The 72,089-nt window shown below is 35.5% G+C and overlaps 1 protein-coding gene and 1 pseudogene across 1 annotated transcript; one reads left to right on the top strand and one right to left on the bottom strand.

Moving 5' to 3' along the window:
* The first annotated feature begins 24,957 nt into the window (after nucleotides 1–24,957).
* Nucleotides 24,958–68,241, top strand: LOC134363716 (solute carrier family 22 member 22-like). Its single transcript, XM_063079272.1, is given in 11 exon segments — nucleotides 24,958–25,246; nucleotides 25,249–25,358; nucleotides 34,917–35,016; nucleotides 36,832–36,990; nucleotides 37,083–37,251; nucleotides 39,566–39,689; nucleotides 41,343–41,456; nucleotides 43,432–43,645; nucleotides 62,555–62,690; nucleotides 65,593–65,796; nucleotides 68,172–68,241. Coding segments are annotated over 11 exon segments (1,689 nt in total).
* On the bottom strand, nucleotides 31,329–31,874 carry LOC134364149 (small ribosomal subunit protein uS8-like; annotated as a pseudogene).
* Nucleotides 68,242–72,089: the final 3,848 nt, after the last annotated feature.

Below are 72,089 nucleotides of genomic sequence, written 5' to 3'. Positions count from 1 at the left end.
TTTTTAAGTCCTTTCTATTTCTCTGTTGGATTTGCTTCTCCCCATGGGAACTTTTCAGTCAACAGAACCTTTTTTTTTTTCTTTCTCTTTGGCCCTATTTGTTAATGGGCTTTGCTCTTATTCCAGGAATCCATTACAAGGAACAAAGGCTAACTTGAAAAAGCCACCTGTCTAACCAGGTCTTCAAAAATAGGACCTTCTGGCATTCAATTGGTTATTCTGAAGAGACTTCTGAATTCCCTACGTATTTCTTGGTAAAACTCTGTAGTGAATTTCTACGATTTTATGTTGCCTGAATATCTGTTTTTACTCCTAGAGAATCGGCTAACAAACCTGTCAGGACAGGACTAGAGCTTGTAGCCACTTTCCAGAAAGAATCCTCAAAACCAAATTAAAAACAAAAAACAAAAAACCTCAAATTCAGTTTTAGCAGAAATTAATATTTTTATTTTCCAAGATGAGCTTTGGAAACATCCAGACCTAAAAGGCTTTACATTCATTCTCAGAAAAACTTACATTTCTTTTCTGTGCCTTGAGATATAAATCTTCTGCCTTGATCCACCTGAAGTCATCCCTTTGAAAGTACAAATTAAGGGCCGCCTAGCTAAGAAGTACTTGATAGTAATTCTCAGATTGATAGTCTGAAAGAAAAAGAAAAACTCTTTAAGAACTAACAAAAAATTTAAATAAAAGCTACTGGATCTTTGCTTGTTTGGGCCTGTGTTTTCATGTGTGCATGTATACATATGTATGTGGTATGTCATGTCTATGGGTATATGTCTGTACTTGTGTTTGTAAATTGTCTACATGGTACCAAATTGGCTTATAAAAAATGTGTGCTCATAAATTAAATAAGCCTAGATACTTTTCAAGTTCATGTGGCTTTAATAACTTTTGGTAAATAAGATGATTTTAAAATTGTTGGTAAAATAAAATAAAAATATTACAAAAGTTTAATTTAGACATTTTACCTAGGACTATTTGTCAGACAAATTTATGCTATCTCTACCAGATTTTTAAGATCATAAAAATGTTGCTTCAATGATGTTTTTGATTCTGACCTGATTTATTTGTAAGCTAAAGCTGTGAAGGCTTCTGGGCCATGGATATGGTCATATCCTCCAGGCATTATCGTTTTAGCTTTGTCCTCTGCTCTGAGCTCTGCCCTGGGTGTGTAAATCCAGGACCCAGATGGACCCTATTTTCATAGCTACCCTGGAAACCACATGAGTACTTGGGAACCAGGATTGCTAATGTGGGAAAACATTACCTGTGTCCAGTATCTCAGAGGCCTTGGTTAAGAGGAGTCTGGTTGATGTTTTTTTTTTTTTTTTTCCCAAAAGAAAAGTGAAAAAAACCCCACTTATTTATTTTTATTTTTATTTTTTTTGTAGCCAGGTGGCACAGGGATCTGAACTCTTGACTTGGTGTTATGACACCACTCTCTAACCAGCTGAACTTAACCAGCCAGCCCCTTAAACAAAATTCTGGTATAACAGATGAAAATCTCCAAAGTTGTTAAAATGATGCTCTTTAAGCAATACTTTTAATAATGGACTTAATGAAGATTTAGCAACTTTGGTTAAAAGATATGAAATTAATTGGACAACTGCCCAGACTTGTGAAAACTAGGGTACCTAAAAGTTAAAATTGTAGTTAATATATGTAATTAAAACTACTGAAAAAAACAATTCTATATACCTAATGTATAAAAAAAGTAAAATGTGTTTTTTGGTAAAGAATGTTGCAAAAATGTATGAAGATGTGTTTTCTTTTCTGTTAAAGAAAAGGTTATTTTGTCTGAATTTGAAGGGTATTTAAAGGTTGTTTCCAAAAAAGAGGAATGTTATAGATAAAATATATAGGCTGAATATATATGGAAAGTTGAGAAAGAAAAGTTAAGGAAGAAAGAAAATTTTGTTAGGAAATTATAAAGGGTTTATAAAAATCTTATTTGGTCAAAGCTGACTAAGATTGGATAAATTGGTTTATAAGATTTTTATCAAAATTAACTTTAATATTAATATAGAAGTCATGTCTGTTATTTTTCATTTTTCATTATCTGAACTAAATTCTGAATTTTAACAAATATCTCTTCCAGGTGAGTTTCCTCTGGGCTCCACAGTGATCGAGAGATATGATTCACTGGTCAAATAATTCAGTCCATTTGCAATATACGGCAAAAGACTCTTCCATTGTTATATCTCAACATGTGCTCTACCCCATTTGGAAAGCATCAGCTTTCTCCCTTTGAAATAATGACAGGTAGATGCATGCACCTAGATACAGGACTTGAAGAACCAGCTCTTCTAAAAGGTGATATTTTTCATTACTGCCAAGTTCTTATAAAGTTCCTCAAAAAAATTCTAAATTGATAAAGGATTTCTTCTACAGAGAACTCTCAGCAGACAAAGATATCAAAGACCATGGTCTCCAGCTCAAAGATTTTGTTTATTGGAAACATTATCAAGTAAAAGGACTCCTGCTAGCCACTTTGGATGGGATTATATCAGGTATTATTAAGCAATTCCTATGCAGCTAAGCTTAAGGACATTGACTGATAGATTTACGTTTCTCCTTTTAAAAAGAAATTTACCTGAGTGTACCTCTTTGATCACTAGGGATCTTCAACTGAAGCTAACCTCCACCAGGATGAGAAGACTGCATCTGAGTAGATAGCTTTTAATCAAGACTTCACGTACATCAAAAGAACTGATGGGCCGGCCCCGTGGCGCACTTGGGAGAGTGCAGCGCTTGGGAGTGCAGCCGCGCTCCTGCCGCGGGTTCGGATCCTATATAGGAATGGCCGGTGTGGTCACTGGCTGAGCGCGGTGCGGCCGACACCAAGCCAAGGGTTGCAATCCCCTTACCTGTCGCAAAAAGACAAAAAAAAAAAAAAAAAAAAAAAAAAAAGAACTGATAAAGTGATTAGGCAAAGCTGTTTTCTTTCTCTCTCCTTTGATTTTCCCCCTTCTTGTATTATAAAATGCTAAGCTCTGCTGGTCCCCTTTGGAGTGCTTTCTCAGGGCAACCTGACCTATGTGTTTCCCAGGTTGCCATTGTCATATTGGCCCAATAAATCCTATGTATGCTTTATATGTTGGGCCTCGGTTTCTTTTATTTCAACAAACACATAGTAATGTATATGGTATAAAAGTTTTAAGGGAATATAAAAACTATTTTGTTTCCTTGTAGTTCTCATGGTAGAGATCTTTTGCCTCCTGGATTAGATTTATTCTAAGGTTTTTTTTGCTGGCTATTGTAAATGGGCTTGCTTTCCTGCTTTGTTTTTCTTCTAGTTTGTTGTTGGAGCATAGAAACACTACAGATTTTTGTATATCAATTTTGTACCCTGCAACCTTGCTGAATTCATTTATCAGGTGTAAGAGTTTTTGGTAGAGTTGCTTGAGTTTTCTATATATAGAATCATGTCACCTGCAAACACAGACAATTTGACTTCATGTTTTCCTATTTGGATGCCCTTTGTTTCTTTCTCTTGTCTAATTGCTTTGACAAGTACCTCCAATACCGTATTAAACAGGAGTGGTGAGAGCAGGCATCCTTGTCTTGTTTCTGTTCATAAAGGAAATGCTTTCAGCTTTTCCCTATTCAGGATAATATCAGCAGAGGGTTTGTCACATATAGCTTTTATTTATTTATTTTTAATTTTAATTTATCAATATACAATGTAGTTGATTTTCAGTTTAATGCTTGCCACTTTTTATTGTTTTTAACAATGGCGGTATACTTAAAAAACTACTTAGAGTGTATATCACTGGGGACTGGTAGTGGTGGCAGATCTGAGATAACAGTGAATTTTTACAATATTTAAAATGTTTTTTAAAATTCTACAGTTTTATTGGGATATAATTAATATATCACATAATTCACCAATTCAAAGTGTAGCATTCAGTGGTTTTTTAGCTTATTCAGAGTTAGGCAACGTTGTCACAATCTAATTTACAACATTTTTATAGCCCCTAGGAGAACCCTGAATTCATTCGTAGACATTGCCCATTCCCTATCCACCATCCTCCTGGTCCCAGGCAAACACTACTTTACTTAACTCTTTATGGATTTGCCTATTCTAGACATATCACATAAATGGAGCCATATAATATGCAGTGTTTTGTGACTTGCTTCTTTTACTTAGCATCATGTTTACAAGTTTTGCACAAGTTGTAGGATGCATCAGTACTTCATTTCTTTTAATACAGAATGCTATTCTGCTGTATATATACAATATTTTGTTTTTCCAATCATAATTTGATGGGAATTTGAGTTTTTTTCCAATTTTTGGCTCTTAAGAATTATGCTGTTATAAACAGATGTGTATGAGTTTTTGTATGGCCATATGTTTTTAGTTCTCTTGGTTATACTCATATACCTAGGAGTGGAACTGCTGTATCATATGATAACTCTGAGTTTGACATTTTGTGGAACTACCAAACTGTTTTGCAAAATGACTGTACATTTAAAAAAATTATTTATATTATCTATATTTAAAGTGTACAACATTATGTTTTGATATGAACACACATAGTAAAATAATTACTTCAGGTAAGAAAATTAACATATTCATCAGATTTCATAGTTACCTTTTTTCTGTGGGTGGTAAGATCACCTAATCTATGCTTTCAGCAAACTTTCAATATGCAATAAAATATTATTAACAATAGTCATCTTGCTGTACATTAGATATCTAGACACTTAGCTCACATAACTGCAAGTTTATAACCTTTAACCTACATCTCCCCATTTCCTCCTCCGCCTCAGCACTGGTATCCACAATTCTGCTCTCTGTTTCTAAGTGTTTGACTTTTTTTTTTTTAGATTCCATGTGGGAGACCATGTAGTATTTTTCTTTCTGTATCTCACATTTTTGTCTTAGCATAGTGTCTTCCAGGTTCATCCATGTTTTTTGCAAATGGCACTGTCTCCTGCTTTTTAAGGCTATATAATATTTCATTCAGTAATATTTTTAAGGCTGAAATATATATGTGTGTGTATGTATATATATATATATATATATCTCAAAATGTCTTTATAAATGAAGACTATACCACTTATTAATCCTACTAGCAACGTATAAAGGTTCCAGCACATCCTTTTGCCACATCTCTATCAACACATTATTACCAGGTTTATTTTACTTTATTTTCAGTTATAGCCATCATAGTGTGTGAGAGGTAGCATCTCATCATGGTTTTGATTTGTGTTTCCATAATGTCTAATGATGTTGACTATCTTTTCATGTGCCTATTGGACATTTGTACATTTGTATATCCTCTTTGGAGAATTATCTATCCACATTCTTTACCCATTTGTTTATTGGTCTTTTTTTTTTTTTTTGTGCTGAGTTCTTTAGATATTATGCATACCTGTTTCTTATCAGATAAATGATTTGCAAATATGTTTTCCAATTACATGGGTTGCGTTTTACTTTCTTGATGTTATTCTTTTAGGTTTCACTTTATCAAAATTGGTATTACTCATTTGGTATCATATTTAGGAAACTATTGCCAAAAACAGGGTCACCAAGATTTACCCCTATCTTTTCTTCTAAGAGTTTTATAGTTTTTATTAGCTCATACTTTTAGGTCTGATCCACTTTCAGTTGATTGTTGTTTACAGTAAGAGGATGGGTTCAAATGTCATTCTGTTACCTGGGGACATTGCATGAAATTTTCCCAGCAGCTTTTTCTGAAAAAACTATTTTCCACATTGAATAGTCAAAACATCTTTGTCAAAAAACAATTGATTAAAATGCAAGCATTTAAAAAAAATTTATTTTATTTTGTCAACATACAATGTGGTTGATTATTGTGCCCCTTTAGCGAAACCTCCCGCCGACCTCCCTCCGCCCACTCCCTCGCAACAACCTCATATCTGTTTGCTTTTTGTACCAACTTCTAGGAATTGTAATTGTTGTGTTTTCTTGCCTCCCCCCAGTTTATTTGTGTATTTATTTATTTATTTTTTGCTCCCACAAATAAGTGAGAACATGTGATATTTCTCTTTCTGTGCCTGACTCTTTTCTCTTAATATAATTCTCTCTAGGTCCATCCATGTTGGTGCAAATGGCAGTATTTCATTCGTTTTTATAGCAGAGTAGTATTCCATTGTGTAGATATACCACATTTTCCCTATTGACTCATCTGATGATGGACATGTGGGCTGGATCCAACTCTTAGCTATTGTAAATAGTTCTGCAGTGAACATTGGGGAACAGGTATACCTTCGACTTGATGATTTCCATTGCTCTGGGTATATTCCCAGTAGTGGGATACCTGGGTCATATGGTAGGCCTATCTGCAATTGTTTGAGGAAACTCCATACCATTTTCCATAGAGGCTGCACCATTTTGCAGTCCCACCAAAAATGTATGAGAGTCCCTTTTTCTCCACAACCTCACCAGCATTTATCATTCACAGTCTTTTGGATATTAGCCATCCTCACTGGGGTGAGATGGTATCTCAGTGTAGTTTTGATTTGCATTTCCCAAACGCTGAGTGATGTTGAGCATTTTTTCATGAGTTCATTAGCCATTCATATATCTTCCTTTGAGAAATGCCCGTTTAGCTCTTTTGCCCATTTCTTAATTGGGTTACTTGTTTTTTTGTTGTAAGTTGTTTCAGTTCCTTGTACATTCTGGATATTAATCCTTTGTCAGATGTATATTTTGCAAATATTTTCTCCCACTCTGTTGGTTGTCCTTTAACTCTGTTAATTGTTTCTTTTGCTGTGCAAAAGCTTTTTAGTTTGACATAAGCCCATTTATTTATTTTTCATTTGGTTGCCCATGCTTTTGGTGTTGTATTCATGAAGTCTGTGCCCAGTCCTACTTCCCGAAGTGTTTCTCCTATGTTTTCTTAAAGAAGTTTTATTGTTTCAGGGTGTATATATAATTGTTTAATCCATTTTGAGTTGATTTTAGTATATGGTGAGAGGTGTGGGTCTAGTATCATTCTCCTGCATATGGATATCCATTTATCCCAGCACCATTTGCTGAAGAGGAAGTCTCTTCCAAAGTACGTAGACTTGCTGCTTTTGTCAAAGATCAGACGGCTATAGGCATACATGTTAATTTATGGGTTCTCTATTCTGCTCCATTGATCCATGTGTCTGTTTTTATGCCAGTACCATGCTGTTTTGGTTTTTATAGTTTTGTAATATAGTTTAAAGTCAGGTAGTGTTATGCTTCCAGCTTTTTTTTTTTCTTTCCCTCAGGATTGCTTTGGCTATGCGTGGTCTTTTATTGTTCCATATAAATGTCTGGATAGCTTTTTTCATCTCAGAGAAAAATGTCATTGGAATTTTGATGGGGATTGCATTGAATTTGTCAATCACTTTGGCTAATATGGACAATTTCACAATGTTAATTCTTTCAATCCAAGAGCATGGGATATCTTTCCATCTTCTTGTGTCCTCTTTAATTTCTCCAAACAGTAGTTTGTAGTTCTCTTAGATATTTTTCACATTCTTGGTCAGCTTTATTCCTAAATATTTTATTTTTTTGGTGGCTATTGTAAATGGGCTAGCTTCCTTGATTTCTTTTTCTGCATGTTCACTGGTGGAGTATAGAAATGCTACTGATTTTTGCATGTTCCTTTTGTACCCTGCAACTTTGCTGAAATCATTTATCAACTCTAGGAGTTTTTTTTATAGACGATATAGGCTGTTCAATATATAGGATCATATCATCTGCAGAAAGGGATAGAGCTTGACTTCATCCTTTCCAATCTGGATGCCCTTTACTTATTTCTTTTCTCTAATTGCTCTGGCTAGTACTTCCAACACTATGTTGAATAGGAGTGGTGAGGCTGGGCATCCCTATCTAGTTCCTGTTTTGAAGGGAAAAGCTTTCAACTTTTCCCCATTCAGGATGACATTGGCAGTGGGCTTATCATATATGGCTTTAATTATGTTGAGATGCTTTCAATCTATGCCTCACTTATAGAGTCTTTATCATAAAAGGATGTTGAATTTTGTCAAATGCTTTTTCAGCATCAATAGAGATGATCATGTGGTTTTTGTCTTTGCTTTCATTAATGTGGCATATCACATCTATTGATTTGCATATGTTGAACCAACCTTGCATCCCTGGGATGAATCCCACTTGATCATGGTGTATAATTTTCTGTATCAGTTGCTGTTTTCTGTTAGTGAGTATTTTAGTGAGGATTTTTGCATCTAAATTCATCAAGGATATTGGCCTGTAGTTTTCTATTTTTGATGCATCTTTGTCTGGTTTTGGTTTCAGGGTGATATTTGCCTCATAGAATGAGTTTGGGAGAATGGCTTCTGCTTAAATCTTTTGGAACAGTTTGTAGAGAATTGGTATCAGTTCCTCTCTGAAGATTTGGTAGAACTCTGTAGTGAACCCATCTGGTCCTAGGCTTTTCTTTGTTGGGAGCTTTCTGATAACAGCTTCAATCTCTTTTGTTGTTATTGGTCTGTTCAGATATTCTATATCTTCTCAGCTCAGTTATGGTAATTTGTATGCATCCAGAAATTTATCCATTTCCTCCAGATTTTCAAATTTGTTGGCATATAGATGTTTATAGTAGTCTCTAATGATTCCTTGTATTTCTGAGGTGTCACTTGTAATATCACCTTTTTTTGGTTCTAATTTTTGTTATTTGGGTCTTCTCTCCTCTTTTCTTAGTTAGTCTTGATAAAGGTTTGTTGATTTTATTAATCTTTTCAGAGAACCAACTTTTTGTTTCATTGATCTTTTGTATTTTTTTCATGTTTCTATTTCATTTAGTTCTGCTCTGATCTTAATTATTTCTTTCTGTCTACTAACTTGAGGTTTGGATTGTTCTTGTTTTTCTAGATCTTTAAGGTAAAGTGTTTGGTTATTTATTTGCCATCTTTCCATTCTTCTGAAGTAAACATTTAATGGAATAGATTTCCCCCTTAAAACTGCTTTTGCAGTTTCCCACAGGTATTGGTATGATGTGTCTTTATTTTCATTAGTTTCAAGAATTTTTTTGATTTCCTGTCTAATTTCTTCTTGGACTCCTATGTCATTAAGTATAATGTTGTTTTATTGCCATGAGTTTGGATAGTTTTCAGAATTTCATTTATTATTGATTTCCAACTTTAATCTGTTGTGATCAGAAAAAATACATGGAATAATTCCATTTAAAAAAAATTTGTTCAGACTTGCTTTTTGACCTAACATGTGGTCTATCCTGGAGAATGTTGCTTCTGCTGATGAGAAGAAAGAATATTTTGATGTTGTTGGGTTGGATGGAATGTTCTGTAGGTATCTGCCAAATCCAATTGGTCTAAAGTATTGTTTAGATCTTGTATTTCTCTGTTGATTTTTTGCCTAGATGATCTGTCCAATGATGAAAGTGGGGTGTTCAGGTCCCCCACTATTATGGTGTTAGTGTCTATTTCTTTCTTTAGATCTAATAGTGTTTGCTTTGTAAATCTGGCTGCTCCAACATTAGATGCATATATTTTATGATTGTTATGTCTTCTGGATGGATACATCCTTTTATCATTATATATTGGCCATCTTTATCTGTTTTAATGGTTTTTGCTTTAAGGTTTTATCTGATGTAAGAATAGCTACTCCAGCTTGTTTTTCATTTCTACTTGCATGATATATCTTTTTCCATCCTTTTACTCTTAGTCTACGTGTGTCTTTACAGGTCAAATGAGTCTCTTGGAGACAGCATATTATTGGGTCCATCTTTTTAATCTGGTCAGTCAGTCTGTGTCTTTTGAATGGGGAATTTAGTCCCTTTACATTCAGAGTTATTATTGAAAGGTGTTGATTTACTCCTAGCATTATACTGATTTTTGTTTAGATGTCTTAAGTATCTTTTGTTCCTTTCTCTCAAATTTTCTCTTTGTCTTCTATATTTGTTGGTTTCTTGGCATGATAAATAAACTATTTTTTCTCTCTTTTGTTGGCATTTTTGTTTTGCTGGTAGATATTGTTCTTGTGTATTCATGGTAGTGATGGTTGTTTTTGTGATATCAAACCCAGTACTTCCTTGAGAATTTCTTGTAGGGCTGGTCGTGTGGTAGTAAACTCCCACAGTTCTTGTTTTTTTGAGAAATATCCTATTTGTCTTTTATTTTGGAAGGATAGCCTTGCTGAGTAAGGTATTCTTGGCTGGCAATTTTTGTCCTTTAGTGTTTTGAACATGTCATACCATTCTTTTCTGGCTTTTAGAGTTTCTGATGAAAAGTCTGATGTTATTCTGATTGGGGCTCCCTTATAGGTGACTTGCCGCTTCTCTCTTGCAGCTTTTAGGATTCCCTCTTTGTCTCTGATTTTTGTCAGTTTGATTATCACATGTCTGGGAGAGGACCTTTTTGGGTTGAATGTGTTTGGGGCTCTTTAGGCTTCCTGAATCTAAGGATCTGTGACTTTCCCTATACCTGGGACGTTTTCTGCTATTATCTCATTGACTATGTTTTCAATGCCATTTCCTTTTCCTCCCCTTCTGGAATACCCATGATTCAGATATTTGAGTGCTTAAGGTTGTCAGTTGTTTCTCTTAAATTTTATTCAATGTTTTTTATTCTTTTTTCTTTTTTTCTCATCTGCCTGTGATAATTCAAACAGCCTGTCTTCAAAGTCAGATATTCTCTCTTCTGCTTGTTCAAGTCTGCTGGTTAAACACTCTGTTGTATTTCTTATTTTGTTGAATGAATCGTTCAGCTCCACAAGCTCAACTACATTCTTTTTCAAGGCATTGATTTCTTTGTACATTTCTTCTTTCAGATCCTGTATGGTTTTTCTCATTTCATTGTGTTGTTTCACGGAGTCTTCTTGTATTTCATTTAGTTTCCTTAGAATAATTATTCTAAATTCCTTGTCTGCCATTTAAAGACTTCTTGTTCCATAGGATCTATCACTTGTAAGTTATTAATTTCCTATGGTGACAATGTACTTTCTTGATTTTTCATATTTCTGGCTTCTTTCCTTTGGTGTTTTGTTATTGTGGCCGGGGATATCCCTGTTCACTCATTTCACCCTGATGTCTGGGTTGGATCCTGAATGGTCTGCTGCTTCTGGACAGCAAAAACTAGCCTGGACTGGAAGTCCCACCCCATCTGCCTTCACCAGCTGGTTGGATGGTGTGGGAGTCCAGAGCCTCTCAAGTCACTCGTGGAGACAGATGGCCTGGGCAAGAAGTCCCACCCCACCTGCCTTTACTGGCTTGTCAAGCTCCGTACTTGGGAGCCCATGCCTCTCAGGTTGCTCACGGAGATGGACACCCAGCACTGGAAGTCCCACCCCGCCTGCATTCACCATCTCGTCTGGCTCAGGGCTTGGGAACCTGGAGCCTCTCAGGTTTCTCATGGAGACAGGATGGACTGTGCCAGAAGTCCTGCCCCGGCCCTGCCTGCCTTCTCTGGCCAGCAGGCTTGGGGCATGTGGACCCAAAAGCTCTAAAGTCTCTCTAAAAATGGGAAGCAACCTGAAGTGGGGTTCTGCAGTGGGCAGCTCCTGTCTGTTCCAGCACAGATTTCAGGTCCTCTGTCACTACTACTCAAAAGCTGCAAAGTGGTCACTCTGTGCGAGAGAGCAACACCAGGAACCGACTACTCCACCATCTTGACCCTTCCTCCCCATTTATTTTCAATATTTATCTATTAAATTTGTAGTTTCCAAAATTCTGTTTATTTTTATATAACTATTTTACTTTCACAGCATTCTATTCTGTTTCTGCAATTACCATAGTACTTCTTATCACTATGATAAAATAATTTTTTCAAGATTTTTTTAGTCCTGCTCTGTATCTTTGTTTGCTTTGGAATTATCTTTTGCGTTGGAAACTTTTATTGTATTTGCTTTAATGTCTGATTCCTTACAAATATGTAAATGGATTAAAAATCTATTGGAAGCTCTGCTCTTACATTTAGAGCTTGAGAAATGATAGGCTTTTCTGAAAAGTGATCAGAAAGGGAAAAATATAACAGTCATTTTTGCTGAGGCCCTCCAGTCTCTCCAGAAAAAGATCTTCCAGTCTTGCCAGAGTAATAGATACAAAATCAATAATAGCAGGATGTGATGTTAGGAAAAGTGGAATAAGGAATTTCATGATTCATGAAGAATTTTTATTTATCTCCTCAGTTTAATGCCCACATTATAGCCATGTTCTGTGATAATTCTATTTCTACACTTCCAGAGGATGGTAGTTAGACTTCTCCACAGTATAACTTCTAGTCTCCTGCCATGGTGAGGGGCAGTAGTAGCTTTAGCTATGAGTATATGTGAAGCTTTCAAACTGTTATCCAGTTTTTTGGCCCCAAACACTCACTTCTACCCTCCCAGGTATGTGAGACTTTGGGGGCTGGCTGCTTAGGCTGCCATGATTCCTGGTTAAGAGATTCCCCTCTTCAGACATTTAGGTTTTATATATCCACACATTGTAAATTAGTAACCATCCATCCGTGCACAATCTACTGTTTCGCATTGTTTCATTTATAAGACGAGTAAAATTAAGATATTGGATTTGATAATTATTTCAATTACCTTTTAGACAAAAATCCTCCAATTCCTATGACCTTCTGATATCTCTGTTTTTGCTAGGTTTGGTTTATTTCATTTTTGTTTTTATGGACTTTATTCATTTTATTTCAGTTAAATTGGAAAATGGAAAAGAACACGGACTCTTGAACAAGGACATGTTGAGCTGAACCCTGAAAAGTTGTTTCTTTGGCTTTGGCTAAGTTACTTAATTTTTTGAGACCTAGTTTTCTCATATGTAATAAAGGAATAACATAGTCAACAAGATCGAAAAATTCTTAAGAGGAAATAGGACATCTGAATGAATTTAATAAACTGCCATGTCAAATACAATTAAATCATATTGTTCATCTGTTGCCACTGCATTTCTCTCTGACATTTAACTCTGTATCTTGATGTCTTTCATTTCAGAGGCAGATTTTGCACCCGAGAAGCACCAAGAAATGTCGTCTTCAAAACCACAGAGTGCTAGGGGGCTCTAGGAACTACTTCACTGGAGGAAGGAAAAGAGGAGCTTCTTAAAGCATCACTCAAGCCAATTTTTCTTCCTCACTCTAATACAGTGCCAAACTTTAAAACTCGGAAGGAATCATTATTATCTTATTATTTTTAGAAGGCAGCTATGCTCACCACTATACCACCAACCCGCTCTTATCTTATTATTTTTATCACACATGTCAAACACTTTCTGAAACCGTAAAACCTAGTACCCAAGTTATACCTACGTCTGCATTCATTGCTATATCCCAAGAAACTCCAATAAATCTTCATGAATGTCATTTACTCATACAGCAAATAGAATAATATGTATTTCTTAAGTACTTCAGAATGATTGTGAGGATTCTATGCAAAATAATTAACATAAAATTGACCTGTAAAATTGGACTTTTAAAATAAATTATAATTAAAATATAACATAAATGAAGAAATTCATCCATCATCGGTATACATTTCCATGTCTTTTCACAAAATAAGCCCACCCATGTAAATGATACCCAAATTAAGAAATAAACTATTACTCAAACCCCTCTATCTCTCACCATTTTTCACCTAGTCACACCCACATGCAAAGAAACCACTACTGGATTGATAAATTCATCACTTAGTTTTGCTTGCCATTTTTTTCTTGATTTTTTTTTATATTGAGGTATAAATTAAACACATTAAGCATCACAAATCTTAAGTATTCAGTTAGGTAAGTTTTAAAAGTTACATATGTTCATTTAATCACCAGCTCAAACAACAAGAGAACATTTCAATCTCCTCAGAAATTTCTTTCATGACACGCTGTGATCAATTCTTCCTCCTGCACTTCACTTCCACCCTCCACTGGGAGAGACAACCATTTTCTGATTGTTGTCATCATAGGTTGGTTTTCCCTGTTTCAGACTTAACAGAAATATAATCACACACGTGAAATGTGTCGACTTTCTCTCAGTCAAAATAATTTGTTTAAATTTCTTATATATTGTACACATTGATTTATAGTTCTTTTCATTGCTAAGTAAGATTCCATTTATGAATATAGCACAATTTGATAATCTATGTTGGTGTTGATGGACATTTAAGTTATGTCCAGATTTGGGCTATTAATCAAAATAGCTGCTATGATTGAGAACAAGGCAAGGATTTCTTCTGTAAACATTTTATTTAATATAGTCCTGGGAGTTCTAGCTAGTGAATAAGGGAAAAAAGTGATTACAGAGTAGGAGGTATGAAATAAAACTGTTCCTATTTTCAGATAACATGTTTATGTAGAAAATCCCAAGAAATCTACAATAAAAATGTATTTAACTAATAAGTGGATTCATCAGAAATTCAGTATACAAAGTAAACATAAAAACTCTTTGTATTTCTATAACTAGCAATGAACATGTGGAAATAAATTTAAAAATAGGGCTGGCCAGTTAGCTCACTTGGTTTGAGTCTCTCTTCTTTTTTTAATTTGCTGTGCTAATGGTTTGTCAATTTTATTTATCTTTTCAAAAAACCATCTTTTTGATTCATTAATGTTTTGTATTGTTTTTTGGGTTTCAATTTCATTAAACTCTGCTCTGATGGTAATGATTTCTTTCCATCTGCTAACTTTTGGTTTGGATTGTTCTTGTTTTTCTAGTTCTTTAAGGTGCAGTATTAGGTTTTTTACTTGCCATCTTTCCATTCTTCTGAAGTAAGCATTTAATGCAATAAATTTCCCCCTTAGTACTGCTTTTGCAGTATCCCACAGGTTTTGGTATGATGTATCATTATTTTCATTAGTTTCAATAAATTTTTTGATTTCCTGTTTGATTTCTTCTTGGACCCATATGTCATTAAGTAGAATGCTGTTTAATTTTCATGTGTTTGTATAGTTTCCAGCAGTTCGTTTGTTATTCATTTCTAATTTTAATCCATTGTGGTCTGAAAAAATACATGGGATAATTCCAATTTTTTTGTATTTGTTGAGACTTGATTTGTGACCTAACATGTGATCTATCCTGGAGAATGATCCATGTGCTGATGAGAAGAATGAATATTCTGAGGTTGTTGGATGGAATGTTCTGTAGATATCTGACAAGTCCAATTGGTCTAGAGTGTTGTTTAGATCTTGTGTTTCTCTACTGATTCTTTGCCTAGATGATCTGTCCAATATTGATAGTGGGGTGTTCCGGTCCCCTTCTATTATGGTGTTAGTGTCTATTTCCTTCTTTAGGTTTAATAGAGTTTGTTTTATAAATCTGGCTGCTCCAACATTGGGTGCGTACATATTTATGATTGTTATGTCTTCTTGATGGATCAACCCTTTTATCATTATGTAGTGGCTCTCATTATCTCTTTTTATGGTTTTTAGTTTAAAGTCTATTGTATTAGATATAAGAATAGCTACTCCAGCTCGTTTTTCAATTCTGTTTGCATGGTAAATCTTTTGCCATCCTTTCATTCTTAGTCCACGTGAGTCTGTATAGGTGAGGTGGGTCTCTGGAATACAGCATATAGTTGGGTCCTGCTTTTTGATCCAGTCAGTCAGTCTGTGTTTTTGGATTGGGGAATTTAATCCTTTTATATTAAGAGTTGTTATTGAAAAGTGTTGATTTACTCCTAGCATTTTATTGATTTTTGTTTGGATGTCTTAAGTGTCTTTTATTCCTTTCTTTCTGATCTACTGTTTGTCTTCTGTATTTGTTGGTTCATTGACTTGTAGATAACCTTTTTTTTCTCTTCATGGATGCCATTTTTATTTTACTAGTGGGTTTTGATTTTTCTTGGGTTTTTATGGCAGTGGTAGTTATTTTTCAGGTACCAAACCCAGTACTCCCTTGAGAACTTCTTGTAATGGTGGTCATGTGGTAGTGAACTCCCACAGTTTTTGTTTGTCTGAGAAACGTACTATTTGCCCTTAATTTCAGAAGGATAGCCTTGCAGGGTAGTGTGTTCTTGGCTGGCAATCTCTGTCTTTTAGTATTTTGAATATATCATCCCATTCCTTTCTTGCTTGTAGGGTTTGTGATGAAAAGTCTGATGTTAGTCTGATTGGAGCTCCCTTATAGGTGATTTGATGCTTCTCTCTTGCAGCATTTGAGGTTCTCTCTTTGTCTTTGAGTTTTGGCAATTTGACTATAACATGTCTTACAGTAGAGCTTTTTGGGTTGAATACGTTTGTGGATCTCTGAGCTTCCTGAATCTGAAGATCTTTGTCTCTTCCTATACCTGGGAAGTTTTCTGCCACTATTTTGTTGAATATGTTTTCAATGCAATCTCCTTTTTCCTCCCCTTCTGGAATACCCATGACTTGGATATTTGAGTGCTCAAGGTTGCCCGATATCTCTCTTAAACTTTCTTCAATGTCTTAATTTCTTTTTTCTTTTTTTTCTGCCTTTGTTATTTCAAACAGCCCATCTTCAAGGTCAGAATTTCTCTCTTAGGCTTCTGTTAGCCTGCTGCTTAAACTCTCTGTTGTGTTTTTTATTTTATTGAATGAATTCTTCTGCTTGGCAAGCTCTGCTACATTCTTTTTCAGGGCATCGATTTCCTTGTACATTTCTTTTACAGGTCCTGTATACTTTTCCTCATTTCATCATGTTGTCTAGCTCAGTTTTCTTGTATCTCATTTAGTTTCCTTAGAGTTAGCACTTGAAATTCTTTGTCTGACACTTCAAGAGCTTCTTGTTCTATAGGATCTAGAGCTTGAGAGTTATTACCCTTTGGTGGTGTACTTTCTTGATTTTTAATATTTCTGTTATCTTTCCTTTGATGTTTAGTCACTGTGGCATGGGATTTCACAGTCTACTTGCTCAATAGTATTGTCTGTTTAGGATGCTGCTGGGGCTGCCAATTTGGCACGGCTGCCTCAGTGTCTGCTCAGTCACCCATTGGTGCCTCAGATCTTGGGCCTGTCTGGGGAGGTGCCTCTCTGGTCGGTGCACACTTGGCCAGGCTGGGGATTGAGTATAGCGGTGGTGAGGCCTACCTGCTCAGTCACACGGTGGCACCACGGGGTGCATGGTCTCCACAGATCTCGGGTCTCTCCAGTGGGGAGTTTCTCTGGTTGGCGGTCACTCAGCTGGGCTGGGGATGGAGTCCAGTGGTGGCGAGGCCTACCTGCTCAGTTGCACACTGGTGCTGCAGTGTGCATGGTGTCTGTGGATCTTAGGTCTCCTAAAACACAGCCATTTATGTTTGTACTTCCAATTGTATTCCATTGATCTGTATTTCTATTCTTACACCATACCACACTGTCTTGATTACTGCAATTTTGTAGTAAGTTGCAAAATCAGGAAGTATAACCCTATCAACTTTGTTCTTTTTCAAACATGTTTTGTCTACTGTGGGTCCTTTGTATTTCCATATAATTTCTAGGAACAGCATTATCAAAAAACACTGCGATATTCATAAAGATTGCATTGAGTCGGTAGGTCAATTGGAGGAGTATTGTCATGTGATCATAAAAATGATACTTAAAAATATTACCACCCAAAGCAATTTACAGGTTTAATGAAGTCCCCATTAAAATACCAAGACATTCTTCAGAGAAATAGAAAAAACAATCCTAACATTCATATGGAACAACAAAAGACCCCAAATAGCCAAAACAATCCTGAGCAAAAAATAAGTAAGTAAGTAAATAAATAAATGAAAAGCACACTACCTGACTTCAAGTTATACTACAAAGCTATAGTAACCAAAACAGCATGGTACTGGCATAAAAATAGACATTCAGACCAATGGAACAAAATAAAGAACCCAGAAATCAACCCACAGACTTACAACCAATTGATCTTTGGCAAAGGCAGCAGGAACATAGGTTGGGGAAAAGACTGTTTCTTCAGTATGTGGTGCTGGGAAAATTGGATATCCATATGTAGAAGAATGAAACTAGACCTACACTTCTTGCCGTATATCAAAATCAACTCAAAATGGATTAAAGACTTAAATATAAAACCTGAAACTACAAAACTCCTAAAAGAAAACATAGGGGAAACTCTTCAGGATATCAGCATGGGCAAAGACTTTATGACTAAGACCCCATAAGCACTAGCAACAAAAGAAAAAAGATAAGTAAGTGGGATTATATCAAATTAAAAAGCTTCTGCACAGCAAAGGACACAATCAACAAAGTGAAAAGACAACCTAAGGAATGGGATAAAATATTTGCAAACTATACATCTGACAAGGTATTAATATCAGAATATATAAGGAACTCAAACAACTTAGTAAAAAAACCAAATAACTCAATTGAAAAATGGGCAAAGTAACTGAACAGACATTTTTTGAAGGAAGACATACAAATGGCCAACTGGTACTTAAAAAAAATGCTCAACGTCATTAATCATTGAAGATATGCAAATTAAAATTAAAGTCACATTGAAGTATCTTCTCAACCCATTTAGACTGTCTATAATAAAAATGATGGAGAACAGCAAATGCTGGCAAGGATGTGAAAAGAGGAACACTCTCCTACACTGTTGGTGGGACTGTAAATTAGTACTGCCACTATGGAAAACAGTATGGAGGTTTCTCAAACAACTACATATAGATCTACCATATGATCCAGCAATCCTACTTCCAAGTATATACCCAAAGGAATGGAAATCATCATGTTGAAGGAATACATGCACTCCCATGTTCATTGCAGCTTTATTGACAATAGCCAAGATATGGAACCAACCTAAATGTTCATTGATGGATGACTGAATAAGGAAAATGGGGTATATATACACAAGCAAATACTACTCAGCTGTAAAAAAGAAATTCTGCCATCACAGCAACATGGATGAGCGTGGAGAAAATTATGTTAACTGAAATAAGCCAGGCACAGAGCGAATAATACCACATGTATTCACTCATGAGTGGAGGCTGAGAGAGAAAGAAGGAAGGAAAGAAAGACCACAGTGGTGTGTTGGACTTGCAGAGGGAGAGAACACATCTAGGGTTGCTGAGGGGGGAGGGGTAAGGGGAAGGGAGGTTAGGGAGAAATTGGGTTGAGTACTCGGGGAATAATTGCTATTTGTGGTAATAATGGGAATGATGATAGTATTGATCTGGTCATCATATTTTGGGCACGGTGATGGTCAGCTTTGTACACCATGAGTATGCATAATCAATAAAAAAATTATCAAAAATGTAGTTAAAATATAATACAAATCTTTCCATGAACTGTTTGAAGTAACCTCATATGTTTTATCTTGAGAGCTTATTCTCATGAATTAAAGTAGCTGAATTTCTTTTTTTTTAAGAGTTTATTAATATTATCTTTTTTTACATTCTAAGATACTGTTGCAGAGCAGTTGGGGGAGGGGGAGAGGAGAAGTGGGGAAGGAAATTGAGTAGGAGAAGGAGGAAGGAGCAGGGTGTGGTTGAGGCCCATGGCACCCCGCTCATTCCTGCAAGGGAGCCCAGGGGGCTTCCAGTGGCAGCTTGGTCATTTCTGGGCTGAATGCAGATGTCAGGGGGGTGTGGCTGAAGCCCTTGGCCCCCCACTACAATGACTCAGGAAAGCAAGGGGCTTCCAGCAGTGGCTCAGTGGTTGTGGCTGGGCTGGTTGCAGGTGTTGAGGGGCATGGCTGAGGCCCCCAGTCCTCCCCTCTCCCTGGCTTGGGAGCCCAGGGGAATTCCAGTCCTCCTGGGTTTTATAGGTGTTCTTTGGTGATATGAGAACTTTATTAGTTAATTTCAAACTTTGTCTCTGGTCTGTGGATATTTTGTTTTTTCTTTCAGTTCTGTGTTGGATTATTCACTGTTCCCACTACTTAAACCCTGCACTGGAACTAATTTGTTGTCCTTTGCTTACTTCTAAAATGGGGGAACTTCTTGTGGGGACTAGCACTTGAGCCCTGTAGTTGAGCTAAATTGCTGCTTTGCTTCTAATTCCCTGGGGAAGGCTTTTTGTGCAGCTCAGGTTTTAATTAACTTTGTAGGTAATTCTGGGTCTACTGAGCTCTGGTATACCCAGGTTATGTGCAAACTCTTGTCTGGGCCTGAGTCTTTTCAGCAAACTAAACCCCCTGTAGTTCTATATTCCTGACCAGTCTACACAAAGTGGTCCTATGCTGATTGGGGCACAGATCAGCTGTCCATTCTGTGTCCCAATGTTCCCCCAGTGGGCTTATCTCCCCCACTGCCTGCATTCCAAACACTTCCCATGGGACAAGCCATGGGATGACTCTTCCCATCTCTTGCGATGATGACTCACCAGCCTCTGAACGGCTCCTCCTCTTAGTTGTTGTGGCTTCTCGCTCCTGTGTGGGTCCATGGGAACCCTGTTAGTGGTCTTGCTGGCCTGAGGGCCACTAAGGTCCTCTTTTCCCCTGAAGCGTCCAAGCAACTTCATACGAAGGGCACAGTTACGGTTTTTGCCATCTCTTGCTCTGTGTGCTCACCAGCTCCAGCCTTGAAATGGCCAGGATTCAAAATGGTAGGAGTGATCCTTTCTTTCTCTCATTGTGGCTTCTCCCACCTTCATGTACTCTGTAGGTCTCTTCTCCTCTTCCCCTGAGCTCTAGAGGCCCCAGCTTGGCTGTTGTTGCTTTTTAACAGTTGTAAATTTGTTGATGTGTGGGAGAGAGTGATGCTGGGGACCATCTATTCTGCCTTCTTGACCGGAAGCCTAGCTGAATTTCTTAAAAAAAAAAAAATGTTTAATTTAAATATCATTGAAACCTTTCCTAGCAATGTGGCCTGGGTATCTGCTTACAGCTCTTCAAGTATGTAAAAACCCTTGTCTAGTGTTTTCACTTCTTTTTAGATGCCAGTATCTCGTATTGACAGATGTGTGTAGTCTGTTTCTGAGATACTTCCTCCTCTTCTCTTTCTAGGTAGAACTCTGGCTTATTTGTAATAAGAATGAAAGTCTGTGAAAGAAGGGCAAATTCGGCTTTTTTAAAAATTCAACTTCTAGATGGTTTGGATAATACTGGCTAAGTAGTGATGTCCATCCTTTGAGTGACAGGCAACTGATGCCTGTTCCCTTCTGCAGATGGTAATGCTTGTGTGAGTTCTAAGAAAGGACCCTGATGGGTACCCCTCCTGCTTCACTGTTTGGTGTGGGATGCCTGGGATCCCTTAGACTGTTTTCTTCCAATAGTAGCTCTAGCCAGCAGAGGTCTACTGAATATCTTAGACTCCTTGGCTTGATAGGAAACCTTCTTTGTTAGGATATTAGCAACATTGTTCAAGTTCAGCTGCATATTGCCATGTCCTTTTGGCCTTGGAAAATTTCCTCATCCTGTATGTAATCAGTGAATTCTATAAGCCTCTGTATTTCTGTCTCCTCCTCTGCCTTGACATCACTCTTACATTTCATTTTTCCCATGATTAGTATTCCAGAAACAGATCCGCAAGTGTGTTTCCTAAACAGAAGTTCACACAGGAAAGATTACATCACAAATCTTTAAAAATGGTTCTCCTGGAGTCTTTTTGCTTTTGGTTTCAAGGAAAAAAACTATGCTTGTCACTTCTGTTGGAGATGAGGAGGGAATCATCTCACAGTAAGAAGAGTGCACCCACAAGACTATACCCCTCTCTCCAAAGACTTCCATCTTCATTCTTCTCTGAATATATATATATATATATATATATATATATATATTTAAGTTTGTTGTTGATGGTTAGCATTAGAGTGACAAAGGGTACTAGGCATCTAGGACAACCCCTCAATTGCCTGCAAGGGGTTTTGACACAGTGGGTTAGTTAAAACCATTTAATCCACGTCTTTGAGCCTCATTCACCACTTTTTTGGGAAAAGGAAAATCCCTCACAATATTCCATTAATTATATTTTGAATGTCTAAAAATCTGGAGTTAATTCATTTAAACAGAAGTGAAGAATTATGAGCTAAAATTACTATTAAAAGATAGGATCATTTATGTTCATATTCACATTTAATAAAATTACTGCACTAAATTGATTACATAAATGGATTAAATCCATCATCTGTTTCTGTATCTATGACTTTTGCCCTGTTATTTTGCCATTTCTCTTATTGAGGAGGCAGAGATTATATACCTGCTTCTTGTTTCTTGTTGAGGCCAACAGAATATTAGCAGATATGGCACATTGCAGGGACCAGAGAGATTCTTGCACATTTCTGCTTGTCCTCCTACTCATCTCCATGGTTATGGCTTCGAGTCTGAGCTAACCTGCTGGCATGGATGTCCTCCTTATTTCCAAAATTCACTTGGTAATTTTGCCAAGTTGGATACTGAGAGATAATTAACTCAGCTGGATAAACTATTTTCTGTTATAAGTTAAAAATTGAAATACATCACTGAGTTTAAACTAAATGCCAACTTTTTATTTTCTAAAGCTTTGTTAGCTTGGACAAATGTTCTCTAAAGGTTTTAGCTTTTCCAGGTAGAAATGATGGAGCCTGGGCTTAGAACAGTGGTGATGAGAGAGAAATTTACAGTATGAGATATATGAGGGGTCTTCAAAAAATCCATGGAAAGAGTCACATTACCTTTTAATTCTATTTTTCCATGAACTTTTTGAAGTACTCTCCTATGTATATAGAAAAGCAGAGAATAGGGAAGGAAAAGCCTGACATTGTTTGATTCCCAACTCTGGTCCCTTCCTGAGAGCCAGCTGGATTTCTACTTTGGTTAATTTCCAAATTATTATGATGCCTGGGTATCATAATATTTCTCTTTTATAGCATAAATTAGCTTTGAGAAGATAAATATAAGTAAATCAATGAAGCCAAACTCCATTTCAATCGTTTGAACTTTCCATTGGTGGGAACGGGTGCCAGAGGTAAAGCATTAACTTCGTCAGATTAGCACTGGATGTCCTCTCTTTAGTTCAGCACAAGATTCTAAATTACGCACTTTCTCCATGTGTGTTTCTGAGTGTGTTCAACAAAAGTCATATAAAGGTACGTTTCTACTTTTTTATTATACCAGCACAGGGAATTGATTGTTAGCATAAGAATATTGAATTGAGTCCTCAGAGCGGGGAGAAGACCCTGACAGAGAGAAAACAAGAGGAGGTTGGATGTCGTCCTTGTGCCCCTGGCATGAAGGGTGTGAGGCGCAGTTCACAGGAATTTGACAATTCTGTTCTAGTACCATATATTGCTATAGGCTGTGTGACCATAGGTGCCAGTTTTTTTTGCAATTCAGTGGCTTTTTCTGCATTTTAAATTTTAATTTTTAAATTATAAATTGACAAATTACAGTTGTATGTATTTATGGGGTACTAAGTGATGTTGTGATTATGAATACAATTTGTAATAATTAAGTCAAGTTAATTAACATATTGATCACATCAAATAGTCATACTTAGAAGTTTCCACTAACTCAGTAAACCGCGTAAGTTCAAGTGATGCAGTGGAGTAAAATGGGTATTTTAAAGTCACCTAGCTGTTTTATCCCTCGATACCCTTCTCACATTTTCCCATTAGTCCTGATGCATGAGGATTTTGTTGTTGTTGTTTTCAATCATCTTGCTGTTTAAGGCAGCCTTCCACAGTGCTGTCAATCTCTTTCTCAGCTCAGTACCTTCAAACCTGATGCTCTGTCTCTGAGAATCCTCTTCCCTCTAACTCATCACCTGGTAACCCTTAAAGTTCTTCCTATTTTACTTCAGTGTGGGTCTGCAAAGATTACTCCCTTAAATTAGTGAATTAATTAGGCTCTCGTAACGTTCTGGGCACTCATATATTTTTTTCCAGACATCCTATCAAACTTGGTAATTGTTATTTTTGTTTCTATTTATATAATTTCTGACACACACACACACACACACACACACACACACACACACACACACAAACATACACCACATATAGTTTCAAGAAGGCAAGATTAAACATTTTCATCAAAATCATTTCCTGAGAATGAACACCTAGATTGTTTTTATATTTTGGCTATTGTGAATAATGCTGCCATGAACATGGAAGTTCAGATATCTCTTCGGCCTACTCAATTTATTTCCTTTGGAAACACACTCAGAAGTGGGATTACTGTATCACATGGTAGTTCTATTTTTAATTTTTTAAGGAATCTCCATACTATTTTGCATAGTAGCTGTACTACTTTACATTCCCATTAATATTGTTCAAGGATTCTCCTTTCTTCATACCCTCACCAACACTTGCTGTCCTGCCTTTTTTATAATGCCATCCCAATAGGTGTTGAAGTGATATCTCACTGTGCTACTGATTTATATTTTTCTGATGATTAGTGACTTGAGCACTTTTTCATATATATGGTCATATAATTGGATAAAGAAAATGTGATATATATGTATATATAAAATGGAATATTATTCAGCCATAAAAAGGAAGAAAATCCTGCCATTTACAACAGTGTGAATAAACGTGGAGTACATTAGGTTATGTGGAATAAGCCAGACATAGAAAACCAAATATTGTATAAACTCACTTATATATATAAACTAAAAAAGTCAAATGCATAAAAGCAAAGATTGGAACAATGTTTACCAGGGGGTAAGGGATGTGAGGAGATACTGGTCAACATGTACAAACAGTTCTGGAGATCTAAGGTACAGCATAGGTGGTAATGGATGTGTAAATTGGTTTGATCGTGGTAATCATTATACGATTACGATGTTGTATACCTTAAATATATACACCCTTTATTAGTCAATTAGCATTAAAAAAAACCCTATTTCCTGAGAGCTTAGCAGAATAAATTACATTGCATGTTAACTGTAATTGCTAACAATGGCATAACTTCAATACAATTGCCTGCTCACGGACATTTCTTTTTTGAAATCTTTGTCATTACAAAATAGAACATGTTGCCCTCAGTGAAATGAAAATAATCCAACTGGCTTATGGCACTTCATTTAGAAGATAGGGAGAGTATACTTTGCTGTTTTTTAAAAAACTTGAATTTTATAACTTTCTAATTTAGGAAAACATTTTCTTATTCAGTTAATTGAAGTTTTTTAAAAATTGTATTTTCCATTCTGGAAAATCTATTATCCTACAGCTGCTACTCACATCCTATACCATGGCCTTCGATGAACTTCTACAATATGTAGGTGACAGAGGGAAGTTTCAGATTATGAATATTATCCTTGTTCTACTTTTAACTATCCTGTCTTCTCCTAATGACTTTGTGGAGAACTTTTCAGGGGCTCTCCCTGCTCACCGTTGCTATGTCCAATTCCTTGACAACCCCAAATTTGAAGCCAACAACACTGTAAACCTGACAGCTGAATCCCTGCTGAGGATCTCCATCCCAAAGGGCCCAAACCAGAAACCGGTTCAATGCCGTCGGTTCCGACAGATCCAGTGGCAACTTTAGATCCCAATGTGTCAGCCATCCACAATACTGAGCTGGAGACAGAGCCATGCCTGGATAGGTGGACATATGACCAAAGTGTTTTCACTTCTACCATCATTACTGAGGTAATAGACGAACAGTAGGTGACCAGGAGTGAACTGAATGTGGATCTATGCCATGATTTTATGAGGCCTCAGACACAGTTTCCAGCTTATGCAAAATATTCAAGCCTAAGGAAAGGGAATAAGAACTAACAATTTTTGAATATGTAAGACATTCAGGTCTCATGCTAAGTGTATTAGCTTGCATTTGTGTGTGTGTGTGTGTGTGTGTGTATGGTATTTTTTCTCCAGATAGGTGTGGCTTCAAAGCCAAGAAATATAGTCTTATGTCTTTGGCGTATACTTTATGGATTTCCATTTTTATATATTTAAGAAAAGAATATGGATCGCCTTTGTCCTATATATAAAAAGAGAATAAAAACCACATTTTATAAGACTTTTCATTGAATGTGTTGGAGATATCATAGTGTTATGATTAAGAGTGAAGTTTGAGGACTCAGATGGTCTGGGTTTCAATCTTAGGTCTGTCAATCACAATTTAGCATCTTTCTGCTTATTTATTTATTTACTTATTTGTCTATCTATCTAGCTATTTATTTATCTATTTATTTATTTATTTATCATTATACAGTGTCCCTTTACCAATTCCTCCTTTTCCTCCCTCCCTCTTCCGCTTTCCCACTGCCAGCAACTACAGTTCTGCTCACTTCTCTTAACAAGTTCAAAGAATTATTGTGATTGCTGAGTCTTTTTTCCCTTCTGTTGATTTATTTGTTTATTCATTTATTCATTTTTATTAGTTCCCACATATAAGTGAGGATATGCAGTATTTCTCTTTCTATGCCTGGCTAATTTCATTTAACATAACTTTCTTTTTTTTTTTTAAAAAATTTTATTTTGTCGATATACATTTTGGCTGATTATTACTCCCCATCACCAAAACCTCCCTCCCTTCTCCCTCCCCCTCCCCCCCAACAATGTCCTTTCTGTTTGCTTGTCGTATCAACTTCAAGTAATTGTGGTTGTTATATCTTCTCCCCCCCCACCGGTTTTGTGTGTGTGTGTGTGTGTGTGTGTGTGTGTGTGTGTGTGTGTGAATTTATATATTAATTTTTAGCTCCCACCAATAAGTGAGAACATGTGGTATTTCTCTTTCTGTGCCTGACTTGTTTCACTTAATATAATTCTCTCGAGGTCCATCCATGTTGCTGCAAATGGCAGTATTTCATTCGTTTTTATAGCTGAGTAGTATTCCATTGTGTAGATGTACCACATTTTCCATATCCACTCATCTGATGACGGACATTTGGGCTGGTTCCAACTCTTGGCTATTGTAAAGAGTGCTGCAATGAACATTGGGGAACAGGTATACCTTCGACTTGATGATTTCCATTCCTCTGGGTATGTTCCCAACAGTGGGATAGCTGGGTCGTATGGTAGATCTATCTGCAATTGTTTGAGGAACCTCCATACCATTTTCCATAGAGGCTGCACCATTTTGCAGTCCAACCAGCAATGTATGAGAGTTCCTTTTTCTCCGCAACCTCACCAGCATTTATCGTTCAGAGTCTTTTGGATTTTAGCCATCCTAACTGGGGTTAGATGGTATCTCAGTGTTTACAATAGCCACCAAAAAAATAAAATACTTAGGAATTGAGTTAACCAAGGAGGTGAAAAATCTCTATAATGAGAACTACAAACCACTGCTGAGAGAAATTAGAGAGGATACAAGAAGATGGAAAGATATCCCATGCTCTTGGATTGGAAGAATCAACATAGTGAAAATGTCCATACTACCCAAAGTGATATACAAATTCAATGCAATCCCCATCAAAATTCCAAAGACATTTTTCTCAGAAATGGAAAAAACTCTCCAGACATTTATATGGAACAATAAAAGACCACACATAGCCAAAGCAATGCTGAGCAAAAAAAAAAAAAAAAAATAAAGCTGGAGGCATAACACTACCTGACTTTAAGCTATACTACAAAGCTATAATAACCAAAACAGTATGGTACTGGCATAAAAACAGACACACTGACCAATGGAATAGAATAGAGAATCCAGAAATCAACCCACACACTTACTGCCATCTGATCTTTGACAAAGGCACCAAGCCTATTCACTGGGGAAGGGACTGCCTCTTCAGCAAATGGTGCTGAGATAATTGGATATCCATATGCAGGAGAATGAAACTAGATCCATACCTCTCACCGTACACTAAAATCAACTCAAAATGGATTAAGGATTTAAATATACACCCTGAAAGAATAAAACTTCTTAAAGAAAACATAGGAGAAACACTTCAGGAAATAGGACTGGGCACAGACTTCATGAATATGACCCCCAAAGCACGGGCAACCAAAGGAAAAATAAACAAATGGGATTATATCAAACTAAAAAGCTTCTGCACAGCAAAAGAAACAATTAACAGAGTTAAAGGACAACCAACAGAGTGGGAGAAAATATTTGCAAAATATACATCTGACAAAGGATTAATATCCAGAATATATAAGGAACTCAAACAACTTTACAAGAAGAAAACAAGCAACCCAATTAAAAAATGGGCAAAAGAGCTAAGTAGGCATTTCTCTAAGGAAGATATACAAATGGCCAACAGACATATGAAAAAATGCTCAACATCACTCAGCATCCGGGAAATGCAATTTAACATAACTTTCTATAAGTTCATCCATGTTGCTAAAAATGGCATAATTCACTCTTTTTTATAGCAGAGTAGTATTACATTGTGTAAATATACCACATTTTCCTTATCCACTCATCCAGTGATGAGCATTTAGGCTGGTTCCAACTGTTGGCTACTTTCAATAGAGCTGCAATAAACAGGGGAGTACAGGTACCCCTTCAACATAATGATTTCCATTCTTTTGGATTTCCATTCCATTCTACTACTACCTAATAGTAGAATAGCTGGGTCAGATGGCAGTTCTATCTGTAGTTGTTTGAGGAACCTACATACCATTTTCCATAATGACTGCACCATTTTACAGTCTCACCAGCAGTGTAGGAGTGTTCCCCTTTCTCTGCATCCTTACCAGCATTTGCTATTGTCAGCCTTTTTGATATTAGCCAGCCTAACTGGAGTGATGTGATATCTCAATGTGGTTTTGGTTTCCATTTTCTGGATGCTGAGCATTTTTTCATGTGTCTGTTAGCCATTTGTATATCTTCCTTTGAGAAATGCCTATTCAGCTCCTTTGCCCATTTTTTAGTTGGGTTTCTTGTTTTTTTGCTAGTAAGTTGTTTGAGTTCCTTGTATACTCTGGATGTTAATCCTTTGTCAGATGCTATTTTGCAAATATTTTCTCCCACTCTGTTGGTTATCTTTTCACTGTGTTATTGTTTATTTTACTGTGAAGAAGCTTTTAGTTTGATATAATCCCATTTATTTATTTTTCATTTTGTTGTCTGTGCTTTTGGGATTATATTCATAAAGTTTCTGTCCAGTCTTACTTCCTGAAGTGTTTCTTCTATGTCTTCTTTTAGGAATTTTATAGTTCCAGGATGTATATTTAATTCTGTAATCCATTTTTGAGTTGATTTTGGTATATGGCAAGAGGTATGGGTCTAGTTTCAATCTTCTATGTATGAATGTCCAATTTTCCCAGCACCATTTATCAAAGAGGCAGTCTTTTCCCCAGTGTGTGTTCTTGGTGCCTCTGTCAAAGACCAGATGGCTGTAGGTATGTGGGCTGATTTTGGGTATTATGGACATTTTCACAATGTTAATTCTTCCAATCCAAGAGCATGGAATATTTTTCCATCTTCTTGTGTCCTCTTTAATTTCTCTCAACAGTGATTTGTAGTTCTAATTATAGAGATTTTTACATCCTTGGTTAACTTTATTCCTAGGTATCTTATTTTTTTGCTGACTATTGTAAAAGGGCTAGCTTTTTAAATTTCGTTTTCTGCTAGTTCATTGCTGGAATATAACAATGCTACTGATTTTTGAGTGTTGGTTTTATATCCTGCAACTTTGCTGAAATTATTCATTAACTCTAGGAGTTTTTGTAAAATAGGCTGTTCTATTTATAGGATCATGTCATCTGCAAACAGGGACAATTTGACTCCATCTTTCCCAGTCTGGGTGCTCTTTATTTCTTTCTCTACCCTGATTGCTATGGCAAGTACTTCCAGTACTAAGTTGAACAGGAGTGGTGAGAGAGGGCATCCTTGTCTTGTTCCTGTTCTTAAGGGAAAAGCTTTCAACTTTTCCCCATTCAGGATGATATTGGCAGTGGATTTGTCATATATGGCTTTAATTGTACTAGATAATTTCCTTCTACACCTAATTTGTTGAGAGTCTTTATCATGAAGTGGTGGTGAATTTTGTCAAATGCTTTTTCAGCATCTATTGAGACAATCATATGGTTTTTGTCTTTGATTTTGTTGATGTGGTGTATCACATTTATTGCCTTGTATATTTTGCTAATGTTTATGGTAGAACAATTTTATATCTTGTTTTCCCAGGGAAATCCCATTTTATATTATTATCCTAGTATAGTAATTAAAAACACCAGTTTTTACATGAAGGATTAAATGAACAATATGTATAAAATATATTAAAATTGACAGACACATAGACGTAATCAACAAAAGGTAGCTATTAGTGTTCTAGTTTTGATCCTGTGCCTGGGACATGATCAGTATTACATCTCATGCTGAGTATAACTAAGTCCTTCTTCAACAAATGTGGAAATGGGAGAAAACTGAGATTAAGTTCCTCCCCTATAATCACATGACTAGTAAATGCTATAGAAGGTGTACTTTCATTTCTGTATAATTTCAAGCATTAGGTTATTTAATAAATATACCAAGGACCTTCCAGGGAGCAATTTCATTATTACAAAATGTTAATTCAAGAAAGTATGAAAAGTTTCTAATGAGTCAGGCAGAAAAGTTTATGCAAAGGAGAAAGAAAAGGAGTAAGTAAACAGAAATTTGCTCTGCAAACGGCACCTGGAGGAGACACCTTCAATCATCAACCCCACTGAATCCCAATATAACTCTGAGAGGACGGTAATATAATTCTGTAATTCCATAGGTGTAATTCTCAAGACAACATAGGTGTCAGAAGTCATCAATTTTCATATCATAAAAGATAATATAATGCATATACCATATACTTTAGTAGGGTCTAAAAAACCTTATAATCTCATTTTAATATTTAATCAGAAAAATTTATTACTTTTCATGTTATGATGTTATGAAAGATTCACATTTTAAGTGGATAAGGTAGTTTAGGTCAGGATTTGCCCCAAATGAGTTCAGGACAGGTCAAGTCTTGTTGATAAATAACTGGTAAAATTTACATGATTTCAGAATTTTTTGTATTTTGCAGTTGAGAAAAAGATACTGGATTTATACCTCTCTTTATCAAGAGAAGTTCTAAATACTCTCTACGAGTGAGGGATTTTAAAGAAAATTTTGAACATAAACTTTGGAAGTTTGCACTTTGTTGATCTGGTTTTTATTACCATCTATTATTCTACTTCTGTCTTCTCTTTTTGGCTACCTGGGGTGCTTTAGAATCATTTTTGTCATGATGATGAAACTGAAATCATAGAAAAATGTATCTAGTTATGTATTAGTCCCATGTCTCATTTTAAATAATCCTGTAGCTTTTATAATCTTTATGCAGTGGCAATTAACAGGACCGTCATGTACTTGATATATTGTATTAAAATACCTACTCCTACTATATCTTTAGTAGTTTTAAAATACATTTTCTTTTTTATGTTAATCTGTTTTTTATAAAATTTTTTACCATGAATTTGCAAAAGTTTTCTTAAAAATATATCTATCTTATGATATATGAAACAACTGTAAATTTGGGATTCACCTCTCAACATATACTATATTAATTTTGTACAGTTGTCCCTCAGTATCTCTGGGGGATAGGTTCCAAGACCTCCTGTGGATATCCAAATCCATGTATGCCCAACTCCTTAATATAAAATGGCATAGTATTTACATATAACTTATACATATCCTCCTGTGTACTTTACTTTTTAAAACTTTTTTCCATTGAGGTATTTTATTAGTATGTATGTATTACTTTGCTGGAAAAAGAATCCCAGAATTTTCCCTCCTCCGTGTTTTTGTCTTGCTTCTTCATGGTTCATGATGCCATCTGAGGCTGTCAGTACAATAAATCCAAACTGATGGGATGGGAGCAGATTATTTTGCCATTTTTCTAGATTTTTGAATTGTGCATCAAATCTGAGGCTGATCACCATTGTCACTAACCTTGACCTTGGGTAACTCACACTCTGGGTGTGTTTCTCCTCCATCTGTGTTGGACTAGAGAATCTAAGACTACTTGCAAATCTGAAAGCCACAAACCTTGTTTAACCTGCTTGTGTGCTTCACAATAATTTTACCAGCTCTGTGATCATCAGTGATTTCAGATTTGCCAATTAACCATGCTTTGTCATCACAGTTGGAAGCCGAATGGTGACTTTGGAGCATAGCCCAATAAGAACCTGGTGTTTGCCTCTGTTTTTGGCATTATTGATGCTCTTGAGAGTATCTTCCAGGAGATTGATGTGCACCATTATGGCTATAAAACATTCATCTTTGTACTATCTAAAATTGTGTTCAACAACAAGCATATCACATGGCAAATAGAAACACATCTATGTTACATGTCTCCAGTCACCATGTTGGACTTTTCCCATGGGTGTGGACTGTACTATGTACTAATAAACTTTTGAAAGCTCTCGCTTAGAGAGAGGAAAGGAGGGGCGAGCACATGGAGTTAATCTCTAGATTACTTATAATATCTAATAAAATGTAAATGCTTTGTAAGTAGTTGTTATGTTATATTGTGTAAGGAATAATAACAAGAAAATGTCTGTACATTTCTAATACAGTCAGAATTTTTTCTTCCCAAGTATTTTCTATCTGCATTTGGTTGAATCCATAGATGTGGAAATGATGGATGTGGAGGACTGACAGTATTTGTACATAACATTGAATTAGCTTTAAAATTTAATTTGGTGATATTTGTCATAAATTCAAACGTGCAGGAACTCAAATTTAATATTTTAGAAGAAAATGTGCAAAGAACTTTTCAAACTAATCCTTCCAACTGATTCATTCTCTAAAGAGTCAAGAGATGAAGTGTTGAGGGGCGATTTATTGTCCAGTGTCACATCATGAACTAAGAGACTGCTGTTCTGGTCTTGTCTCTACCTCTGATCACTGCTTAGGTTTATCCACTTCTAACAAGACCTGAATCTACGTGTAAGGAAAGCTAGAAGATCATAGGTCAATCTTACAACTAATTTATTAATTTAACAAACACTAAGTACACACTCATTGTGTGACAGGGCTTCTGCCGTGTTATTAGTATTAAAGGAACAATAGATGCTTCTATTTAATGGAATGCTCAACCTCTCCATTTGAGTACCTCAAAGTCTTTTCAATGGCAACTTGTTCAAAATGGCTTTCAGCCTCATCTGCCAAAAACTCTACTCTACCAAACTTAGCTCAGTTGCTCATGCCTTAAATTTGGGAGTCATCTTGAGACTTCTTTCTCTCTCATCTATTATAGTCAGTTAGTCACAGAGGTTTGCTCACTTCTCATCTTCAAAATTTAATGAATAAATTTGATTTCTCTTTCATCAATGGTACCACCAAGAGTACAGTACCGTCATCTCTTCTCTATATTTCTTGAGCAGTCTCTTCATTTCTTCCAACCTGTTCTAGTGGTCTTTCATAAATCCAAATACAGTGATGTTTCTTGCTCAAAATTCTTCAGTGGATTTTAATAGCTTTTAGAAGAACATCCAACATCTAACTTTGCTTACAAGACCCTTCAGCAGATGACCCCTTCCTGTATTCTAATCTCATTTAATTTCTACCCTCTATTTCAATGCCTTTTGAGTACAGGAGACTTCCTTTGATAACTACAACACAACTTCGCCTACCACAGTTATGGTCTTTCCTTCTACAATTATAGCTAGTTGATATACACTCTTCCCTAGAAAAGCCCTCTTAATGTAGTTTCATGCTGTTCCTGATCCAAGTCTCAGTTTAAAGAGCTTTTCTTCCTTGAGGACCTCCTTGGTCTCTGGTGTATCCTTCTTTGTACTACATACTCCTTTTCACACTCATCACATTTTGTGTGTAGTAGAACTTTCATACTATATTTAATTAAGTTGTACCACTGGGAATTATTTTTCTATGACTAAGTTTATGTTGCTTTTGAGTTTCCATTTTGTAGGCAGGGAATACTTAATATTCCAAGTCAAGAAACACACTTTCACTCCTTTTTGCAGTTAAATGACTTTCATGTTATTTCAATTCATTCACCACTCTAGTTTTTTTAATGTTTTTTCACTCATAAAGCATCTTGGTTCAAGAAGTCCCATGCCACATCAAGCCCTCAGAGATGGAGAGGGTGAGTCTGTGCCTGTTCTGTGGTTGTTTCTGGTTCTTGCTGTACTTTGATGAAGATGCTATCCATTCTTCTAAGTTTTATTACTGTCTCCATTTGTAAGAGTCTAGCACTCGGTCACTCCAATATTCTAGCTTTGAAGACTTATTTTATTTTATTCTATTTTTTCTAGCTTCAAAGACTTCTGATTCACCAAAATTCTTAGTCAATTTATCAGCTTTATTCACATTATGTAAAACGTTTATATGTTCTTCTTGCTACTCTAGGGCCACACAGACTTCTACACCGGCTGTTTTGGACTTGCATATATCTAGACCTATTCTGCCACAATACCACATTCAACATCATCTGTAAGAGGACTTCTTTAAGCAGAGTGCAGTTTTTGTGGGATATACTTCTACCCTTGGGTTCTTGTTTTAGGCTTCTATTCATTCTCCATTGCCTACCACCCCCAACATGGAACCCAGGTTAGGATGGAGAGGTTGTAGAAGTTTTGTTGGAGATCCACAGCTTATGTAAGCTGCCATCTTCTCTTGTGTTGTCCTCCAGTGTCCTCTACTGACCCCTGTCCTCAGCCCATTAGCTTTCTTTTAAATTTGTGTGTGGTACGAAACCACATTTAAATCATCTTCTCTTTATAGTCTTCCCCAGACTATGCATTATGCTATAAAGGGTATTCACTGAGTCCTTTTAATCTCTTACACTTTAAAAAAGAAACTCAATTTCCACTTTGTTGCACAAATCAAAAGTAATTTTATTTCAAGTTATGGTTTTTGCTCTATGTTCAAAATGGTAACTTGAATCCCATAACAAGAATTTGAAGGAGAATACTCTTGCTAGTCCCTGAATGGTGAGGGAAGAGTAACCTGTAAAATGAAATTAAAGGATAATGAACTTCACTTTTATTGAGAACTGTTATATTGAAACACTCTTTATGTACTTACTACGTTCCACCTTTTCCACTGAGACTTTAATGTTTATTACAGTATGGATAATATCTATGGTCTTAACCAATTATGTATTCCCAGATTCTAGTCTGTTGCCTAGAAGATAGCTGTTGTTAATATTAAAAAGTAACTTTAATACTCTTTTCCCCTATGCCAACCAGTCTACTCACTAGTTATATTTGTGGCCTCTTCTTAAATGACATTTTAAATTGTGTAAGCTATGTTATTTTCTATTCAGTCTTTTTCAGTGGGATTTAGTATGCAATTCTCAGTCACTCAAATCCTTTGCACAGGCCATCTACATGGCAGGGTTTTTGGTGGGTACACCTATATGTGGCCTCCTTTCTGACAGATAAGTTTTATCTTCTGAAGGACAATGTGTAAGCCTAAACACATATTATTAAAGATCATGCACACATTATTATTGAGAATTATGCACATTGAAAGGAATCTAAATATGCAGAGGACAGAAGCCAAATTATAGGTGGATATAGTTCAAGGAATTGAGAAACTTCGGAAGATTGAAATCAACAGGACCGTCTTCCACTAGGAGTGAAACTTGAACTGACCCATGAAGAATTGAAAATGTGCAAGTAGGAGAGTAGGTGTAGAAAAAATAGGGAGGTAAAAATGTTTCTGGTAACATATAAGAGTGCTTGTGTGTATGTCCCTTTAAAAAATGTACACAGCATGCTGATAATAGTGATTTAGGAAAATTAGTTTGTGGGCAGACTGCAGGAAATTTTATGAAAGAAAAAATTATAGAAATGTGGTGATTGGTCAGGAGACTATTGAGACAGTTTCTAGAAAGAGAAACTCTCTAAAAAGACCAGAGAGAAAAAACTGGTTAAGAAAATAATCTAGTTGATAATAAGGCAGATTTACAATAGATTGGGATAATGTTAATAAGAAAGAAAATAATTCAAGTAGTATATATGGATATCCATGGAAGAAGAGAGAGAAAAGAAAGGGTAACATTGGACTTTGGATGGCACTGACTTTGATGGCAACTGAACCAAAAGTAGAGAGTCAAAAATAAATACGCAAATCAATGATAACATTTATGGATCTTAATGTTGTAATTAAGAAGATGGACAAGATATCAAATGCATAAATAAATCAACTCTACATTGAGGTAAGTGTTGTGACATAAACAAAAAAGGACTGGGATTCACTATAAAGCAATGCTGAGAAGTCCAAGACTGTTTTCATAAACTTCTGCTACTTTATCACTCTTATTTGTAAAATCCACATAATGAATTTCAAATATTTATAACTTCCTTTTCCTTTACATGAATTACATGTGATAATACTTATAAGGAACTTAGGACAGAGATTGTATTTAGTTAGAGTTTAACAAGTAAAATATATTATCATTGTTTTTTAATAATAAAAAGAATAGAACAAATATATATTGGATTCTGGAGAAGAGAGATCATAGCTGGTGAAAAGATTTACTTGTTTGTGGAGATGTGTTCTGCTGCCCTATGAACAGGTATAGTGAAGTCATATTTCACTAATGGATGATGTTCTAAAGTAAGCTCATAAGTTAAAAATTCTGTTTTTTCAATTTTCTGTTTAAAGTTAGTATATTTTGAGTCATACTTTGGAAACCAACATATTGTTTCTTAGAAAGTACTAAATAGTTGTCTCCTTTTCCCCCAGCCACTAGTTTGCTGATGCTTAGGTTGAGAACCAGGTAAGATAGTAGCCTGAAATTTTGTGCCTTGTTTTAATAAAATGTAAACTGTAATTGAGAGGTAGAATCTATGCAGCTTAATAAAATGCTCATATAACAAAGGTCTTCTGGACAAAGGCCATGGTGGATTAATCTCTCAAACCGAATGCTTGTTCCATAGCATTGAGTGGAATGTCATATGATACCGCCTACTCCTTTATGATTTTTCTGCCTTTAAAAATTATCATTATCATTTTTTATGCACACATATCATGCATTTTGCTGTATTAAAGGTATGTGAGTATTGACTCTAATATTAAAGTAACAAATATGTCAGCTTAATGGTCATTTCTAGTGCGATCATTACGGGACACTGGTATAGGAACTTGTAATACTAGGAGCTAAAAGTTCTGAGAGTTCTTCTGGAATATTCTAATAATTTACAGCCATTTATTATATTTTTTACTAAGTTAACTGCTGTTACTATAGATTTGGATGGAAGCCGTTGTTGCTCTTTTGTTGCCTGGCTTGTGGAATTTTGGGAACGTGTTGTGCTTTTGCTCCCATGTTCTCTGTTTACTGTATTTTGAGATTTCTGATGTCCGCCTTCTTGGGTTCAGTTCAAACCAACATCCTTATACTTGGTAAGTGTGCCTTGATCTATATGTATATGTGCTGCTACTTTTTTTGTGGTCATCTTTCTTAAATGGTGTTGAATATCTTGAGTTTTCTTTAGTGTTGGAAGAGACTTCATGAAAATGGCAACCCACAATCATAACATCCTTTGGATTTTCTTGGAGCGCTGGCCAGGCATTACTTGGGGGATTGGCTTATATTTTCCGAGACTGGCACGTACTCCAATTGGTTATTACCATGCCCTACATTGTTTTTTCTCTCTTACTCTGGTATGTGGAGTTTGCTATATACCAAGACATTTTGCTTAAGTAATTGCAATACATGAAGGTTGGTTTATTTCTACTAAGGAATATTTTGCCATATATTCTCAGGGACTTTTCTGAGTGTAATACTGAGAAAAAAGTTTAAAATATGAAAAGAAAACAACTCTAGGAGAATGAGCTCTTTAGTAAATTTGTAAAGTTGGGTGAATTGGTGGTTTAGGATTTTTAATTTACCTATTTTTTTCTCCATTTAGTTGCTGAGACTGTTCTCAGATTGACTCACAGAAAAATACTCCTAAATGACAGCCAAGGGCAGAGTGTGGATTTAAGATGGTTCCTTTTCTAATTCCTGTGTAGGGAGAGATAAAATGGTCTTTCACTCCCAACGCACTTATTCTGGTGTTCGTAAAACTGGATGTCATTTAAAATTGACTCTATAAAAATTTGATAATATTTAAAGCTTTCAAGACAACAGAAGGGCTTATCCTTAAAAATTGTAAATCCCAAATTAGAGTCACATATGGAGATGACAGTAATTTCTTTAAAAAAGAATTTTTTAAAAAATTTTCACTTAAGCACGTTATGGAAGTGTTCAACTGTCTTTATAGGCAGAACCCAGAGCCAGATTTTTTAAAAATTAGATTTTAATGTATCAATATACAATGCAGTTGATTTTCATGTCGCTTTACCAATTCCTCCTAATCCCCGCTCCTTCCACCCATCAACATCATATCTGTTCACTTGTCCTAACAAGTTCAAGGAATTGTTGTGATTGTTGTATCTTTTCCCCCCTCCCCCATTTATTTGTTTGTGTATTTGTTTATGTATTTTTACTGGCTCTCACAAATAAGTGAGAACATGTAGTATTTTTCTTTTTGTGCCTGGCTTATTTCCCTTAATATTATTTTCTCTAAGCCCATCCATGTTTCTGTGAATGGTAGTATTTTATTTTTTTTTATAGCAGAGTAGAATTCCATTGTGTAAATATACCATATTTTCCTTATCCACTCATCTGATGATGGACGTTTGGGCTGGTTCCAACTCTTGGCTATTGTAAATAGTGCTGCAGTAAACATGGGAGTACAGGTACCCCTTTGACATGATGATTTCCATTCCTATGGATATACACCCAGCAGTGGAATAGATGGGTCATATGGTAGATCTATCTGTAATTGTTTGAGGAACCTCCATACCATTTTCATAAAGGCTGCACTATTTTGCAGTCCCACCAGCAGTGTAGGAGGGTTCCTTTCTCTACCCATCCTCACCAGCATTTATCATTCTCAGTCTTTTGTATATTAGCCATCTTAACTGGTATGAGATGGTATCTCAAAGTGGTTTTGATTTTCATTTCCCGAATGCTGAGTGATTTGAGCATTTTTTCATATGTCTATTGCCATTCGTATACCTTCCTTTGAGAAATTCTTTTTTTTTTTTGATGAATAAGTTAAATTTATTTATTTATTTATTTTTATTTATTTATTTATTTTTTTAAAATTTTATTTTGTCGATATACATTGTAGCTGATTATTGCTCCCCATCACCAAAACCTCCCTCCCTTCTCCCTCCCCCCCTCCCCCCCAACAATGTCCTTTCTGTTTGCTTGTTGTATCAACTTCAAATAATTGTGGTTGTTATATCTTCTTCCCCCCCCCGGTTTGTGTGTGTGTGTGTGGATGTGTGTGTGTGAATTTATATATTAATTTTTAGCTCCCTCCAATAAGTGAGAACATGTGGTATTTCTCTTTCTGTGCCTGACTTGTTTCACTTAATATAATTCTCTCAAGGTCCATCCATGTTGTTGCAAATGGCAGTATTTCATTCGTTTTTATAGCTGAGTAGTTCTTATTCAGCTCCTTTGCCCATTTTTTAATTGGGTTACTTGTTTTTTTGCTGTTAAGTTGTTTGAGTTACTTGTATATTCTGGATATTAATCCTTTTGTCAGCTGTATATTTTGCAAATATTTTCTTCCACTCTGTTGGTTGTCTTCACGGTGTTAATAGTAATTTCTGAAATAAGAAATAAAATAGAGAAAGAAAGGAAGAATGTATTTAATTTTTCCTTTACTTCTTACACAGGAAGCAAAATTTTAAAAAACCTTCTTCTTCCTGTTTTCAAAATACAGGATGTCAGGAAATGGGTATGATTGTAGGGTTGATGAGTAGATAGAAGGTTGGTTAAATCCAGGAATGCTCTTTTTAAGTAGGAGGGATTATATATGCTGGAAAGATTATTCCTTTTCATGAAATGACAAGCATCTCTCTGGATTGGAACATGGCATCTCCATACAAAAACTAATATCTGTCTCCTTTCAAACAGCTGGATATCAGAGTCAGTCCGCTGACTCATTACAACTGGAAAAACAGAACAGGCATTGAAAGAATTGCAGAGAATTGCCCATATCAATGGAAAGAAAGATGTTGCACAAAGTTTGACTACTGAGGTAAGGGGAAAATAGTTACCATTTCTTTAGTTACATTTCTCACCACCACCAACACATGAAAAAAAAGAGTAAAATTATTAATCTTCATAATCAAAAAGTATAAGAACTCAGAAGAAACTCCAATCCTGATTATTATTATCAGTACCCTACGTGTGTACCTGATATTTGTGAATTTGCAAAATTATTTTAAGATTATGTTGAGAATTTCAAAAGAATTGACTAGGGGCAGGTGTGAAGATGTTCGAGGGTCCTTATTTTGTTTACTGTAGTCGGCACTGATGGAAGTGAAGAGTCACAGATGATCCTGCATTCTTTCTTTCTGATTCTCTGCAGTCAGGACCTGTCATTGTCATCCTTCTGACATGACTTCCCTGCTGACAGGTTGGTCTAAAACATTAAAATTACCACTTTCAAGGCCATCTTGCAGCAGGGGTTGTACTTGAATTATCTACATATTCCAGGCATCTGAAGTGATCTGGGTCCCTTGGAAGGACATGGAGTGATATCTCAGCAAATTGATTCCCGAGATAGCATTTTAATTTATGGTCTATATGCATCATCAATATTTACTAAGTGGGAAAGTATGATCACAAAAGCAGATCAAGGGCATTTTCTTTTTTAAGTGTTCTCTACTCTCTTTCACATCCTCATTAAGCTAATCTTTGTCACATCTCATGAGGTTTGGTTGCCTTGATAGACTTATGTAAATGGTAGGTCAATTAGAATCATTATATCCATTTAAGAGAAAAGAAAGCAAAGGCCAAGGGGCTTAACTAATTTTATGGTGGCAATAGAGTAGATAACGTATTAATGAGTAAAGGAGACACTATGATGTAGGTGATCTGTTAAAATTTAAATGTGCTTGGGTGTATGATGTCTATGACCATGGGCAGAGAAGACAAAAAGACAGATATGAATATCCCTGTTCTTGATTACACTATAATATATTAAATTAAAAAAGTACATACAACTGATTAAAAGTATTTATAAATAATGGATTTATAAATTTAATATATTAATATAAAATGTGATGCTTACATAGGCTGAATATACAAAATCAATTTATTTCGTATGTAAATCTAATGGAGATCTAGAATATATAAATATCTCAAATAGTACAATAGGAAAAGTTGATTGAAATATTTCTGGTATTTGACCAGGAACAAGAAGATTCATCAAAATGAGACTACTTGTAGTTAATGTAATTGGAGACTCTTAGGGAGACTTTGCTGATGTTTTTGTGATGAATAATGGTTCGGTCAGGAGCATCATTTAGCTAGTTAAGACTGTGTCAAACAAAAGAGAACGCCAGTGATTTCTAATAAGCAACAAATAATTTTGTAATTATTAGAATTATTGAAAAACAATCCCTACAACCTTTTATATCACTTAGAAAGCAGTTTTATAATGTAAAACATATTTTAAGACATTTGTTTATACATTGATTTTTTTCACTGTTTTAAATGACTTTACAGTTGTTAAATATTTTGAATATCACCCATACTAATGGGGTTTTAGGAGATAATCAAACTTGATTTGATTCTATGCTAGAGCGGTGGCAGGGTGTGGGAGTAGAAGAAGCAATTTTGGAAATAAAGGTCCCTTTTGCTGAACCTAAGTATTTTTGTGATTTTGCTTTTCTTCTTGTTGAAGATTTTGAGCTCCAAAGTGAAAGAAGAACTGAATACAACCAAAAAGCATTTCAGAATAAAGGAGATCATTGTTAATCCTACATTGTGCAGGACGGTGTTTTGTGTATCTTTTTTAGTGTAAGTAGTTTGCCTTTTCATCTTCTAACACTTACTAGTTTCAGCGTTATGCTAAGCCTTTTGTGCAAATCAGTAATACCTGATTTGGGGGAATACAACAAAAACAGAAATGCAAAGTAGAAAAGAATAAAATAATCCATATGGAATCAAATATTTGGAAATGGGCTCGTGGGGTAGTTATAATTTATAGAAACTGGAGAAATGGAAAGATCAATATGAAAAGGCAGATCAGACCTCAATAAGATTCCATTAAATAGTTGGAGAGAGAAAGCTGATTATGTGACAAATTGATCAATCCTATTTGTATTAGAAGGCAGTATAATGGAAAGATTAAGAGCATAATATTTGGTATAAAATATACAAAAATCAGTTTCAACACTTGCCAAAGGCCGACTAAGTAATACTGGACACTATCTCTCCTTCATTTCAGTCATTTTAAATGCACAATTCTTCATAATACTGTCTAGTTACATGAAAAAACTTGGATAAAGTGCTAGGTACATTAGAAGTGATTAATAAGTGTAAATAAAACAATAATAGTTCAAAATTTATAGCTTATTCATATGAGATTTATTTCTAGCCCAATTTTGCAGATGAGAAAAATGGGAGGAAGAGAGGTTACATGAGTTCCCCAAAGACAGATAGTTATCGTGAACATTAGATCTGGAACTGACAGCTTGTGAACAAAACCCATGCTTTTATACATGGAAAACAGTAAGCAAAAATTGCTATGTTTTAGTCAACATTTATTATATAATAAATAAACATGTAGGTATGAAATCATCCTTGTGTTGCTATTTTACATTTTCCAGTATCTGAATAAGGTAAACAGTCAAAATGGCCTAGGCATATATGATATTGCTCCACATAGTTAAAAACTTCAATGCAAATGGAAGATTACTCATTTTTTTTTATCTACCCTTACTTTATACTGTTATTTTAAAAAGAAACACTATGGCCCCATATACACTGTAGGCAATTGGAGAGACAGTTCACATTTTATCTTTGTAGTACCCGTTTTTAAGCATCTAGTAAAAAGTACATATTAGATTCATAATTATTACATAGATTATTATAAATTATTTTTTTTTGTTCTCAGGCTCTGGATAATATGCCTCTGTCTTCCCATTTTTCCAATTATCCACATAGATATGTGAATACATATATATGTGCAAGTCAGTGTAATAAAAACTAAAATAATGAAGACAGAAATCTATACCTCTTGTCTAGGAAAATTGTATAAAAAATGGATTAAAAAATTAAACTCTGAAATAGCTTATCATAATAAAAGTCATATTTTTACAGACTATAATTTTCATATGAAGTTTAAAGTTCCATATATCTACACACATATACACATTGTTCATGGGTATTGCCCTGTTCTACTGATTTTAATAAACTCTAATCTAAAAAAAAAATTTACCAAAATTTTGTTTCAAATAACAGAAGACTCATTGTTATGTGATGTTATAAATTAAACAAATTTCCAGCAATATTATAAGTCAACATTAGTGTTTTCAAGATACACAAAAATCTAGACAAATATGTTGATTTTCTAAGAAGCTATTTATCTTTCCTCTCTTGGGAATAAAATGGTCTCAATTTTCATTTTGGCTCCTGAGACACTCATATTCCAAACTTAGACTTAATTATAGAAGCAGGCCAAATTCATATTGTTTTCAGTAGATTTACTTATTTAACCCCTAACTCAATTCATTATTGAGACTTTGTTCCATTACTTATATATGTAAGTTTTTCTAAAATAATTTCATTGTATTATAAATTCCTTCACTTCATCCCATACTTAGAATATTTTGGTTTTAATAATATGTTTGAAGGAAAGAAAGATCCCAAATGTACACACACCCATACCCACGCTTTCTCTCTCTCTTCCTTTCATGCACACGCCCCCCTGCCATAATAAAGCACTTCATTACTGAGTTTATTGAATGCCCCTGTACTTTCTCTCCCAGGTTTTCAGCAACTTTCAGCTCTTTGGCCTCCTGCTAGATGTTCAGAATTTGGGGAAAGATATGTTCCTGATGCAATTTCTGCTAGGAGGAGTAGATTTTCCCAGCAAATTGCTTACATTTTTTATATTAAGACATGTCAATTGTCATCTTTCAATAGCTTTTTTACTTTTTGTGTCTGGAAGCTCTATTATGGCCGACATATTTGAGTCCAAAGGTGAGATGGTTCAGTGTTTGAAATCTCATAAAAACTGTATATCTTTGTAAATAGATATTTTTCAAATAATTGTTAGAATAGAATTCAAACTCAGATAGTGCCCAGAAGAGCACTGCAGGCGAAAATCTAGGTACTTTGAGGGTCATGTAATACTTAATAAGTAGAATCCCACATTTATGGCTTCCTTGAAGCAAGAACAGGAAAGAGAAAAGTATTCATTTCTATTAAAGCAGCATTTACCAAGGACTACATATCACTGATAAAAAAAAGTCATGTCTGGGAAGCCCTGTATAAACAATGTGTGCTTGTCACCAAAGCATCATGGAGGAAAGGTGCTAATTAAGGGTGTTAGTTCAAAGGAGTCTCTCTAGATGGCATCTGAGTTGAGTCACTTCAAATGAGCAGAAGTTTACTTGAAGAAAGACAGAAAGGCTATACCAGATAGTGAGAAGAGAAAATGAGTGAAAGACATTCTAGAAATAACTAGGTTATTGTGTTATTAGACTATAAATTTTGAGAAGGTTAGAGATAAGTAGGTACTTACAAAGTATTTCACTCATTTTTAAGTTAATAATATGCCACTGGAGTTCTTCAACAAGCAAAAAAGCTAGGCTTTTATTTTGACAATATCAGTATTGTCATACTTTAGAGTATTTATATAAAGAATGTAAGGCTAAATTCATAAAATATGCTTAGTCTATAAGAGAGGCAATTAGGAGCTGTAGAAGGGCATTGTCACTAGAAATAAAAAAGGGAGTACGGGAGGTTTTGGTGATGGGGAGCATTAATCAGCTACAATGTATATCGACAAAATAAAATTAAAAAAAAAAATAAATAATAAAAAAAAAAATAAAAAAAAAATTAAAAAAAAAAAAAAATAAAAGGGAGTACGTCTCTGGTAAATACTCTGGAGAAAGTTCCAAAATCTTGGGAATTCACCGGAAATAAAGGATAATGAGAGGTGAGTTAGCACAGATTTTCAGGTCTCTGACAGAGGTACCAAGGGAGACTGCAAAATAGAAGGAGCATGTTTTGGTAAAAATTATGAGTCTGAGTTTATAATTGTTCAGCTTGTTTTCACTCTGCAAGCCATTGCAGTAGGTGGCTGGAGTGCATAAAAGCATAAAATGGAGAGGAAATGGTTCCTCATGATTAGAGCTGGGAAAAAAATATAAATTTGCGCCCTAAGCATATCACATTTAAATCCTGAGCACTTGTCTTATTTCTATTCTCATTGCTATTTCTATAGATCAGTCACCATTGACTATTGCCTGTAGTAGAGCAAACTCCTCTCACCTCCACCCCTCGTTATTTTCTAAATAATTCTGTCATTTTATTCTCTGTGGTGCAGGTGAAGTGTCTAAAATATTTTTCAGACCCTATCATTTTCCTTTTAACTACACTTAGCAAAGCTCTTCATCATCCTGTCTTTGTTTGAACTTTCACCCTTTTATCCTGATATAGTCTCTGTCATTTTTACAGGATATCCTTACCTTTTATATAGTGTTTTACACTTTATACTTTTTTTAAAAAAATGTATGTTTGTGTGAATGATTCTCTCCTTTGGAAACAATCTTCCAGATCCCTGTCAGCTTTAGCTCACAAAGTTCTACTTATGTTTAGGTCTTGACTGAGATGTCATGTGCTCAAGTAAGCCTTCTCTCCATCCAAGTTCTGAGTTAGGTGCTTCTCATCCACCTTTGACCTAATCTATCATGTGTCAATCACCCGTCTACTTTTCTCCCCCTGCCCCCCCCCCCCTGAAAGTAAACTTCTTTGGGCTTGGGCTTTTTATCCTGTTAAAAAATGAATTACCAAAATCTACTAATTTTTTGCGTATGATATGAATTAGTGATATAATCGTGTGTGTGTGCACACAAGGGTACTTTAAAAGTTTGTGGGAAAATGGAATTGAAAGATAATACAAATCTTTTCATAAACTTTTTGAAGTACCCTTGTGTGTGTATATATATGTATATGTATTCCAGATAAGTAACCAATTGCTTTAACATTTATTAAATTGCCAATAGTACAAAATACCAAATTTATCTAATATAAAATACACATATATTTGTGTATAAAATTCATATATACACATATACATATCTGTATATAAATCCATACATCTACATATATTTACACTTTATTGTGATTCATTGATTCATTAATTATTCTAGGGCTAATATCACACTGCTTTAATTAATTTGATAATTTTTGACAGTTTCCACTCTTTAATTTGACAAAGTCATTTCAGCATCTGTACACATATCATATGCAATATATTTTGTTCCATGAATTTATCTAATATATAATACATATATATTCACATGTAAAATTCACACACACAAGCACAGCACATATGAAAAAATATATATATCTCTATATTTCTGTCTACATCTTTTTACTCCCAGCTTTGCTGAGGTATAATTGGTATATAAAAACTGCACATAATTAATGTATACAATTTGATGAGTTTGGACGTATGTATACACTCATGTTATTATCACCACAATCCAGGTAATAAACATCCATCACCTCCCAAAGTTTCCTTGTTTCCCTTTGCTGTTGTTGTTATTTTTGTGGTAAGAACACAAATGAGATCCACCCTCTTAACAAATTTTTAAGTGTACAATACTTTATTGTTACCTGTAGTCACTATGTTGTACAGCAGATCTCTGGTATTTTGTCATCATGTATAATTGTAACTTTAAACTCATTGAACAACTGCGCATATCCCCCTCCCCACACTCCCTGGTAACTATCATCCTGTGTGTTTCTATACCTTGAACTATATCTGATGCCTAATATAAGAGGAATCGTGCAGTACTGTTCTCCTGTGACTGCCTTATTTCTCAGAGCATGATGTCTTCCAAGTTCATCTATGGCATTGCAAATGGTAGTATGTCATTTTTTAAAGCTAAATAATATTCTGTTGTATTTACTACATTTTCTTTATCTATTCATCTGTAGATGGACATTTGAGTTGTTCTCATATTGTGTCTATTGTAAATAATGCTGCGATGAACATGAGAGTGAAGATATCTCTTTGAGATGCTGATTTCAATTCTTTTGAATGTATACCCAGATGTGGGATTGCTGGGTTATATGGTGCTTCTATTTTTAATTTTCTGAAGACCCTATATATTGTTTTCCATAGTTGCTGCCTCATTTTACATTCCAGCTAACACTGTACAAATGTTCCCTATCTCTTTCAGCAAAACTTGTTGTCTTTTGTATTTCGTGGTTTTCTTTCTTTTTTCTTTTTTCAGATAATAGTCATCTTAGTGTGAGGTGATATCTCATTGTGATTTTGACTTGCAATTACCTGATGATCAGTAATGTTAGTAATGTTAAGCAATTTTTAATATGACTATTGACTTGTGTGTTTTCTTTTGAGAAGTGTCTGTTCCTTTGCCCATTTTTTTTTAAAAAATTTTATTTTGTCGATATACATTGTGGCTGATTATTGCCCTTTGCCCATTTTAAAATCAGGTTATTTGCTTTCTTTTCTTTCTTTCTTTTTTTTGCTATTGAGTCCTAGGAGGTCCTTATACATTTTGGAAATTAACCTTTTTTCAGATATATGGTTTGCAAATATTTTCTCCCATTCTGTAGGTTGCCTTTTTATTCTGTCAATTATTATTTTCTTTGCTCTGCAGAAGCTTTTATTATTAGTTTAATGCAATCCCACTTGTCTATTTTTTCTTTTGTTACTATGCTTTGGGTGTCATATCAAAAAAATTATTCCCAGACCAATGTCGAGAAGCTTTCATCCCATGTTTTCTTCAAGTAGTGTTAGTTTCAGGTATTATGTTTAAGTCTTTAATCCATTTTGAGTTAAATTTTGTATATGGCATGAAACAAAAGTGTCCAATTTCATTCTTCTGCATGTGGATATTCAGTTTCTCCAACATCATTTACTAAAGAGACTATCCTTCTCCCATTATGTGTTTTTGGTTCCCTTGTCAAGGATCAGTTGGCCATAGATGCATGGATTTATTTCTGGATGCTCTATGATATTCTGTTAGTCTATATGCATGTTTTTATGCCAGTGCCATACTGTTTTGGTTACTGTAGCTTTATAATATGTTTTGAAATCAGAAAGCCCACTGCCTCCAGCTTTGTTATTCTTCCTCAAAATTGTTTTGGCTAACCAGGGTTAGTGTAATTCCATAGTATTTTTTTTTCTTTTTCTGTAAAAAATGTCTTTGGGATTTTGATAGGGATTGCATTGAATCTGTAGATTGCTTTGGGTAGTATGGACATTTTAACAGTATTATTACTTCCAATCTATAAATATAGGATATCTTTCCATTTATTTATGTCTCCTTTAATTTCTTTCAGCAGTGTTCCATAGTTTTCAGTGTACAAGTCTTTCACCTAAATCTCACTTGGTTAAATTTATTCCTAAGCTCTTTGGTTCTATTGTAAATGGGATTATTATCTTAATTCCCTTTTCTGTTAGTTTGCTGTTGGTGTATAGAAACACAACTAATTTTTGTATGTTGATTTTTTGTACTGAAACTTCATTGATTTTTTTTTTTATTGGTTCTAACACATTTGTTTCAGAATGTTTAGGGTGTTCTACATGTAAGGTCACCTCACCTGCAAAGAGAGAAAATTTAATTTCTTCCTTTCTGATTTGGATGCCTTTCATTTCTTTCTCTTCCCAAAGTGCTGTTACTAGAAATTCCTGTACTATTTTGTATAGAAGTGGAGAGAGTAGGTCTCCTTGCCTTATATCACATCTTAGAAGAAAATCTTTCAGTTTATTATTGTTGAGTGTTAGCTGTGGGATTTACATTTATAGCCTTTATTGCTTTGAGGTAAGTCCCTTCTATCTATAATATGTTGAGAGTTTTCATCAGGAAAGCATGTTGAATTTTGTCACATGCTTTTTCTGCATAAACAGAAAAAGCATCTATAAAGATGAGCATGTGATTTCTGTATTTTGTTCAGTTAATGTGGTATATCATGTTGATTGATTTGCATATGCTGAACCATTCTTGTATTCCAAGGATAAATCTCACTTGATCATGGTGAATAATTTTTTTTAACATGCTGTTTCATTTGGCTTGATATTTTGTTGAGGATTTTGGCATCAATTTTCATCAGGAATATTTGCTTACATTTTTTTTTTTTTTTTAATTTTGGGGTCTTTGTCTGGCTTTCATATCAGGGTGATGTTGGCCTCATAAAATGGGTTTGGAAGTGTTCCCTATTCAAGTTTTTGAAAGAATTTAAGAATTATTAGTGTTAATTCTTTTAAAAATGTTTGGTAAAATTCACTTGTGAAGCTATCTCCTCCTGAGATTTTCTTTGCTTTCAGAGGTTTTGATTACTGATTCAATCTTCTTATTTGTTATTGGTCTATTTAGACTTTATATTTCTTTTTGATTCATCTTAATAGGTTGTATGTTTCTAGGACTCTATTTTTTCTAATTTGTCAAATTTGTTCATATATCATTGTTTATAATAATTCTTTATCTGGTTCTTTTCAGTGGTATCCATTGTAATGTCTCCTCTCTCATTTCTGATTATATTTATTTGGGTCTTCTCTCTTTTTTACTTAGAATAGATATACATTATTTTTTCAAAAGACTAACTCTTTTTTATTGAAATGTAATAGATTAAACATATCTGTGGAATAATATCAATACCTGTGTAGAATATCAATACTTGTGTGCGATATGTGATGCTCAAATTAGGGTAATTAGTATATTTAACATTATACAATGTGATCTTTTCTTTTGGTTCTTTACCAATTTCTTGCTAATTCCCCTCCCTCTTCCCCTTTCCCACCTCAGTTCTGCTCTTTCCTTTTGAAAGTTCAATGTATTATTGTGATTATTGTATCTTTCTATTTTTTAAATGTATTTGTTTATTTTTTTAGCTCCCACTTATGAGTGAGGATATGCAGCATTTCTCTTTCTGTGCCTGGCTTATTTCACTTAACATAATTTTCTCTAAGTTCACCCTTGTTGCTGTTAATGGTAGAATTTCATTCTTTTTTATGGCAGAGTAGTATTTCATTGTGAATATATACCACATTTTCCTTATCCAGTTATCCATCAATGGACATTTCAGTTATTTTCAGCTTTTGGCTATGGAAAATAGAGCTGTGATAACATGGGAGTGCAAGCATCCCTTTGACATGACTTACATTCCTTTGGGTATATACCAAGTAGTGGGATTACTGGGTCATGTGGAAGTTCTATCTCTAGTTGTTTGAGGAAACTCCATACTGTTTTTTATAATGACAACAATAATTTACAGCCCCACCAACAGTGTAGGAGGGATCCCCATTCTCTGCCTCCTCACCAGAATTTGTTATTCTCTGTCTTTTTGATTATAGCCTGTCTAACGGGGTGAGATGATATGTCAATGTGGTTTTGATTTGCATTTCCCTGATTCTTAGTGATGAGATTTTTTCATATGTTTGTTGGCCATCTGTATATCTTCCGTTGAGAAAGGACTATTTGGCTCATTTGCCCATTTTTAAATCAGGCTACTTGTTATTTACTGATATTTGAGTTCCTTTTACATTCTGGATATTAATCCCTTGTCAGATGCATGGTTTGCAAATATTTTCTCCATTTCTGTAGGTTGTCTTTTCACTCTGTTAATTGTTTCTTTTGCTGTGCAGAAGTGTTTTAGTTTGATATAATCCTATCTATTTATTTTTTTCTTTTGTTGTTTGTGGTTTGGGGGTCTTATTCATAAAATCTTTGCCCAGTCCTATATCCTGCAGTGTTTCCCCTATATTTTTTTAGGAGTCTTACAGTTTCAGGTCTTATATTTAAATCTTTAATCCATTTTGAGTTGATTTTAGTATATGATGAGAGATACAGATCTACTTTCACTCTTCTATATATGAATGTCCATTTTTCCCAGCACCATTTATTGAAGAGACAGTCTTTTCCCCAATGTATGTTCTTGGTGCCTTTGTTGAGGATAATTTGGCTGTAAGAATGTGGGTTGATTTCTGGGTTCTCTATTCTGGTCCATTTATTCTGTGTCAGTGCTATGCTGTTTTGGTTACCAGAGCTTTATAGTATAATTAGAAGTCAGTTAGTGTAAGGCCTCTGGCTTTATTTTTTTTGCTCAGAATTGCTTTGGCTATTTGGGGTCTTTTGATGTTCCATAAGAATGTTAGGATTGTTTTTCTATATCTGTGAAGAATGTCATTGGTATTTTGATGAGGATTGCACTGAATCTGTAGATTTATTTGAGTAATATAGACATTTTCACAACGTTAATTCTTCTATTCTAAGGGAATGGAATGTCTTTCCACCTTTTGGTGTCCTCTTTAATTTCTTTCAGCAGTGATTTGTATTTTATTCCCAGGCATTTTTGTTTTTTATTTTTGGTGGTTATTGTAAGTAAGCTTGCTTTCTTGATTTTTTTTCTGCTAGTTCATTGTTGGAGTATAAAAACACTACAAACTTTGTGTGTTGATATTGTATCCTGCAACTGTACTGAAATCATTTATCACCTCTAAGAGTTTTTTGATAGAGTCTTTAGGTTTTTCTTTACATGGTTCATGTCATCTACAAAGAAGGATAATTTAACTTCATCTTTTCCAATCTGGATGCCCTTTATTTCTTTCTCTTCCATTATTACTCTGGCTAGTACTTCCAATAATATATTAAGGAGAGAGTGGGCATCTTTACTGTGTTTCTGTTCTTAAGGGACAGGCTTTCAGCTTTTCTGAATTCAGGATGATATTGGTGATGGTTTTATCATATATGACTTTTATTGTGTTGAGATATTTTCCTTATATGTGTAATTTGCTGAGAGTCTTTATTAGGAAGGGATGTTGAATTTTGTCAAATGGTTTTTCTGCATATATTGAGAAAATCATATGGTTTTTATCCTTGATTTTGTTGATGTGGTCTATCACATTTATTGACTTGCATATGTCAAACTACCTTGCATCCCTGGGATGAATCCTACTTGGTCATTGTGTATAATTTTTTTTTGATGTGTTTATATATTCTGTTCACTAATATTTTGTTGATGATGTTTGCATTGATGTTCATCAAAGATATTGGCATGTAGTTATTTTGTTGTATCTTTGTGTAGTTTTGGTATCAGGGTAGTCCTGGCCTAATAGAATGAGCTTGGGTGAATGGCCTACGTTTAAATTTTTTGGAATAGTTTGAAGAGAATTGGTATTAATTCTTCTCTAAATGTTTGGTAGAATTCAGCAGTAAAACCGTCTATTCCTGAACTTTTCTTTGCTCTTAGCAGAAACCCTACAGCCCAGAAGAATATGGGATGATACAGTCAAAGGACTGAAAGAAAAAAACTGACAGCCAAGAATACTGTAACTGGCAAGGCTGTCTTTCAGAAATGAAGGAGAAATTGTGTATTTCCCAGACAAACAAAAGCTACACGAGTTCTTCACCACATGGCCAGCTCTACAAAAAATCCTTAAGGGATTGCATCAGCTAGAACCCCCAAATTGGTAATCAGCACCATGAATACTCAAGAAAGAACAAACACAACTGGTAGAGCAGATACGCAAAAGAGAAAGAGAAGGAAACAATGCCATCAACTCAAAAAACCAATGAGCACTGAAGACAAGCAATAAAAGGGAAAGAAAGGAACAGAATATATTTAAATCAACCAAGCACACAAAGAATTAAGTGTCAGGAGTAAAGCAATACCTTTCAGTAACAACCCTAAATGTAAATGGATTAAATTCCCCACTCAAAAGACACAGACTGACTGATTGGATTAAAAAGCTAGACTCAGGGCCGAGCCCGTGGAGCACTCTGGAGAGTGCGGCACTGGGAGCACAGTGACGCTCCCACCGTGGGTTTGGATCCTACATAGGAATGGCCGGTGCACTCACTGGCTGAGTGCCGGTCACGAAAAAGACAAAAAAGAAAAAAAAAAAAAGCTAGACTCAACTATATGCTGTCTACCAGGGACTCACCTCACCTGGAAAGACACACACAGAATAAAAGCGAAGGGATGGAAAAAGATATACCATGCACATAGGAACCAAAAATGAGCAGGAATAGCTATTCCTATATTTGATAAAATAGACTTTAACCAAAAACCATAAAAGGAGACAAAGATGGCCATTATATAATGGTAAAGGGATCTATCCAGCAAGAATACATGATGGTTATGAATATATATCCACCCAACACCAGAGCACCCAAATATACAAAGCAAATACTAATGGAACTAAAGAAAGAGATAGATCCCAATAAGGTGATAGTTAGGGTCCTGAGAACCCCTCTCTGAACATTGGACAGATCATCTAGGCAACAAATCAACAAACACAGGATTTAAACTCCACTTTAGCCCAGTTGAAACCCAGCAGATATCTACAGAACATTTCGTCCAACAGCAACAGAATATACATTCTTCTTATCAGTGCATGGAACATTCTTCAGAATAGACCACATGTTAGGTCACAAATCAAGTCTCAACAAATAAAAAAAATATAGAAATCATTTCAAGTATCTTTTCAGAGGACAACAGATTAAAAGTAGAAATCAATAGTAAGTGAAATTCTGGAAACTGTACAAATATATGGAAAGTAAAACAATATGCTCCTGAATGATCAATGGGTCCAAGAAGAAATTAAAGAGGAAATCAAAAAATTTCTTGAAACTAATGAAAATAAATACACATTATACCAGAACTGTGGGAAACAGCAAAAGCAGTACTGTGAGTTCAGTGCAATAAATGCTGGCATCAAAAACTAGAAAGATTTCAAGTAACCTAATGGTATACCTCAAGGAACTAGAAACACAGGAACAATTCAAGCCCAAAATTAGTAGATGGAAAGAAATAATTAAGAATAGAGCATAACTAAATGAAACAGAAACCCCCCATATGATAGAAAATATCTATGAAACCAGAAGTTGATTTTTGAGAATTTAAACAACATAGATGTACCATTAGCTAGGCTAACTAAAAAAAGAAGATAAAAGACCCAAATAACAAAAATCAGAAATGGGAAAGGAGACATTACAACTGATACCCCAGAAATATAAAGAATCATTGGAGACTATTATAAACAACTATATGCCAACAAATTTGAAAACCAGATAAATTTCTGGACACAGAGAAACTACCAAGACTGAACTAAGAAGACAGAAAACCTGAACAGATCAATAACAAGCAATGAGATTGAAGAAATAATGAACAGTCTCCAAATAATGAAAAAGAAAGTTCTTAGTTTCCTTAGTTTCATTGTTTTTTTCTCATTGTTTTTCTAATTCTCTATTGCATTTATTTTTGCTCCAATATTTACTGTTTTCTTTCCTCTGCTAACTCTGGGCTTGGTTTTCTTTTTCTAATTCATTCGGATGAAAAGTTAGGTTTTTTAAAATTTGAGTCCTTTCTTCTCTTTTAATATAGGCATTTGCCACTATAAACTTCCCTCTTTGTACTGCTTTTGCTGTATGCCATAAGTTTTGTCATGTTTTGTTTTTGTTTTTATTTAGCTCCAAAAATTTTCTAGTTTCTCTTTTGATTTCTTCTTTGACCCAATGTTTGTTTAAGAGTATTATTTAGTTCCCAACGTTTGCGAGTTTTCTTGATTTCCTTTTTTACTCATTTCTACTTTAATTTCATTGTGGCTAGAAAAAATAATTGATTTCAATTTTCTCATATTTGTTAAGAGTCATTTTGTTACCTAGGATGTGATCTATCATAGAGGATGTTTTGTGCATACTCGAAAAGAATTCGTGTTCTGCTGCTGTTGAATGAAATGTTGTGTTTATGTCCTTTAGGTCCTTTTGATCTGTAGTGTTGTTGAAGGCCTCCATTTCCTTACTGATTTTCTCTCTGGATAACATATTCAGTGTCAAAAAGTGGGGCATTGAAGTCTCCTACTGTTATTTTTTTTTTTTTTTTTTTTTTTTCTTTTTTATTTTTTTTTTAAATTTTATTTTGTCGATATACATTGTAGCTGATTAATGCTCCCCATCACCAAAACCTCCCTCCCTTCTCCCTCCCCCCCTCCCCCCCAACCATGTCCTTTCTGTTTGTTTGTTGTATCAACTTCAAATAATTGTGGTTGTTATATCTTCTTACCCCCCCCGTTTGTGTGTGTATGTGTGTATGTGTGTGTGTGAATTTATATATTAATTGTTAGCTCCCACCAATAAGTGAGAACATGTGGTATTTCTCTTTCTGTGCCTGACTTGTTTCACTTAATATAATTCTCTCGAGGTCCATCCATGTTGTTGCAAATGGCAGTATTTCATTCGTTTTTATAGCTGAGTAGTATTCCATTGTGTAGATGTACCACATTTTCCGTATCCACTCATCTGATGATGGGCATTTGGGCTGGTTCCAACTCTTGGCTATTGTAAAGAGTGCTGCGATGAACATTGGGGAACAGGTATACCTTCGACTTGATGATTTCCATTCCTCTGGGTATATTCCCAACAGTGGGATGGCTGGGTCGTATGGTAGATCTATTTGCAATTGTTTAAGGAACCTCCATACCATTTTCCATAGAGGCTGCACCATTTTGCAGTCCCACCAACAATGTATGAGAGTTCCTTTTTCTCCGCAGCCTCGCCAGCATTTATCGTTCAGAGTCTTTTGGATTTTAGCCATCCTAACTGGGGTTAGATGGTATCTCAATGTGGTTTTGATTTGCATTTCCCGGATGCTGAGTGATGTTGAGCATTTTTTCATATGTCTGTTGGCCATTTGGATATCTTCCTTAGAGAAATGCCTACTTAGCTCTTTTGCCCATTTTTTAATTGGGTTGCTTGTTTTCTTCTTGTAAAGTTGTTTGAGTTCCTTATATATTCTGGATATTAATCCTTTGTCAGATGTATATTTTGCAAATATTTTCTCCCACTCTGTTGGTTGTCTTTTAACTCTTTTAATTGTTTCTTTTGCTGTGCAGAAGCTTTTTAGTTTGATATAATCCCATTTGTTTATTTTTCCTTTGGTTGCCCGTGCTTTTGGGGTCGTATTCATGAAGTCTGTGCCCAGTCCTATTTCCTGAAGTGTTTCCCCTATGTTTTCTTTAAGAAGTTTTATTGTCTCAGGGTGTATATTTAAATCCTTAATCCATTTTGAGTTGATTTTAGTATATGGTGAGAGGTATGGATCTAGTTTCATTCTCCTGCATAACGATATCCAGTTATCCCAGCACCACTTGCTGAAGAGGCAGTCCCTTCCCCAGTGAATAGGCTTGGTGCCTTTGTCAAAGATCAGATGGCAGTAAGTGTGAGGGTTGATTTCTGGATTCTCTATTCTATTCCATTGGTCAGTGTGTCTGTTTTTATGCCAGTACCATACTGTTTTGGTTATTATAGCTTTGTAGTATAGCTTAAAGTCAGGTAGTGTTATGCCTCCAGCTTTATTTTTTTTGCTGAGCATTGCTTTGGCTATTCGTGTTCTTTTATTGTTCCATATAAATGTCTGAATAGTTTTTTCCATTTCTGAGAGAAATGTCTTTGGAATTTTGATGGGGATTGCATTGAATTTGTATATCACTTTGGGTAGTATGGACATTTTCACTATGTTGATTCTTCCAATCCAAGAGCATGGGATATCTTTCCATCTTCTTGTATCCTCTCTAATTTCTCTCAGCAGTGGTTTGTAGTTCTCATGATAGAGATTTTTCACCTCCTTGGTTAACTCAATTCCTAAGTATTTTATTTTTTTGGTGGCTATTGTAAATGGGCAGGCTTTCTTGATTTCTCCTTCTGCATGTTCACTATTGGAGAAAAGAAATGCTACTGATTTTTGTGTGTTGATTTTGTATCCTGCTACTGTGCTGAAATCATTTATCAATTCCAACAGTTTTTTTGTAGAGGTTTTAGGCTGTTCGATATATAGGATCATGTCATCTGCAAACAGGGACAGTTTGACTTCATCTTTTCCAATCTGGATGCCCTTTATTTCCTTCTCTTCTCTGATTGCTCTGGCTAGTACTTCCAACACTATGTTGAATAGGAGTGGTGAGAGTGGGCATCCTTGTCTAGTTCCTGTTCTTAAAGGAAAAGCTTTCAGCTTTTCCCCATTCAGGATGATATTGGCAGTGGGTTTGGCATATATGGCTTTAATTATGTTGAGATACTTTCCCTCTATACCTAACTTATAGAGGGTCTTTGTCATGAATGAGTGCTGAACTTTATCAAATGCTTTTTCAGCATCTATAGAGATGATCATATGGTCCTTGTGTTTGAGTTTATTAATATGGTGTATCACATTTATTGATTTGCGTATGTTGAACCAACCTTGCATCCCTGGGATGAATCCCACTTGATCGTGATGAATAATTTTTCGTATGTGTTGCTGTATTCTGTTTGCTAGTATTTTAGTGAGGATTTTTGCATCTATATTCATCAAGGATATCGGCCTGTAGTTTTCTTTTTTGGTTATATCTTTACCTGGTTTTGGTATCAGGATGATGTTTGCTTCATAGAATGAGTTTGGGAGATTTGCGTCCGTTTCAATCTTTTGGAATAGTTTGTAAAGAATCAGTGTCAATTCCTCTTTGAATGTTTGGTAAAATTCTGCTGTGAATCCATCTGGTCCTGGGCTTTTCTTTGTTGGGAGCCTTCTGATAACAGCTTCAATCTCCTTTATTGTTATTGGTCTGTTCAAATTTTCTACGTCTTCACGGTTCAGTTTTGGAAGCTTGTGTGTGTCCAGAAATTTATCCATTTCCTCCAGATTTTCAAATTTGTTGGCGTATAGTTGTTTATAGTAGTCTCGAATGATTCCTTGTATTTCAGATGAATCAGTTGTAATATCGCCTTTTTCATTTCTAATTTTTGTTATTTGAGTCTTCTCTCTTCTTTTTTTTGTTAGCCATGCTAATGGTTTGTCAATTTTATTTATCTTTTCAAAAAACCAACTTTTTGATTCGTTGATCTTTTGAATTGTTTTTTGGTTTTCAATTTCATTCAGTTCTGCTCTGATCTTAATGATTTCTTTCCGTCTGCTAACTTTAGGATTGGATTGTTCTTGTTTTTCTAGTTCTTTAAGGTGAAGTGTTAGGTTGTTCACTTGCCATCTTTCCATTCTTCTGAAGTGAGCATTTAATGCAATAAATTTTCCCCTCAATACTGCTTTTGCAGTATCCCACAGGTTTTGGTATGATGTATCATTGTTTTCATTAGTTTCAATAAACTTTTTGATTTCCTGCTTGATTTCTTCTTGGACCCATATGTCATTAAGTAGAATGCTGTTTAATTTCCATGTGTTTGTATAGTTTCCAGAGTTTTGTTTGTTATTAATTTCTAGTTTTAATCCATTGTGGTCTGAGAAGATACATGGGATAATTCCAATTTTTTTGAATTTATTGAGACTTGATTTGTGACCTAATATGTGATCTATCTTGGAGAATGATCCATGTGCTGATGAGAAGAATGAATATTCTGAGGTTGTTGGGTGGAATGTTCTGTAGATATCTGCCAATTCCAATTGGTCTAGAGTCTTGTTTAGATCTTGTGTTTCTCTACTGATTCTTTGCCTAGATGATCTGTCTAATATTGACAGTGGAGTGTTCAGGTCCCCTGCTATTATGGTATTAGTGTCTATTTCCTTCTTTAGGTCTAATAGAGTTTGTTTTATAAATCTGGCTGCTCCAACATTGGGTGCGTACATATTTATGATTGTTATGTCTTCTTGATGGATCAGTCCTTTTATCATTAAGTAGTGTCCCTCATTGTCTCTTTTTATGGTTTTTAGTTTAAAGTCTATTTTGTCAGATATAAGAATAGCCACTCCAGCTCGTTTTTCTTTTCTGTTTGCATGGTAAATCTTTTTCCATCCTTTTACTCTTAGTCTGTGTGAATCTTTATGGGTGAGGTGGGTCTCTTGTAGGCAGCATATAGTTGGGTCCTCCTTTTTGATCCAGTCAGCCAGTCTGTGTCTTTTAATTGGGGAATTTAAGCCTTTAACATTAAGAGTTGTTATTGAAAGGTGTTGATTTATTCCTAGCATTTTATTGGTTGTTTGGTTGTCTTAGGTGTCTTTTGTTCCTTGCTTTCTGATTTACTGTTTGGTTTCTTTGTTTGTTGGTTCCTTAGGTTGTAGATAGTGTTTTTGTTAGCTTGTTTTCTCTTCATGAATGCCATTTTTATTGTACTAGCAGGTTTAGATTTTTCTTAGGTTTTTATGGCAGTGGTAGTTATTTTTCAGGAACCAAACCCAGTACTCCCTTGAGGATTTCTTGTAAGGGTGCTCATGTGGTAGTGAACTCCCGCAGTATTTGTTTGTCTGAGAAATATACTATTTGCCCTTCATTTCGGAAGGATAGCCTTGCAGGGTAGAGTATTCTTGGCTGGCAATCTTTGTCTTTTGGTATTTTGAAAATATCATCCCATTCCTTTCTAGCTTTTAGGGTTTGTGATGAAAAGTCTGATGTTAACCTGATTGGGGCTCCCTTATAGGTGATTTGACGCTTCTCTCTTGCAGCTTTTAAGATTCTCTCTTTGTCTCTGAGTTTTGCCAATTTGACTATGACATGTCTTGGAGAAGGCCTTTTTGGGTTGAATACGTTTGGAGATCGTTGAGCTTCCTGGATCTGAAGATCTGTGATTTTTCCTATACCTGGGAAGTTTTCTGCCACTATTTTGTTGAATATGTTTTCAATGGAATCTCCATTTTCCTCCCCTTCTGGAATACCCATGACTCGGATATTTGAGCGCTTGAGGTTGTCTGATATCTCTCTCAGATTTTCTTCCATGTCCTTGATTCTTTTTTCTTTCTTTTTGTCTGCTTGTGTTATTTCAAACAGCCCATCTTCAAGTTCAGAGGTTCTCTCTTCAACTTCGACAAGCCTGCTGGTTAAACTCTCCGTTGTGTTTTTTATTTCGCTGAATAACTTCTTCAGTTCAGCAAGTTCTGCTACATTTTTTTTCAGGACATTGATTTCCTTGTATATTTCCTCTTTCAGATCCTGTATACTTTTCCTCATTTCATCATGATGTCTAGCTGAGTTTTCTTGTATCTCATTCAGTTTCCTTAGAATTATCACTCGAAATTCCTTATCAGTTATTTCAAGGGCTTCTTGTTCTATAGGATCTAGAGTATGAGATTTATTAACTTTTGGTGGTGTACTTTCTTGATTTTTTGTATTTCTGGTGTCTTTTTTTTGGTGTTTATTCATTGTGGCAGGGGGTTTCACAGTCCACCGGTTTAAGACTAATGACTAACTAGGATGTTGCTGTGGTTGCCAATTTGGTATGGCTCCCGCCGTGACTGCTCAGTTGGCCTCTAGTGTCTTGTGTGTGTGGTTGCCTCGGGTCTTGGGCTTCTCCGGGGATCCACCTTTCTGGTCAGCTTGTACTCTGCTGGGCTGGTGGATCACGTACCACAGGGTGTGTGATCTCTGTTGAGCTTTCACTTTCTGTACAGGACTTCTCCCCGTTCAGTGTGCTCTGGCCCAGGCTGTTAGATCGTGCAGTGGCGACCCCACCGGGTGTGTGGTTTCTGTCCAGTCTCCGCCTCCCTGGCCGCACGTCTCCCCCCTCTGTGCACACTGTGCTGGGTTGGGGTGTGTCTTCTGCACCCCTCCTCTATCAGCTGGGCCTTCAAGATCCTGCTCAGCACCGCCTCGCCCAGGAAGTCTACCAGGTTTCTGCTAGGCACAGACGACCAGTCTCTCTGGGTGCCTTTGTAGCACTGTGTAGATCTTTCTCGGGTCTTGTTCACCTTTGTATCCCCCCGGTATAAACCGAGTCTAGTGCCCGCCTGCAGCCTGCTCTCCGGCAGGTTCAAGCAGACCTGGGAACTCTCCTACCACACTATTCCCAACCAGAAATTCGTTAGGCTTTTTTCCAAACTGGTGGTCGCAGAGATGGTATCTGCCTCCCAGTAACAGGAAGTTTACCGGGGCCGGAGTCCAGGGTGTGGTGGAGTGACAGTCGGCCCGCCCGTACTTCCTAGCCCTCCCAAAACTGGTCGGGACGCCCCACACCCCCAGCCCTGCCAGAGAACCGTGGAGGGAGTGGGAGAGGAGGTCGGCCCGCAGGGTCCGGAAAGCCCCGCGCCAGGCCAAGCAAATGGGCTCAGTGATGGCCGAGCAGGGCGGAGCTGCCCGCACCTGGGAAAATGGAGGCAGCACCGGGGCAATGAGTGGCCTGGTGGTGCAGGCGGGGAGCCGCGTGGGCATCCACCCCCCGAACAGAGCTTTGCCAGGGATCACTCACAGTGCTGTGCCAGGTCGGGCGCTCGCTCTGTCTCTGGTTTGTTGCCTTCCGTGTTCTCGGCGCTGCCGCCTCGGGCTGTTCAGTCGCGGTGCCGCTCGGGCGCTCCCAGGAGTCTTCTTTAGTGCCGGCCTGAAACCTCGAATCCTGGATAGGGCAGCTGGCCGCCTTCAGTGCGGCCCCAGCCTCCGGGATCCTGGCTGCATCCACAGCAGCCCTGGCGCCGTGTTCCCTGTTTCAAGACTCGCTTTTGCAGCTAAGAATCAGTTCTTTTCCTGCTCCACACTTCAAAGCTGTTGCCTGTAAATGAGGCAGCCTCTCCTGCCGGGGGCAAAGTGGCGTTGAGCCCCCACGACCGGCCAGCAGCAGCAGTCCTCCCTTAAGAGATGGCCAGAGAAAGGTCCACAAGTTTCCCGGCTGCCTGAGGCCCAGTGGCCACCTTTTCCACCTCAGCTACTCCGCGCCAGCCGCCGCAGCCGCCGCCATCTTGAAACTCCCTTCCTCCTACTGTTATTGTATTACTTTCTATTTTAGCCTTCAGATTCATCAATGTTTGCTTTAATATATTTAGGTGCCCTGATGTTGAATGCATATATATTTGTAATAGTAATATCTTCCTATTGAATTGGCCATTTTATCATTATGTAATGACCTTCCTTTTATCTTGTGACAGTTTTCACTTAAAAGTTAGTTTCTCTGATATATAGTATAACCATTCCTGTTCTTTTTTAGTTGCCACTTGCATGGAACATATATTTCCAGCCCTTCACTTTAAGCCTATGAGCAGCCTTAAATCTGGAGAGTCTCTTATAGACTGCATATAGTTGAGCAAATTTTTTATATCCATTCAGTTACTGTACATCTTTTGATTGGTGAGTTTAATTCATTTACATTTAAAGTAATTATTGATTGGTAAAGGTGTGCTATTTTACTAATTGTTTTCAATCTGTGTTATTGTTCTCTTATTCCTCTCTTCTCTTATTACCTATCTTTGTGTTTTTTTGTTGTTGTTATATGTGTGATTTATTTTTTCTTTTATCTTTTGTGCATCTACTATCAGCTTTTTCTTTGTGTTTACTAAGAGGCATGAATCAAAACTCTTACAGTTATAATAGTCCATTTTAAACTCCTAATAACTTCAATTATATATGAAAGCTCTAATCTTTTACTCCCCCACAACACTTTATGTTATTGATGTCAAAGGTTATCTCTTTCTACCTGTGTATCCACTAATTACTTTTTCTGATTATAGTTGTTATTAATTCTTTTTATTAGTATCACAACAATTTGAAATGGATTAAATACATGAAACAGAAGACATAGATCATCAGAGGTGTGGTGGGTAAATCTGAAAATTTGTGGAAGCACTTGAGACACATTAGGCAATTAGTAAATGATAGTCTCACTTTAATTAATTAATTTACTTATAATAAAACTGTTATTTAAGTGCATTATAGGTTTCTTGTAGGCATTGATGTTAGGTGCTTTGAATGCATAAATCATTTGAGCATTAATCTGAATTCATGAAACTAACACACATGACTCTTTGGTACCATTTCCTAGGTTTCTCTGGTCAACTCATTGTACAAGGTTTTTCCCATCAATTCTGTCTCCATTTTCCTTATATTAAAGTCTTAAACATTTTTAACCTCTATATACACTTTATATCTTTCCCTTGCTCTGTTCTCTATCAGTAGGTAGTCTGATCTCTATAATTTTTCTTTCTCAAGCTGTCTTACTATCTGTCTTGCAGCTCATTTGGCCAATGGAAGCCAAAATAATGAGTTTGGAGGTCAGGTGGTATATGGTGGCCAAAGTATTTCTCTCCACTTATTTGATTTGGTTGTGTCTATAGAAACAGATAAACTTCAGGGCAGCAGCTGTGGCTTGTCAGTGATGGCCTGTAGTAGAATAGACCCTTCGAGTTTCCAACTTCTGCCGGATTGCCTTCATTCCTGGTCAATGATAACCCTCTCCCTGTCTCTTTTATTTAAAGGTTGTAGTGTTTGTAAACTCTGTTTTTTGTTTTGTTTTGTTTATTTTTGCTTTGTTTGTTTTTGTTGTTGTATTACCAAACCATTTTTAGTTTCTCAGTTCTTTCAGTTTCAGTTTTAATAGTGTTCTGAATTGTAGTCCCTCTGTTGTAAATACCTAATATACTTCTCCTTTGCTTAGTTAGACACTACTTACACAAAATTAAATTCCAGATAATTGCCTGGTGGTAAGTATTTAGAAGATGTTTGTAAAATAAATGAATAAATAAGTAAATAAATGTTGACCCAATCTCAACTTTGTTCCTAAAATATTTTCTGAAGAGATGTCCATTTTGCACCCTATTATTTTTCTCCTGGGGAAGACATCCCTTGCAGCTTTATTCTCCATAATTATAGCCTTTACAAATGAACTCTCACCAACAATACTCAGGTAATAAAACAACCTTCAAATGGTTCATCTTGATAATATTTGCTAAATACTACTGGAATTTCTTGTAAGTTTAAATGAGTAAAATAAAATTTACTTTTAAAGGTACTTCAACAAACTTTCAGAAACAAATGGCTGGGATTTGCACAGCCCTTGGAAGAATTTTTTAGCAGACTAAATTATTCTGCAATGTTTTCCCAATTTTCTCTACATTGCCATATTGCCAAAACCTTTAGTCATGCAGAGATTTCAGGGTGAAGTTTAAAATTGTCTTTCTACTCTACCTCCCCAATCTTAGAATAATAACCTACCTACTTGTTTCATAGCCTCCTTGGCAGTCCAAAGAGTCCCTTTGTGTAAATTTAAAAAAGATGGGCCTTCCTGAGCACAATTTCATCTGCAAAAACAAAATATTGTGCAATAATAAGTGGACAAAACTATGATGACTTAGTGGTTAGTACTGCACACAACCATAAGCTATACTCCTGTGTCTAGCATGATTAGTGCTTCATGTTTAAGATTTCCTTTCCTATACACAAACTTAGCCACTATGCCTGTTTGTCAAGACTAATACTCATCTCAGTGTTCTTCACTAGTGCTTTCTCAGTTACCCTCCATCATTGAAGAAAGTTCTATTTTCAATAGAGAATCTTGAAAAAATTTTCATAATCCAGTACATTTAAAATGTAATGGCAGAATTTCAGATAACATGGCAAAGAAAAACATGCAAAATACCTATTGTACTTATTGCTTTTGGGGAGAATTTTTAAAAAATTTTACTTTAATTATTTATTTATTTTGCTGCAGATTTTTAGTTTAATATTTCTATTAATGTTACACTACTTCAGTTAACCATGGCAAACTCTTCTATTACTGTTACCAAGTACTTTATGCTATATGAAGATACAATTCTTAATCACTAATTGCCATTTCACGCTTCTTCATTCATCTGAGAGAAAGAAATCTTGAGAAGAAATATTTTTCTGTATACCTTTGGAGATTCCATTCCCTTAGAGCAGAGAACATACTATGTTTTCTCTTGTTTTCAGAGAGCTTACTGAAATTCCCAGCATGTTATGTTATCAATCAATATGGTAACAAGCATAAAGCATTGGATTTACATGAAAAAATTAAATTAAAAAACACACTTTATTGAGGTACAATTGACATATAACAAACTGTATGTACTTAATGTATAAAATTTGATAAGTTTGAGGATAAGTATACTCCTGTAAAATCATCACTACTATCAAGGCTATAAACTTACCTATCACCTCACCAAATATATTATTTATTATTATTGCTATTATTATTATTATTTGTGTATTAATGCTTAGCATAAAATAGATTCTCTAAGCAGATTTTAAGTATAAGAGTATTTTTAGCTATAGGTACCATACCGTTTAGTAGATCTTCAGAACTTATATTGCATAAGTGAAACTTTGTATCCTTTAACAATCACTTTCCCATTTCCCCTCCCCCAGCTCTGCATTGCCTTGTGTGTACTGCTGAGTGCCTTTGTGGTCTTGACCGGTTTCCTTAATCTCTTTGAGGTTCAATTTTCTTTTTTATAAAATAATAACCGCAATATATGTCCACTTATTATGATACGGATTTTTTGTGGAAATCCAATGAGAAAATATATGTGCAATGGCTGCTTTATACAGTTTTCTGTAGAGAAGTGAGCTGTTAAGGTAACTCAAGCTATTTATTGGATGGGGTTGAGAAAGTTACCTTATTTTTTAAAATTTTACTTCCTGAGATACATATTCTATAAGAAAATTGGAACTCATTTTCTATAAGAAAAATTTCATAAGTCAATATTATGGAATCCTTAATCTTTCTTTATAATATTGCTACTAAAATTTATAATGAACATTCATGTGTGTTGTACAGGGTTGCCAGATTTGGCTGAAAAAGAAAAAAAGAAATACAATAAGGGACAACTAGCTAAATTCACATCTTAGATAGACAGTATTTTCTTTAGCATATATTGACAAATAAGTAAATACATATTGCATGGTGCCTACTTATACTAGAACATTAATTGTTGTTTACCTGAAATTCAAATTTAACATATGTTTTGTCAGGTAATCCCAATATTGTCCTATGTAACCTTTGAATGAATATATGTTTTTTTCCATTGTATGGAAGAGAAAACTGAAAATCACATATAGGTTGATATTCTTTGTCAAACAAAGAAATATCACTTTAAACTCTTTATGGTATGGCTGAGAAAATACTACAGTTACGTCTCAAATGGAAACCGTGCATTATATGGGATCTGTTAACAAGCGTTTAGTATATGTTGACAGAGAAATAATTGAATTCACAGTTCAAATTCTTGAAGAAATGCTTTTCTCTTTAAAGGTCAACTCTACAGAGCATTTATCAATTTGCTGGGAGATTAGCAGCAGCATTTTCCGCTTTAGTACTTATAACTGGAAAATATTTTGTACATCTTCCCATGATTCTCTACGGGACCTCCCCCATAGTGGCCATAATACGTCCGTACTTTCTGCTGGAGACTTTTCATTTTCCACTTCCTGACACCATCAAGGACATAGAGAAAAGGTAAGCTCCTCTGTTGCCCTTTTGTGTGAATCTAGCTGTGTAATTATGAGATGATTTAGTAGAACATTGAAGGCTATTTTACATTCTAATTTTATAAAGCTGAAGAATAGAATATTCTGGTTAATGTTTCTAATTTCCTGGTAATACATGAAGGCATTTTATGTGATATGCATCTGCAATTTACATTTACAGTAATTTTATATGCATTATATAAATGTGCAATATTTATGTATACATGTAAATAAAATACTCCTTAATATCTTTACATAATTTTACAAGTACAAAGTGACTTTATGTGCAACATTTAACGTATTTCTTGAATTAGAACGTGTATTACATGTGAGAAAATTGAAGATTAGTGAGGGTAAGGAATTTTTTTTTTATAACCAGAAAGCCAGACAGTGAAAGAGCTGGAAATAGAGTCCAGATCATTCGAATAGAAATCCTACATCTTTCCACTTTTACAAATGAGTTTAAACATCATGTATTAAATATTATCATTGTAATTGCTTACTCAAATTTTATCTTACTCAAATATTTGTAACATAGCTTTTATATGACAGTAAGTGAAAAAGGAATATCATGGCTATTTATGTTTATGTATAACTAAATTAAAGTGATTGGTTGTGTGATAATTTATGAATCATCAAAGCTTTTAAAATGAGTTTGGTCGTGGATGTCCTAGAAGCAGGTAAACTATGAAAGTAATATTTTGAGGTCTTTGATCAAGAGTATTGTTATGCCCTGAAACATAAAGTGTAATCATCGATCTGAGGAACTCAGAGGAAATGCTAATAAACATTTCTATGCTGTGCCATCACCAGTGAAAAGTTACTGAGCACTCTTAGGAGAATCTACTTTGTGTTTTTCCATTTAATTATTATTGATACCTGCTAAGGTATGCAGTATTATTTTAACTATTGTAGAGATGAAGAACTTGAGTATGAGAGAGGGTAAGTTGTACAAGGTTGCACATGTAGGAACTATTAAAGTTTGAACTTAATACACGCATTTGAACTTTGAGAAGTGGGCAGGAAGCAGTCCCTGGTCCACATGGAGTTCCAAAAGGGGACTGATGATAGGGAACTATAATCATTAGATGAAACATAAGAGTAACTAGGAGACAGATTCTTAGAAGTCTGAGGAACACATAAAGCCATAAAGCAAATAGCATTAGCAGTGATGAATGAATTCTAAGGCAATATATTAAAGACCTGTGGGCAAAAGCCTGTACTTAGGTCAATGTGAACACTGGACTGAATTCATATAAATAAGTCAGTCCATTTGAGCATAAACAATAATTTTGGGGGCAGTGGTTGATACTGGCATCACAAAAAAGGAATTTTCCATAACCATTTAAAGATTCCATAACATTAAACACAAAAATGCATAGTTTATGTACTTTCTAAATTTCCCAATGTGAAGCATTATTTTCAGTCTAGAACTTTGATATCTCAGATATATGGTAAGAAAACTGTATTTGCAACAAATGTAAGGACATGAATTCAGCAAATCTTGCAAAAATTCTTGTATTTTATTCACTCAATACCAATGCAAATGTACCAAGATTTTCCTTTAGGTAAAACACATACAGTCAATCTATGGATAACAAGTGTGTTTGTATCATCTCCACATGACTGATCTTTTTCCAACAAAAGTTTATTTCATACTTAACCTGTTTAGAACATTGATATGAGTATATTTCTTCTCTGGCCTATGTTCTCACTTTATAACTCTGTGGTTGACCTTAGAGCACCACTTTGAACTTCATCATGGGAAAGTAGCTTAGTTTTGTCTAACTAAAACTTTATAGTTTAGACCTACTTTTTTTAGACCTACTTTTCTGGTATGCTCTAAAGAAGAATCTGATGTCCAAAATGGCATCTTAGAGAAATGATAAGATAATGTCTAAAGTTTGCTAATGGGAGAACTGGTGGCATGCCAAGTGATCACTGCACTAGTCCCAACTTTTGATACAGTTTTCATGTGATGGTGAAATCAATGCTTCGTGTTTCATACTATCTTCTTTTAAGGACTGGGTATCCTTATTGAGAGTAAATAATGGTAAAATTATGCAGAAGGTAAGAAAATGAGCACGGGATTAGAAGTGAAAAGCTCTTGGATTTTAATTCCAAACCTGCTTTAAGTAACTGTGTAAACATGAGCAAGTTACATGAGATCTCAGAGTCTCATTTTGGCCATCTTTAAAAAGGAAATGCTAGTTTAGTGTTACTTCCAAGATGCTGAGGAGTATTAATGCATGTGTAAGAGATGTATAAACCTGTAGTGCAGTACAAATCAAATTTAATGTTCTTAAATTTCTCCCAGGTCCACTGTGACACTCATTTGTTTATCTTTTGATTCTTCAATTCCAGGAACAGGTTTAGGAACAACAGCACCAGAAAAAAACAAAGAAAAGACCTCCTGGAAACCACTGAGTGCTAAGGAGACCGAATATACCCGCAGAGAAGAAGAGCTAGACATATTTTCACATAATTTCAAACAATGTTTTATTCTTCTCTGTAACCTTGAGCCTTGGCCTTTGGTGGGCATTTACTAACATGATTATTAAATAAGTGAATTGCAAAAATAAATCTCTCAGTGAAAAAACCATAATATAGATTTGAAACTTATGGAATTATTAAATATTGGAGATCAGGTTTCTCACAAAAAATGGAAGACAAATCACTTCAGTCAAAAGTTTGTCTTGGAATTAAACGGAACAGGATCTGCTTAAAATTGGAAGTTTAAGACAAAGTGTCTAAGAAGCGCTTTAATTCATATTCCATGTTTGTCATTAGACATGCATATTTTGAGTTGAGAATTCTGATGAGAATAAGCGTAGGAGAGTTATTGAATGTGACAAATAATGTGATCATCACTTGGAGGATGCAGGTACTGCTCCGAGTCTTCAATTAAAGGATAGTTCTTAAAAAAAAAATAAAAAAACCTTATACTGCCTGTCACATATAATTTCAACATTTCAAAATTTCTAGACACATTATGGAAATATAATAATAATAAGACTGGAGTTGAGCAATATTATGGTTAGGGATCATAAATTAGACCATTCCTCCCGTTTTGCATAGCGACCAATGACTAAACACTATGTTAAGTTGAGAGTCATATCAGTGAGCAAGCAGATGGAAAAGCTTGTGACCAATATACATTCTCCCATCCAAGGCCTTTAATAAAGGCTGGATTGGAAGAACCAAATTAAGTATGATCATAAGCCTTGTGTTTTCTACACTCCCTAAAAGACATGGGTATGTTAATGAGTTATCTTTCCCAGCTGATGTAGATTATAGGCCCGCCTCATAAGCTCCACACAACACAAAACAGGAAGCAAAAATGGTGAACATGGACATTAGAAGCAAAAGTGATGTCAAAGTGAAAGCTTTTGCCAAGTTCAGGAGGTATAAAGAAAGACTAGAGGCTCCTTTTCCCTCTTTAAGATATGAGAAATTTACAATCTATAAACTATTTCTTATTGTCTACATGTTTTCAACAATAAGATAGCTATCCCTCCTCCTTTGAAGATAATGAAAGAGTTTAGAGAGAGTACATACTATTCATTTTTAGCATCTAGTTCTTTATGTGTGTGGAGGCTCATGTAGAAAATCTGTTTACTAACCCATTCTGTAAACATACTAATTTTTAGATTCATCCATGTTACTCTGTATATCAATAGTTTGTTCTTTTCTTAAGTTGCAGAATAATAATTAATTGTGTGAATACACCACAATCTATTCATTCTCTCGTCGATGGGCATTTGGGTTGTTTCTGGTGTTCACCTAATAATAATAAAGCTTGCATAAACATTACTGTAATATTATTTTGGGGACCCATATATTAATTATTCTTTGATATAGACCTAGTAATAGAACTGCTAAGGTTTGTAATAAGTTTATGTTTAACTTTATTAGAAGCTATCATTTTTCTCAAGTGGTTTCAATAAACATACATGTAAGCTCACAAGATATAGCTGGCAAATTAAGTGTGCTTCACCCAGGGAAAGGTACATTAAGACAGAAGAAGTGCTAATAGAAAGAGTCAGAAATATAGTGTCTAGAGTCTCTGGCGATACAGCATAAGGAGAAGGGTTTGCTTTCAGGAGGTTTCCTTTCATGGTCTGCTATGGTTTGATTGTTTGTTCCCTCTAACATTCATGTTGAAATTTAATTGCCATTGTAACAGTATAAAGAGGTGAGATCTTTAAGATGTGATTAGGCCATGATGGCTCCACCCTCATTAGTGGGACTAATGGTGTTATAAAATGGCAAGTTTCGCCTCCTTTTTTCTCTTTTTTCCCTTCTGCCTTCCACCACATGATAATGCATCAAGAAGGCCCCTGCAAGATGCCAGCACCTTGATGTTGAACTTCCCAGTTTCCAGGACTGTGAGCTGAGTTTCTGCTTATAAATTACCCAGTTTGTGGTATTCTGTCATAGCAGCACAAACCGACTAAGTTATGGTCCAATTTCTATATTTAAGAATTGCCCCAGGAAAGATTTTCTATGAGATGTTTATTGCTTGCAATGTCCTGCTTTTTTTTTTTTTTTTTTTTTTTAATTTTATTTTGTCGATATACATTGTAGCTGATTAATGCTCCCCATCACCAAAACCTCCCTCCCTTCTCCCTCCCCCCCTCCCCCCCAACAATGTCCTTTCTGTTTGCTTGTTGTATCAACTTCAAATAATTGTGGTTGTTATATCTTCTTCCCTCCCCCCCCCCCGATTTGTGTGTGTGTGTGTGTGTGAATTTATATATTAATGTTTAGCTCCCTCCAATAAGTGAGAACATGTGGTATTTCTCTTTCTGTGCCTGACTTGTTTCACTTAATATAATTCTCTCAAGGTCCATCCATGTTGTTGCAAATGGCAGTATTTCATTCGTTTTTATAGCTGAGTAGTATTCCATTGTGTAGATGTACCACATTTTCCGTATCCACTCATCTGATGATGGGCATTTGGGCTGGTTCCAACTCTTGGCTATTGTAAAGAGTGCTGCGATGAACATTGGGGAACAGGTATACCTTCGACTTGATGATTTCCATTCCTCTGGGTATATTCCCAACAGTGGGATGGCTGGGTCGTATGGTAGATCTATTTGCAATTGTTTAAGGAACCTCCATACCATTTTCCATAGAGGCTGCACCATTTTGCAGTCCCACCAACAATGTATGAGAGTTCCTTTTTCTCCGCAGCCTCGCCAGCATTTATCGTTCAGAGTCTTTTGGATTTTAGCCATCCTAACTGGGGTTAGATGGTATCTCAATGTGGTTTTGATTTGCATTTCCCGGATGCTGAGTGATGTTGAGCATTTTTTCATATGTCTGTTGGCCATTTGGATATCTTCCTTAGAGAAATGCCTACTTAGCTCTTTTGCCCATTTTTTAATTGGGTTGCTTGTTTTCTTCTTGTAAAGTTGTTTGAGTTCCTTATATATTCTGGATATTAATCCTTTGTCAGATGTATATTTTGCAAATATTTTCTCCCACTCTGTTGGTTGTCTTTTAACTCTTTTAATTGTTTCTTTTGCTGTGGAGAAGCTTTTTAGTTTGATATAATCCCATTTGTTTATTTTTCCTTTGGTTGCCCGTGCTTTTGGGGTCGTATTCATGAAGTCTGTGCCCAGTCCTATTTCCTGAAGTGTTTCTCCTATGTTTTCTTTAAGAAGTTTTATTGTCTCAGGGTGTATATTTAAATCCTTAATCCATTTTGAGTTGATTTTAGTATACGGTGAGAGGTATGGATCTAGTTTCATTCTCCTGCATATCGATATCCAGTTATCCCAACACCACTTGCTGAAGAGGCAGTCCCTTCCCCAGTGAATAGGCTTGGTGCCTTTGTCAAAGATCAGATGGCAGTAAGTGTGTGGGTTGATTTCTGGATTCTCTATTCTATTCCATTGGTCAGTGTGTCTGTTTTTATGCCAGTACCATACTGTTTTGGTTATTATAGCTTTGTAGTATAGCTTAAAGTCAGGTAGTGTTATGCCTCCAGCTTTATTTTTTTTGCTGAGCATTGCTTTGGCTATTCGTGGTCTTTTATTGTTCCATATAAATGTCTGAATAGTTTTTTCCATTTCTGAGAAAAATGTCTTTGGAATTTTGATGGGGATTGCATTGAATTTGTATATCACTTTGGGTAGTATGGACATTTTCACTATGTTGATTCTTCCAATCCAAGAGCATGGAATATCTTTCCATCTTCTTGTATCCTCTCTAATTTCTCTCAGCAGTGGTTTGTAGTTCTCATTATAGAGATTTTTCACCTCCTTGGTTAACTCA

The sequence above is a fragment of the Cynocephalus volans genome, chromosome 15 (genome assembly GCF_027409185.1).
Source record: "Cynocephalus volans isolate mCynVol1 chromosome 15, mCynVol1.pri, whole genome shotgun sequence".
NCBI classification, from domain to species: domain Eukaryota; kingdom Metazoa; phylum Chordata; class Mammalia; order Dermoptera; family Cynocephalidae; genus Cynocephalus; species Cynocephalus volans.
This window is presented reverse-complemented; position numbering and strand designations above follow the sequence as displayed.